At 35.3% G+C, this 65,316-nt stretch overlaps 6 protein-coding genes across 9 annotated transcripts; 2 read left to right on the forward strand and 4 right to left on the reverse strand.

Annotated features, from left to right (window-relative positions):
• Positions 1–1,285: 1,285 nt before the first annotated feature.
• Positions 1,286–21,547, reverse strand: LOC132548851 (eukaryotic translation initiation factor 3 subunit C-like). Of its 4 annotated transcripts, XM_060212746.1 has the most exons (24): positions 21,416–21,547; positions 20,751–20,868; positions 20,379–20,444; positions 19,656–19,732; positions 19,106–19,221; positions 18,525–18,650; positions 18,209–18,245; positions 17,420–17,502; positions 14,760–14,881; positions 13,941–14,052; positions 12,738–13,000; positions 12,266–12,362; positions 11,732–11,844; positions 11,276–11,423; positions 10,878–10,910; positions 10,095–10,295; positions 9,343–9,468; positions 8,757–8,910; positions 8,136–8,329; positions 7,569–7,772; positions 6,890–7,052; positions 5,760–5,792; positions 2,879–3,121; positions 1,286–1,946 (listed from the first exon to the last, which is right to left on the reverse strand). In XM_060212746.1, the coding sequence occupies exons 2-24, from the start codon at positions 20,852–20,854 to the stop codon at positions 1,912–1,914; spliced, it is 2,850 nt and encodes a 949-aa protein (XP_060068729.1). In that variant the 5' UTR covers positions 20,855–20,868; positions 21,416–21,547; the 3' UTR covers positions 1,286–1,911. The 4 variants fall into 4 exon arrangements, with proteins under 4 accessions (XP_060068729.1, XP_060068730.1, XP_060068732.1 ...); XM_060212747.1 differs by lacking the exon at positions 5,760–5,792; XM_060212749.1 differs by lacking the exons at positions 1,286–1,946; positions 5,760–5,792 and adding an exon at positions 4,846–4,877 and having other exon boundaries at positions 3,033–3,121.
• Positions 21,548–27,721: 6,174 nt separating this feature from the next.
• LOC132548798 (acetoacetyl-CoA synthetase-like) lies at positions 27,722–42,882 on the reverse strand. Its single transcript, XM_060212691.1, has 16 exons — positions 42,768–42,882; positions 38,941–39,044; positions 38,094–38,211; positions 37,314–37,445; positions 36,702–36,799; positions 36,024–36,217; positions 35,600–35,744; positions 34,737–34,817; positions 34,154–34,278; positions 33,504–33,568; positions 32,894–33,130; positions 32,263–32,388; positions 31,060–31,129; positions 30,720–30,778; positions 29,666–29,871; positions 27,722–28,895 (listed from the first exon to the last, which is right to left on the reverse strand). Exons 1-16 carry the CDS (start codon positions 42,880–42,882, stop codon positions 28,758–28,760), a joined length of 2,013 nt encoding a protein of 670 aa, XP_060068674.1. The 3' UTR covers positions 27,722–28,757.
• Positions 42,883–47,176: 4,294 nt separating this feature from the next.
• On the reverse strand, positions 47,177–49,527 carry LOC132548791 (heat shock protein 70 B2-like). The gene has a single exon (XM_060212686.1). It carries the CDS (start codon positions 49,375–49,377, stop codon positions 47,437–47,439), a length of 1,941 nt encoding a protein of 646 aa, XP_060068669.1. The 5' UTR covers positions 49,378–49,527; the 3' UTR covers positions 47,177–47,436.
• A 1,438-nt stretch (positions 49,528–50,965) lies between these two features.
• LOC132548830 (heat shock protein 70 B2-like) lies at positions 50,966–53,321 on the forward strand. The gene has a single exon (XM_060212725.1). The coding sequence runs from the start codon at positions 51,118–51,120 to the stop codon at positions 53,056–53,058; it is 1,941 nt and encodes a 646-aa protein (XP_060068708.1). The 5' UTR covers positions 50,966–51,117; the 3' UTR covers positions 53,059–53,321.
• A 4,796-nt stretch (positions 53,322–58,117) lies between these two features.
• On the forward strand, positions 58,118–60,453 carry LOC132548831 (heat shock protein 70 B2-like). The gene has a single exon (XM_060212726.1). The coding sequence runs from the start codon at positions 58,275–58,277 to the stop codon at positions 60,213–60,215; it is 1,941 nt and encodes a 646-aa protein (XP_060068709.1). The 5' UTR covers positions 58,118–58,274; the 3' UTR covers positions 60,216–60,453.
• Positions 60,454–61,808: 1,355 nt separating this feature from the next.
• On the reverse strand, positions 61,809–63,821 carry LOC132548812 (uncharacterized). Its single transcript, XM_060212705.1, has one exon. It carries the CDS (start codon positions 63,819–63,821, stop codon positions 61,809–61,811), a length of 2,013 nt encoding a protein of 670 aa, XP_060068688.1.
• Between the last annotated feature and the right edge of the window lie 1,495 nt (positions 63,822–65,316).

Genomic DNA, 65,316 nt, shown 5'->3' on the forward strand with positions numbered 1-65,316 from the left:
TAATAAAGGAACTGTGCAATACTTGATAAACAACGACTGTCATTGGATTTAGAATGCGGTGTCGTCAATGAAGCAGAAGACGCTTACCATTTCAGAACACTTAGTCTTAGTATTATTGTACCTTTTGAGAATCAACATATGCATTTTTTTGTTCGTATTTTGCTATAGTTCCATTGAAATTGTTAATTTGTGTAAATTCATATTCTTTAAACATGTCGTTACTTTTTTGTCTTTGTTTGTTTGTTTTTTTCTTCCTCTCACAATGTTTTTAAAAGAAGCTGAAAAAATTTAAATCTTTTGTTGTATCTTGACAAGGTGTATGATGAGCCGCCGTATTTAGACCTCTTCATATTAAAGAGTATACACAAGATATTATGAAAATACACCTTTTAATACATAGAATCAGGCACGGTATCAGAGCCAAATAAGGAATTTAATTGCATCATACAGGCTTTCATACTGGGGTTCGTCAGGGATGTTTAGAATATAAATTTTAAAATTTTGAGCTCTAGGATTCAACTGAGATTTTTTCTTTTTAAATATGATCAAAAGAAATTTCAAAGTGTATAATGTGGATGTAGATTAGCCTCATTGTTAATAGGGTACTTTCTAGTTCGGTGTAGAAATGTTAATATTTTGCCTGTAACACAAATTATGTTCTTTTTCAATATATTTCATGGTAATTTGTTTTCCTAAAGTACCTAAGTTATTTTACCTACTGAAAATATGGATTTTTCCCTGGAGCCTATCTTTCAAAGTCTATTTACTTCTCGTATCCCGCAGCACCAGTTGCAAATTAATTTTTTCTAAACTTTGTCATGACCACAATCAGTGATACCAGTCTCTGGAAGGCAATGATGATAAGTCATGAGAATTGTTTTCTTTTGTGGGTGTAAACTGGAGATTCGGTGGAAAAGCTGTCTGGATCAGTCTTCAAACATGTGGTTTAATAAAAAAAAAAAAAACAACTGTAAAATTCAAGTGTGACCCACACAAATCATGTGACTTTACTGGTATGCCCACCAAACAAATCTTATTCTTTTCACTATATTATGTATCTTCATAAAATGTTGCAAATATTTTCCTGTACCCTACAATACAAATACTTTTCTGTAGACTGAAGTACAGATGACAAATATTAATACTTGTACCAAATAAAGGTACCCATGCCATGCCCTAGTTTTGCACAAGAATAGCTCATAAAAGCCCTTTCTGCATAAAACTGCATTGTTTATTTATAGATATAGCAGTGTCTATGTCCAAAAGAGTGAATTCAAAACAACAATGTCAAGATATCAATGATTTATTTTTCATAAATAGGCGTCACTGAAGATCGACATATGCATAACTCCATAGCTTATGATGTATCTCATATTTAAATTGCATTTGACCTTCAAAAATATAAAGACTGCAAATTTTAAATGACAATTGACACCTATAATCCATGAGTATGACACAATAACAAAATTAAAATGAAATCTGAGTCATGATTTTATTTCATTACAAAGAATTCCTCATCAGCAATTTCTATGAAAAGACTTAATTTGAATGCAGTTTCTGACCTTAGAAGAATAGTATGTATTATTGATTATATTCATTTCATCCCTTAACAGAGATTCTAGCACTTTCAACCAACTTGATAGGTTTCCTGTTAACATAAATAGGGAACAATCTTTCATCCTGTAATTTACAAAAATTTGCCTACTATCTAATTTGACGTTTTAATCCTATATATACACCAGAATTTCATCCCTACCATACAAACTTGCATTAACAATAAAAACTGTTGCTATATTGAAAGAATTTTTTGGAGTCAATTGGTTAGAAATGTTGACACAATGTCACAATAAATCTTGGAGTTCCAACAGTCACTTAAAAGATCGCAGGTTTTGAACAGTAGAATACACAGGTCTAATACCTTTGTTGCTGCCTTTGATTTCGACGGCCTGAAAAATAAGAAAAAAAAATGTAAAAATATTTCACATGTTGAACACCAGCAACAGATGAATTCACACTACAGTTAAATCAATACAACATAACTTTACTGGTTCCATAAACCAAACACAACATGCTTAACAATCATTAAATCAGATCGGTTGCAACATTTTCTTCTAAGAAAATTTATTCAGCTGTCTAAGGAACATGTTTTGCATTAAGTTTACAGACTTTGAGCAGACAACATAGCCAAGCATATCAACAAATATCCCACTAGACTATGTGATTAAGACTTATCAAAATACATGCCTTTGTCGTGTACAGCTTGTAAGTGAATTTTTGGGAATTAGATTAGACAAATTAGAGAAATATTATACTAGTGAGGATCACGTTTCTTCTAGTAGGTATTGCAATATATATGTTAGCCCTATGACAGGAGCATCATTCAACAAATACAGTAACACCAATGTTGTATCTGTTTGTTGGCTAATCCTAATAATACAGTCAAATACTTAGCATTAATGAATTAAGAATGTGTCACAGCATGGTATGTTGCATTAGCAATCAAAGTAAATCACTTTAAATGGCTGTATCGAAGATGATGGTTTGAGAAAATCTATTGCTAAAACAGTTCAGAAAATTATAATAAATACTCATGTTGTCAGATGAAATGCAACTAGTCTTTATCAATACTTCTTCAGATTCAAATCATTATAAGAAAAGATTAGGGGTGATCAAGTGGCACAGTATTAACAAGCTTGCCATTCATCTATTCAAAGTAAGACCCCTCACACACTTCAATCCAAGCCAATTGTTTTGCAATTGTTGTAAAATGGAGTTTAAAGAGAAGCAATAACATGCTTCTATGTTGCTAGTTGAGCATGCCTGGCTTCAAAGTCAAATCCTATTAGAGATGATCTGGGTAATGATCATGTATACCAACCTTCCCAACTGTTCTGGTTCTGGTTGTTGTAGCCACCATATTGTTTCCATCCTGGCTTGTTTTCCCCACCCCGGTTATCATTATAGCGGTTTTTGTTTTGCCAGTTCTTATTCTCTCCGTCATTGTAACGATTCTTATTTTGCCATCCTTTGTTGTCCCCACCACCTTCGTAACGTTTCTGAGGACCTTTGCCTTGCCAGCCACCCTGGTTCTGATTATTATTTTGATATCCGAACTGTTGGTCTGAAAAAACATCACAAATTTTAGTGTTAAATGTTTGTAACTCATGAGAAAAGTTGTATTGTCTGAAAAAGATAAGATATATTTACTACGATTTAGAACCTATTTGCTCTTTCAAATACTTTCATTTGAAAGGAAAGCAATTCTGTAAGCAACAAACTGGACTAAGTTTACAATGAAATAAAAACAGGTGTGTGATATCATTTAAGGACAATTGAACACTTTCAGGTTATCAAAAACACAACAGTATGTACTCATGTTAGAGAGAAATTATAATACCAAAACAAGTTAAAAGAAAAAAAAAACTGGAGCACTGTCTCCTCTCAGAAATTTTCACAAAGGTCCTACTTGTTCTTGAAATCTTAATAGATGACATTTTGAGATATCTTAAGCGACAAAAATGAAGAGATACCACAGATTCATCAATCAGAATTGAAAATTATGAAAAAAGAGGGAAAAAAAGAAAAACGATTACCACGTACTAATTATTGTGAACATTTCAACCCGTAACAAAGTGCAAATGACACATTCCCCTAAGCTACTGGGGAAATGCTGCCAACTTTAAAGATTCTTATTCCATCACAAAATGTGCACATTATCAATAGCTGAATATTCTCTCACAGATTGAAAAAAAAAAAAAATAGATTCAGGGACAGGGAAGACCCCTAGTCTTTCCATCGAGCAAAGTGTATTTTGCTGCCTGGTGAGTGAAGTTCACATATTGACTTGCTCACCAGACAACCTTTAGGCTTATCCTTCTTCAATTCAAATGTCAATTTTCATATATTTATAATGACCTGATCAATGCAGATGCACTGTGTAGTAATACACTAAAACCGAATCACCTGCTAAATGGAAATATGCCATAGAGCCATCATATTTCCTTTTCTGATGATATTGGAATAAACAAAACGAAAAGAATTTTGTATATATGTTTGAGTTTGTCTATAAAATGTAGGTATGGCAACAAAGAATAATTTTCATACAATAAAAGGTTGCTGAAGGAACTATGTTTCTTCTGTTGTTGTTATGGCAGTTACCATGACTATGCTACAAATTCTCCTTGCAGCATCACTACCACATACAAATGTAGTAAGTGCCGTACATGTGTATTGGTTCACCAATACATTTTAAGTAAATAATTATGTACCTGTAAATGTAAGGGAAAATTTTTATTTCTTCAACATTCACAAGGTCATATCTGGAAACTTATGTTATTACGACCTAATGAATGTTGAAAATAGAAAAATCATTCCTTGAATTATGACGTCAACAGGACACAAAATAATCATAACACTACCAGCCCACATCAAAGTCAAGCGGAACTTGATACTCTGGACACTGATCATCATCTACTAATTTAATAATGGATAAATAATTCTTTAGGATAGTGTAATTAAGGAGCAATAAAATTACATAAATCACAAATATATTAGAATCTGAGAAGTGTCCAGACTTATCAGGGTCCACTATACATATACTAGCAACATATATAACCAAATTCTCCAAACCCAAAACCAAACCAGGCCATGGTAGGAAAAAGGTAGGCATTGCAACCAGATCCAACATCTTGAATATGTTGTTTCCTACAAACTTTAATTTGATTTGCTCCTTTACAAACATTGCAGACGGAGGACACAGGCTGGGAAAAATCTTTTGACAGAACAAGGTGTAGAAGGATTGGAGATGGCAAGGGCAGATAACTCACACCAAGTGAAGAAACTCACCACTCCAAGTTTAATTGCGAGTCAAATCATTTCTGTATTGAGAGAGTGTCAAGAGTTATGCTGCTAAAATATATACACGAGACCTGTGTGCCTTGATGCTCACCTGAGTTATGATAAGTGATTTTGTTGATACTACCTTACATTATAATAATCTAATATCAATTCCTTGAGAAAAGTTGATTTTTTTTGTTCTCCTATTTCTTGTCTTTTTGTTTAGTGTTATACTATTAAACATCCATCAAACTACAATCATAATTTGAACAAAGTTGAATTTGATACCCTGCCAAAAAATAAACCTAAAAAGTGAGAATGGCTCATGTACAGAATATTTCATTACATCCCTCTCTAGAGGAATTAAAACTCAAAAATTCACAAAATATTTCAGAGTACTTGAGGACCTATCATACAGGAAAGAATTTCACTGTATTTATCTAAAGCCCACAAATAATTTCCTTTCTTCAGTTTTGCAGAATCGTCAATTCAAAAACATTGATTTAAATGTAGATCACAAATAAGCCTCGGTAAATCTTGTACTAAACTTTTACACTAGGGGAGGGGGCTCATTTGAGGATCCATATTGTATTTCATAAAATGAATGCCTTTATAAGACTTTTGAAATTTAAGCCAATTTGACCACTTTTGCTCATGACACTCGTCCTAAACTTTTAAAAAATAGGTTCAGAGGTTCAGTGATATGAGGACGGACAAAAAGAGATCATGATAGATCCCAGGAGACTTCATCTCGAGTGACCTACAAAGGTAAAGCAGATTCAAGTTGTTTCCATTTCCAGAGAATTTTAGTTCTAAAGATACCGTAGGGTACACATTTAAACTTCTTTTGGGAAATGTCAGGTGTTATTCATTAAGATGTCATGCAGTATGTAAAATATTGGGGAATTTTCCAGAAAACTCGCCTTGAACAGGAGCTACAGAACCACTTTTGATTGCTGAAATGTGGAGAAGTTCAAAACCATATTTTTAATTAGTGTTGAAAAATTGTTTTGATAAATTGATTACATCTAGTGATAAATCTACCTTCATGCTGAGGGCAAGTATCATTACAGAATGAAACAACTAACAGCTCGTATTCAACATAATTTCATCAGTGTTAACTTCAATCACTGTCATTTGTGTTAATATCCAATACCAGAAAATTTCATCCATCACATTTATAAAATGATACATATAAGCAGAAACAGATTTAAACTTTTACCGATAACATTTCAAAAACAAATCACACTATTTCCTAACAACAGGATACATTTATAATCATGATATCACACATAATGATATTTTTTAATTACAATGGAAGTTGTGAAGGGAATCAATATATAACTTCCTTGGTGACATTTTCTTCAAATTTGATACTTTTTTTTCCCCAAGAACACTGTTGAAGCTACAAAACTATATTAAAAAAACATTCTGACATATGAACAACATTTCCTATTAAGGCAACGAATTTATGATTACAAAAAATAATCAGACATGTGAAACAGGACAATTAGTTATATCAGGTATTTTTCTGAGGTCCTTTCGAGGGCCAATAATGGATCCCATTCCAATCTGAACTGGTCTTAATCTCTGAATTTCCCAAACATAGCTAACTCTTGAAAACTTGCTTCCTGAAAGGTTGCTTCCCTAAACAAGACAACTGCCTCATTCTACATCCATGGAAAAACCCCTTAGGATACAATATAGCAGTAAGGCATTGTAATCAGGAAATTATTGGACCGTCAACAACAGGTAAACTAAGATATAATATTGGAATTGTTGAAACCTAAAATCTAAGGATGTCTTTTTGCAGCAACACAGCAAAGAAGGAATACAGATCCATTTTCTATTGAGTACGTATAATGATAAAAAACAATGTAATGAATATACCAGAAGCGAGTTCTTAAAAACTGATCTGAGTGATTTTTTGGATTAGCAATTTACTCCAATCGAAGCCTGGTTGTTATGTTGATAAGAATTTAATATATATATCTTGATAAAAGTGGCTATGAAGGGAAGTTACTTGAATTTCTACAAATTCTCTGACACTTACTCTGTTTGCCAAAGAAGAGATTTCCCTGTTTGAGGTCCATAATCCTCTCATTGTTGTCAACAAGTGAGGAGACTTTCTCTGAGAGTTGGAGTGCCAGGGACTGGAGACGTGTTGGTTCTGTACGATGCATCACAACTGTCTGTGTAGGCTCATCCAGGGAGGCCTGTAAATGAGGATTTATGCATGTAATAATATACTACAGATATCAAAAACTCAGTAAAATGGGTGGTCTGATGGCACAATTGTCACCCATTCACCTTTCACCTAGATGTCCAGGTGTTTCCCTGAACAGAAAAGAAAAGAGGTAACCTATCCGACCACACAGGTATTTCCCCAGGTTCTTCAGTTTCTTCTGAAAGTAAGTCCCTAGTGTGCTTCCATCTCAGCCAACAAGAGTGATTGGTATTCATCATCTCCATGTCTATGCTGCTTTATTTTACAAATGTATGAATTCTGCCAAAAACTTGAACAGTGCCAAAATTCCCTACATAAAAAAAAGGATAACATGTGACATTTGACCCCTTGACCTTGACTGAAAACCACCTAAATCAAAACAGGAGTAGAACCTGATGGCGTGAATATGATTAAATCTGATCCAAGGTTAAAGTGATTACTTGGGCTATTATAAGAACAGTCATAATTCTCTCAACATTATCACATTTATATTCTCACTACTAACCATTAGTTCCTCGTTGAGGATCATTTTGCTGATGATGGAGTGAACAACAGAGCGTTCTAGCTCAAACATGTTGGCCAATGTGACAAGACTGAGAGAATCGTACACACTGCTGTACGTAAACAGGTAGGTACGCAGGCTTTCTTTTTGAATCTTTGTGGTGATCATCTCCTGAACATTCAATGGCTTAAAGAACAGATCCCAAACCTACAACAAAGTTACTGTGGTGTTAACATATCTGGATAATTTCATGACAATCACAACACAGACACAAGAAATTCTATTTTTTCACACTTCTACAATTTATATTGGTCAGGGCTAACTGAATTTAATCAAATTATCATAATTAACAATAATAATAAACAAAAGAATTACAAACTTCGATAACGTGTTCTTTATTTCATTTACATTAACATTTTTTCATTATGCGAGTCTAAAAGATTATCCAAGTCACACAAACCATCACAGGCTATGCGAAGATCCTACAAATATCACAAGCTAACAAGACAATGCTCTCAGCAGTATCTGACCTTAAATATCCCACACTCCTCGACATACTTTCTCCCCTACCTTAGTGCTCATCTTCTCGTTGATGATGTAGTTTTTGCACTCTTTCCAATTACCAGTCTTCATTGCCTTGGAGGCAGCAACAACATGCTCTCGCATACTCTCTGGTGGTCCTGTCAGTGTCTGTCGCTCACTCATCCGTAACACATGATGGAAATTCTTACTAATCATACGACGGCGTGCATCCATTTCATGAGCTGTTAACATGTTGACAACATAAAATAGAACTTATCTTCAAAGCGTTATCTACGTTATGCAAATGATTTGTATGAGAAAGAAAGAGTCAACCTTTTAATTGTGGCATAATAAAGTAAATCTTACTAACATTTTTGTTCAAGGTGAAGGAGAAAACAATTTATTTAGTATTAATAATGCTATGTGTGTGATATAATCAAACATCAACATCATCACCCTTTACAATCAATATCTGAACCATCCTTCTGATTCAACCCATGAACTTTTGACCTTGTCATCACCTTTCTGAAACTGTCTGTCGATCTATACAGGTTGAGAATTAAAAGAAAAACCATTCGACCTTATAAGGCTTTGGCATACAAGCCATTGGGGAGATGCAATTAACTACTTTTAAAGTACAAATCTTGTTCTTAAAGCTTCTGTACATACCTGCCATGTATGGAATCTCCATAAGCATGGCGGACACCAAGTATACACACTCTAACTGTTCCAGGTTAATGTGCATGTGATAAGGTAATAGACGTCGCTTCTCAATCTTCTCCTGTTCGGGTGTTCTCTCATGTTGTCTTTGTAATAATAAACCCTAGAGACAATAAAACCAAACAGTATAAAATAATACCCCATTTTTAAAAATGGAAATGAAGAATTGCCAAATGGTTGTTGTTACTACAGAACTTCAGGAATTTACATGACACTTTTGTTTATTTTCCTTACCTGTGACAGTTGTCACATGACATAGCAAGAACTGGGGTATACATATTTACTTGGTAAGTTTTGAAATCCTATTCAAACTAATATGAAATTAAGAGTTTTTGATGGAGGAGGGGGGAGGGGTTTCAAAAGTTTCCTGATAAAAAGGTCGAAGATGCTTCATATACCACTATCTTACTTTCAAGACACCAAAAATCTTGTCTTTGAGCACACAGGGCCCGCTTCATCAGTGATCAGAAGTAATGAAGTTTGACAGCATTTCAGAAAAAATTGATTGATAGAATCAACTAAACTGCCATCTTACTTGTGCCAGGAGCTCCTTGGCACGGCCTCCACTCTGGATATCGACTAGAGCATTATGGGCATCACGAGTCCTTCCTTGTCTAAAGGCACACAGACCAAGCTGTACCATAGTCCTGTTGTATAAAATCTGTGGAAGATCAAACGAAAATATGTTTAAATTCACTGGGGTTTAAGTTTTGCATTTGTGTTGATTGTGGCCAATTCAATGGGTCAAATTTTGTGATACTCCACCTTCAGAAAACATATCTTTACAAAGGTACAGAAGTATACATACTTATAATATACTTTGTTTTTTTATCTATCAGAGATTTTGATTCATTGTGAACAATTTCTGCTGGACTTTGATTGAATGCTATCTCCAATGTCAGTGAATACTGGAAAATTCCATCTTCTGTGAATATGTCAAACTATACACATGATCAGCAATAATTAACTGGTTTTTAAATCAATTACCTTTTTCACTTTCAAAGCAATGAGGAAATCAGTAACTTCATAATTTGTTTTGTTTAAAGATGAATTATAGTATTTGTTTGCACTTATCACTTCTACTGTACATCTTCGTATAAGCTGTGTAAAATAAGAAGCATTTGACCTAGAGCCCTTAGCTCAGAACTTCTCACAAACTATGCCAGCACCATAACTATCATGGGTTTAAGTGAATGACTTACAACAGGATCTTTTTACTTTCACATATGACCTCTAACCTCTTGATGTACAATAAAATTTTAACTTTGTCATGAAATGACTTCTGACCTGTGTTGGAACATCAGAGTGATGGATGTTGTCCTGGAGATGAGACATGAGCATGAGGTCGCGGGCCTCGTACCAGCGGTCATGAAGAGCGTGGTGGTATATCTGACACAGCATGGCTCGTGTCCTCAAACGATCAGTATTATCCTTGGCATAAATATATTTACAGAGGTCTCCCATTAGGATCTTACTTGTGTCCACTCCCTGTGAAGAAAAAGGGAAAGATTAGAATTTGTCGTCAAAAGTTCTCAACTCCGTGCAAATTTGTTTCACACTACAACACAAAAATTAGTACTACAAGTACAAGCAATACTTAATTGCCAACATCGTATTTGTTTCACTAGAAAATTAATGAATAATTATAAAGAACCTGAATCAATATTACACTTTTACATCTGGCAATAAGTCCAAAGAAAGAACAGAGGATGGGCTTATTACAGGCCAATGAACAACATTTGTTAGTCATTCTAAGGTTTAAGGATGGACTTATATACCAGGCATGGTCTTATTGTCAGACAAATCTGATGACCTAGACTTTTGACAGAAGACCAGAGTGTCAATCCGAGAGCAAACATCTTCAAAGAATGAAGTTTGAATGCCATCAGTCTACAATCTGGTATCTAAATGTAATAATGTTACAAGACTAGTAGTATTTATAAAGGCAATAAAAATAAATGTTTAAGAGACACATCACATTATGTTGTGATATTCAAATAGAAACTCAGTAAGGTGAAACAAATTTCCAGTTCCTACTCTATTCACCATCATCATGAATCATATACTTACATCAAATCCTTCGTCAAAGATGGTACGATCAAACTGTAAAATGAAGATTGAAAAGTTACACATAGTTCATATCTAATGAATAACATTTTGGATGATTGTGTGAACAAGCACGTATACATGTTTCTCTATTTTTCTATTCTCATTACAACATTTATTTTCAACCAAAGAAAGTTGTGTTGAATATATTACTGTAATACAGATGAATGTTATTACTTGTTTTAAATCACACAATGAAGCCCTGTAAATAACTATGGAATAGACCATTATGGGTCTTAGGAAAGATGGACAGTCATCTCGTACAACCAAACAGTGATATATACTAGGCTGACTTCTGCCCCGTAAGTCTGAGTCTATAAACCACTGACCTGAGGTCAGATTTTCTTAGCCAGGAGACTTACCTTATAGTATGTATGTTCCACCCTGCGGAGGTAAATACGGCATAACTCCGAAGACGTGGCTCGACATGGTTCCCCTGGTGCAGATCGGTACTCAAGATACTCTTGTAACTGCTCAAGGATGTCACACATGATTGATTCGTCCTTCAATCTACAAATAGAGTTGTCTTTTATCACATCCATCCAACACAAATCATTAAAGAATGGTACAAACAAGAGCCCATTAAAACACTAAAAAACACCACTGCTTTTCAATTCTGTGGTTGAAATATTGCGTATGTGGTACAGTACAAAATGAAAATAAAAAAAAATCACCAAATCCTAAAAACGACAAAACTTGAAACTAAAATACATATTTATATTCAACACCATCAGTATCCCTGGCCTGACCCTTGACCCCTGCCTGTTTTGGCCTAAACTTTGACCTATACCAGTCCAGAACTGATCTTTGACTCCTACCTGTCAACATATTCTGTACTGTGAGCATCACAAGCCTGTAACATCTTGGTAAATTCTTCATCCAGCCTCTCCACTAAGGTCAGAATACAGCCTCGCACGCGGTATGGTGAGACCTGTCAAAAATAACCACCCTAGATATTATATAATATACTGTGTTATTGACTACTTCAAAATAATCATTGCTTAGAAGTGCATGTATCAATTAAGTACAAATGGTTTGAAACAGATGTCAAATCAGTGACAAACAACTTTACTTAGATTACAATGGAATCACTTACTGTATATAAATAGCTGTTGAGTTGACTAGACTTTTACAATTATAATATAAATCAAATCGTTTAAATTGTCCATTGTCATTTTTTGCCTATTATCAAATGCAACTTCTTGATAAATTTATTTCATTCTTCACTCATTACTTAACAAAAGATTGATACAAACTGAGTATTTAAGTAAATATTGGACATTTTCCAAGATAAATTATATCTGAATATCTTTACTAAAACACTAAAATAAGTTAATGAACAGATCACTCACATCCAGTATTTCACTCTCCTCCAAAATATTATCACCAATAGTGATGTCTCGATTCTCAACTAAGACACCCAGTAATTTTTTGATGAAGGTAAGACACCTATAAAACAAAAAAACATGTTAAGGATATATGCTACTTTCCAAAAGTGGGCCACATCATGTATATAACAAAACATCTGCAAATCTTCTATAAATGGTATGAATTTGGTATCAAAAAGCAAATTTAACACTCGACTAAAAGCAACAGATTTTAGGGGTAATGAAAAACAACTTAGACAAATAGTTCCACTGATACAGTATACTAAAGTAAACCTAGGGCTCCAAACTTAGAGGTTGTGTTATTCTTAATTCTGTAAAACAGCAGATAAAAATGGATAGGATTATATTTATTATCATACATGGGTTTATTGCCAAATAAAATTGGGAAAAGTGAATGTTAGTAGAATGTGTTAAAATTTCAGTGTGATATACATACACTTCCCACATCTCTGTTCTCATACAGGTAGCAATATTAGGGTTGTAGTCATAAATGGCTGCCAGGATATGAAACATGATCTTTACGCTGATTGCTGGTCCTAGACTTTTACCATCAGCAATGGTCATTAGCTCCTTCAGCAACTCAATCTGTTCACTTCGGTCTGTTCCCTTTTTACCTCGGGCAGCAATGATTTCTGCCAGTTTTTTAACAACGGCCTCATGTGTGATATCTGCTTCCTTAGCGAACATAACAGTCTTTTCCTAAAACGAATCAAAATTGAAACAATAATGAATAATTTAAATTTAAATATAAACAATGGATGATTTAAAAAAAAGTTTTTTTTCCAAAAATTTTGTTAAGTTCTACAATAGCACTGTCTTTCACTTTTTTAAAAATTAACTCCCAAGTTTAGAAAACATTGGTTCTGGTAACTTATTCAAGATACAAGATATTAAGAAGTTTCAATACTTGTACTATTTAAAATCTTGACTTGAATATTTTGACAAAATAGCAAAGTAGAAAACATACAAAAAACTAAAACCTGATTCATATTTACTGTTTGACTATACATTTTGAAATAAGTAGCTCCTTAAATTCACCTAAAATATCGTTATCTATCTGGTGGAACACAGAAATCAATGTTAGTGAATCAGAGTACTCTCTTCTTGACTGAAACTTGGGCTCAGCCAAACAAGAGTTGTTTATGCAGTAAGGTCAGATCTACTTATTTTATTTGCTTTCTGGTGAGCTTCAACTTAGCCTTTCAAGGCCTGTATTGATATTTGAAGATCAATTTTGACTTATGCATAAAATGTTACATTTCAGGTGCAAATGAACTGATTTGTTGGCATAAACAAACAGACCCCAATGCTGGCACTGGACTTGACACATTTAAAACATATCACATCTGAGAAATTTCTCCTGTCAAATTTTCTCACTTAAAAGTTTATTTCATGGAGGGCAAAAAATTTACAGGTGTTTTCATATCTGTTTTCTTCACATCTTTAATTTAGGAAGCCTGGTTGGTGTATGTATGTGACAGAAGATCTCTGAAAAAATGTTTCAATTACAATTTTTTTTTAGGATAAACAAAAGAGAATTACAAGTATTTTGTCAAACACAGATACGAATAGAGATTCACAGAAGAGCATATCAACTGAACAACTGAGCAAAATTAACATGGATACAACAAAGACATACCTTAACTGCAGAATAGGCGGGCTTCTTAACAGGTTGCCATTTGGGTCGAGATTCTTTCTTTGTCGCTCTGTCCTTCTTTCCTTCTTTCTTTGGACCTTCCTCTCCAGGTTTCCTAAAAAACAAATAAACTGTTTCTTGACACATCTAGTCTTGTAAACATTTCCAGTAAATTTCTGTTAAAAAAATATTCAAATCCTGTGTCTATTTATGTAAATTTAAACAATCTACTTTACAATGTCTTTCCTTTACAAGAAACCCTCATTAAAATACAAAAGAACTACCAAACAATACACAGAGGACCTTACACTCACGTCCATGTACTAAGGAATTTATAACTATATTCCATGCGTTTACAAACCTTAAGCCAAGTAACTCATTACATTATTTAACTCAGACAGTGAGTTGCTCATTACCAAGGCAATCATGCAACATCGTAAAGATTGAATTATTCATGATGTAACAATAGTGTTATTACATAGAAATGATGACAAGGTTTTATGACATGACACAACTAACAACTTAACAGCATAGACCTTGAACCCCCAACATAAATGTGGAAGGCTAGTGATAATGAGTCAAATGCCTTTACCATTTGGCCATCATGGCCCTCTTTATGTTTCACTTATAATCATCAAGAAGGGATGTAGAATGATGTTTTGTTTCAATAAGAGATTTATTCTTAACACTACAACTTGGTGATATTATATTGGAAATTTTGTCTCTTTCATAACCTGCAGTGGCTACAAAAATGATTTTGCATTGTATCATGCAAGTATAGGTATGAAAAAATACCAACTGAAAATAAAGTGCATTTCTTACTTTTTCAAGAACATAGCAAGAGTATAACCTCCAGGCCCCACTTCCATTTCATCATCTGATGATGATGAGTCTGTTTCCGAAGAGCTCCAGTCACTAAGGTCATCATCGTCAATATCATCACCCTTCAAATACAGAACCAGAAGTACAATACCTTGAAACAATTAAATCCCATAACAACCACTTTCACAAGAAGTCATTTACAATTTTGAGATTTGTTTTAAACATATATGACTAATAAAGATGTATATATCTACCAAGTCATGTCAACAGAAAATTCACATGATTTAAAACCACATTTGTTTCAAATTCAAATGTTTAAAGAATTTATTAAAAAAAAACCCAATCAACAGGACTGAAAAGCCTCTTTCATTATGCATAAATATACAAACCTCACACTGTATAAAGCCGAACATTTCATCTTAATTTGTATAAGTATACTGACTTTTTAATTGAAAGTAAGTGGGCATGCATTGACCAAAGTAAACTGTAAGAGACGGATTGATACACACATCTATTTTTCCCTGAAAAGTTGGCCATAAAAATGTGCAATTTCAGAAAATAGCAGCTGAAAATCATAGACTGAAAAATTCCAATAATGGAGAAGTTAACTGATTTTGAAATGTACTGCTACACTTGGCGACAACTTTCCATCTGTTGATAGCTAAGACAATAATAAAAAAGATTTGTTTGAAGGGGACTGACTACATCTGGTACAGAAACAACAGTGTAGCTAATTATCCTCCAGTTTACTGTCAGCACAAATCTACAACCCTTCATCTAACAATAGAAAAAGGATATCTTATATCTGTGCCAGATCACTCTGCATTGGTAAGAGGGGGATTACAGACTTATCATTACAGGTATATTGCAATGTACATGTGTGTTTTTCAAAATACTGGTTCAAATATCAATTCAATTTTAAAATACAATGTACAAACAACATAATTAAACTGCTATGTACATGTGTGTATCTCAAACTACTAGTTTAAATCTCAAACTACTAGTTTCAATTAATTTTAAAATACAATGTACAATTTATGTAATTATACCTCAATATACAAAAAATATAATTATACCCTTGTGTATCTCAAAATACTTGCTTGATCTTCATTATAATTAAACCTATTTTATATTTCTGTAGTCATTTACCTATCAATAGGAACTTTACAGTACAAAGTATCACAACATTCCTAAATGTTAGGATTTTCCTTAAACTTAAAATATCCAAGAAGGAAATATCAAACTGTTCCAGTAAAAATGTCCTTTACCCAGATATTTTCCTTCACACTAATAATACTTTCCTATGGACAAACTTTGGTCAGAGACTTTCTATATGTAACTTAAGGATTTTTAACTAATTGGGCAAAAGATATTTAAGTAAGATTTTAAATGGAATACACACAAGATTTTCTTGAATACACTTAGCCTGAAAAATGGAAGTGAAGACAACTACAAAAACTGTTTGAAGGGGACTGACTACATCTGGTACAGAAACAACAGTGTAGCTAATTATCCTCCAGTTTACTGTCAGCACAAATCTACAACCCTTTATCTAACAACAGAGAAAGGATATCTTATATCTGTGCCAAATTACCCTGGTAACTTAAGGCCATTAGTACTAAACAACTTAGAGACAGTAAAGGTATACCCAGACCCCAAGAAACCTTCCCTCAAAAGTCCCTTCAACAGCATGTAAACAAGATTTTTTTTTCAAAACAACACAGGTCTGTTTATTTTTGTCCATATTGAATTTGAGAAAGATATGTTCACATTCCGAGTATTTCAATATCTACCAAATATGTACAAATTTGTAATGGAGAATCCTGTGTCATGTAGATTGTATTAAATCTTCACAATATATGTACAGAAAATATCAAATTGTACAACTAAAGATTTCCTTAACCATGATATTCTTTTCATTACACACAAAAATCTTTTCCTAAGGACAAACTTCAGCCAAGGACTTTTTCTAGGTAACTTTAGGATTGTTAACGGAGTTGGGCAAGAGAAACCTTAATGAAATTTTTAATGGAATATACAAAAGACTTTTGTAGTTACACTAAATCTGAAAAGTGGCAGTGACAGCAACTCCAGAAACTGTTAGAAGGGGACTGACTACATCTGGTACAGAAACAACAGTGTAGCTAAATATCCTTCAGTTTACTGTCAGCACAAATCTACAACCCTTTATCTAATAGTAGAAAAAGGATACTTAATATCTGTGCCAAATTCTTTGATGTTTACAATATTTGCTTTAATACATCTTAAACTTCACAGACAACACTAAAGGTAAATTTTTGACACAAGAGTCTTGATCAATAGTCAATCAAAACTTCTAAAAAAATTAATAAAAGCAAAAAACATGAAGCAAACATATATTAGATCAAATAAAGTATCATTATCGAAAAAATTGGACCCATCTTACACTTCAGATAACAGAAAAAGAATTATGTATTTATAACTATAGAAATTGCACAAAAATTGAAAACTATTATTGGTTTGAAATTGAGACCAGCTCTTCCAGATGATGGCCCACACTACCATCTTCAATAGTGAAAGCTGATACTATTTCCACTTGATTCACAGAAAATTTTGTTGGTTCCAGTTCTCGACTCAGATAAAATAAAAAGTAATTGACAGTGAAAAAGGCCTGTACATACCTCTTGTCTCTGATAGGCAGGTACAGAATCCTGTACAACAGGAGCTGGGGCTATTTCCTCTGTGTCCACTTCTTTCTCTTCAACTACAAATACAGGAAATCAGATCATTTGAACACCATGATGGAATTGATTCTGGACTTTTAACATGAAATTTAAAACTTTAAAAACTGTATTTTTCGGCCTATAAACCGCAACCGAGTATCAGACGCAGAGCTGGATTTTAGTGATTTTTTTTATTTGATCTGCAAATGAGATGCACTGTAATATACACTGCTCCTTCTCTTATGATGTGCTAACCATTATGTTGACCAAAATTTGTTGATGTAACGGAAGCCAATTTATCAAGATTGTCAGTGAAACATTTAACGTAAGTTTGCAAATAAACAGATAATTCTTTATTTCATAGACATGTTTCAAAAACATGAAATAGCAATTATCAAACTAAAAATTTTGTCTTAGCCACTGGACTTGTTGTTTACAGATAATCTGCATAATCATAATGCAATGTCACATAAAAAATGTCATGAACTGGTCTCCTAATAAAATTTGACTTTTTACAAGAACTCTGAACCCTACGAAGATCAACTTAAACTTTTTACTATTTCCCTTTCAATTAAAAAGCTAAAAGCTTTTAGATGTATCAAATTCATTAAAAATAGCAGTGAATGAATTATATCAAGGTGTAAGGTGCTTTACCAAATATATTGATATACAGAAAGTTACTCTGACAACATTCAGAAACAAGTGACAACAATTACATGTGATAACATATTGTACACAATTTTTTACCTTTTTCTTCATCATCTTCATCGCCCTCATCTGGGTGCTATAAAAGACAATTTTGTTCAATAACTATTTGTACAAATGCAGGTGAAATGGGTTGTCAGAAGGAGCTTTATATTTCTTGAAATCTTTTATATGTATCGAAATCATACAATTTTCGACAAAATTAATGTGTCACTCTTTCCAGTTCATAAATCATATTTTCTATGCCAGCTCTAAATACATTCTTACATAAGACTTTTTCACAAACACTAGAATAAATATTATAACAAAAAACACTTTTCAGTAATATCAAATTTTACTAACAAAGCTAGCAACCTACCTCTTTATAGCTGCTGATTTGCTCCTCAAAGTCACGATTATACTTGCGGAGCTTCTGCCGAAGTGTGGTCAAACCCTTGGCATTGTTCTTACTCATCTGTTTCCTACCCTCTCGGTCCTCCCAGCACTGAAAGTTATCACAACAATATAGTATACTGCCTGTAGGCTTTATAAAATTACACTACCATCCAAACTTTTTACCAATTATTTTGACTTATTTATGTAAGCTTATAAGATAATTGAAAGAAATGTAATTTCTTGAAAATATTTCATATGTTAGTGAGAGTTACAAATTATTTCAACATAATTAGCCTCCTTGAAATAACAGAGGGATTCATTTTCTAAATGTTGAAACATGTACAAGAAAATTTTTTCAATTTTGTTGCATACAAAACTGCACTGAAATGAGAGATTTTCAACAGGATCTTTGTCTGTGAAAAATATCCTCAAATATCAAATTTTCAGAAACTATACTTAAAATATTGGTCTAAGACTAAACACTATGAAGATGTATATGAACATCAGTGTATGTAAGCATACTATTATGAAAGTACTTGCTGTTACTTGTATCTGAAAGATTACCTCATTAACAAAGTCTTCTAACTCAGACAGACATCGAATATAGAACCGTGGACTTCCGCCCTCCTTATCAACCACCTTCTTTGCTTTATCATAGGCACGGCCTAAGTCTTCAAAGCCTGAAATACAAAGCAGCCATGCATTGTCACTTACTGTCTACAGGTACTGATTTTATGAAACTAAGCATACTATTACAGAACAAAAGCAAAATTTTCTAAGAGAATATCACTTCACAAAGAGACAATTCTAATACATATGAGTAAGTAGTAATATCCTCTTTTTTCACACTATTTCCTTACCAGTATGACCAGTATTTTTCTAAACTGAGATAAAAATGTCATTAAAATGTTTGTGAGATTAATCTGCTCCTTGTGTTAAAAGCTTGAATGTTTCAAGAATGATGTTTGAGCATTAATGAAAAATGAGAAAATACAAAAAAAAACCAAAATGACCTCACGCAATTGTCTTTGTTTTTCTTAAGATGTTGCCAAACTTTTTACAGTAATTCCAAACAACTGCATAATAATTAACGAACAATTTTGATGTCACTCACCTGACAAGACTTTGGACATGTCCTTGATCTTTTTGTGGTTTCCTATTAGCTTAATGATCTTTCGCAGTTCCTCATACCTGTAAAGTATTCACAGAAACATTGATATCAACTGAAACAAACATAAGCTTGAAAAATAATGTGATATTCTAAATTAATATATATCATAATATATCATAAATGCAGACTTTCGCAGATGATGATTTTTTCTTTTTGTTTACCACTTTCTTCTTTTAACTTTTCAATTACAAGTTTTAAAAAGGGGATTGAGTCTGGGATTTCATCCATTGGGAATCATTATACAATGCAAAAATAAATATCAACATATTGAAAATAATAAAGCATTCTTTTATGAATGGTCTATTTATATAAAGCACCAAAAAATGGTTGAAATTCACTATTTTCAATTAATATTGGCCTTTTTCAACACTACTTTAGGCTCCATTTCTTTTGCAATTCCTTTCCTGCGATAATCTGCATACAAGCTCTTTCCATGTCCTTGGGGTTTAAGGCCATATGTCATTTAAGTTCTGAGACATGGATGACCCTACTTCTAAAACAGCTCATGCAAACACTGTTATAAATTCAAGATGTTGAATAATCATGTTAAATACAGGCAGTTGAGTCCTGGAATCATACTTTGCAGGACACAATCAAACCCACTGTATAAAATGTTCGAATGAGATATACCACTTTGGTGTAAGTATATGTGTAAAGGAAGCATACCTTTTGTCTTTAGCACTGCGAACTACTCGAGTCTGTTCCTCTTCATCATCACTCAACTGGAAAGCACTAGAACCAACAGAAAACAGGATTTAATTTCAATACTTCTATCTATTCCTATCAATTTCTCACAACACAGTAACGCTCTGTCATCTGTGCTTCTAACAATAGCTACTCATTATTTGATACTTATTTACATATGTTACACTCAGCTTCCTATACATCTTCCTCTTTTTTTTAACCTTTTGCCTTTTTGAAGAATTCCAAATACCATTTAAAATTTTTAAATCTTGTTCTCTCAAATCTTATAATGTAGTATTTTATTCTGATTTTTTCTTTAAGTTAACTGTATGTTATATTAAAACCAAGACTTACGCTGGCCGCATAGGCCTGTCTTTCTGTGGTGCAAATGTTGGTTCATCACTATCGCTGGAACTGTCAGACTCAGAGTCTGATCCTCGGAAGAAACGTCCCGCCATGATTATTCAGATTTCTATTAAATCATCAAAGTGACATTCATTAGAACAGCAAAGAAATTTCTTTTATTTTGACGGTATTACATCACAAAATTTGTTTTAATTTTTTGAAAACACTGATCTGAATTAAAGAAATAGCGGGTGATTCTTGGATTATATCAGTTTTATCTTGGTTAAAGCAGTATTAGTGTATGGCAAATGATGAACTTTCCATCAATATAAGTGTCATCAAAGTCAAACGGCATTAATCTATTACAGAATTTACAACATTTATACTCCATCCCCCACCCCTTTCATCCCCTCTCCTACCTTCATTGTTCTCATAATTAGTGAATTACCTCCTTACAAATACATGGAACTGAAACTTACATTCATAGCCACAGATTTCATTTGTTACTAACAGAAAATTACTAACCACCGGGTAATTGCGTCAAAATCAAGCATATTGCAACAGAAACATACCATCCAATGCATAGTACCCCCCCCCCCCCCCTTTTTCAGGTGGACCCGGCTCACAGTATTGTGAAACAAAATAGATACAAACTGGTATTGCTACACACTTACCCGTGATTATATATATGTATAGATGTTTTGCTTTAAGTGATCCAATATTATTTTCATAAAGCAGTTCATGAAGATGAAAATAGACAGCTGCTATAAAATTATGTCCGATATGGTCGTGAGAAATGGCGCATGCCGAAACCACATGGATCGTGTTCTACGTCATGATAATTTGTGTTGTATATTCTAAAATTAAATGGGGTGGCAAATCCGGAAAAGTTACGACGCTCTGGCACGATTTATGCCTATGCATGAAATCAGAGACGTTTCTGCTGTAAAATAGTTTATGGAAAAAAGAAATCGTTAAGTTAATTGAAGTTAATTAATATTAAAACAACGATTAACTTAATAATTATATTATGATAACGGCATGGTCAGGTGAGTGTAATGATGCGACCCGTGTAACGTCCATCCGTTAATGTAATGAGTTTCAGTTAGCAATTAGCAAATTCCTAAATTGATATTCGAAATATAGGTAAACCAAGAGTAACATAATTTGAGAACAATGTTCTATTTCTGCGTTAGGTGCCCTTTTCTTCTCCGCCGGAAAACCAACTATCTAATACCAATGTCATCAGTAAAGTCAACGTTACTTTCAGATTGAAACTTTCAAAATTATGCATGGTGATTTCTTAATATTAGATAAATATGTTTTTACTACGGTGGCGTATTCGGGACATCGTAATATAGCGTTGTTTAAGGGAACGCGATATTGCGAGACCACGAGACCACGAAGCGATACCACGATAGAGCCGAAGCGAGACCGCGATACTACGGGTAGGGTTAGGGGTAGCGTTTCGTTTCGTGGTATCGTAGACTCGTTTCGCCGTATCGTAGTTTCCCAAATCAACCACCATAGTTTACAGACAATTTCACGTTTCCAAGAGAAAGAAATACAAATTTAATGCGTGCAATGGTATTGAGTCAGAAGCGTCAAAATTTGGAAAGAGATTATCAAATAGAAGTATGATCGATCCCCCATCACTTTCGGTATTTAATATTGTTTTTCAAATACTCTCATATGAGGTTAGGATAATGGCGATGTCACCAATATTCTAACGATATCATGATAACACCACCACACGTCTACATCGTTGTTATAGACTATATTACTATAATTAACTAATATCATTATAATGATTACTAATATAAGGCACTGTTTCACTATTTATGGCATGGATACTTAGCTATTAATTTAGGGTGTACACAAGAGCTTACAGGTGCCTTCTGTGTCGCACACGTATGATACAGAAAGAAAGAAATCCATTGAGATTAGAATATTTCTTTTAATAACCATTTGTTGTTTAAAAGTAAACTAGTACATAAATTGAAATTAATAATCGTGTTGGCTGCAGTAGAATTTGTCAGTTAAATCTGAGGAAATAATATTTTTCGACGTGAAGGACCTACACACGTCTCAATTTTTTTCTTTTTTTTTCTGTCTGGAAAACATGATCGGTATGCACATTCAATCTGGAGGCAGTGTGCCTTCTTTTCTGCGAGTTCGAAATTCTTTTGCCGCCAAGCTATACATACCAGCGGAAAAAACAGCCAGTGTGTAAAATGTTCATGCATTGTTCAATTTCCTTAACTAAAGCTTGGAACGTTACACATGTGAGTTGTGTATGCCTCTCCGTGATTTACACTGGTCAGTGCATGAGTTACGTATGTAGTTTGTCTGTCTGGCCGTGACGCATTCATCCGGCCTCACGTCCTTCCATTTGTCCAGCAACGTAACGCCACGCTGCTTCAGGTTAACGCTCGCCCGCACGTCACTGGATATGTCGCCTAAAGAACACGTGTGGAATGACATGCATCGTCGTTTCCGCTTGTGAATATATGGAATGGTGTTCCCCAGGAATTTTCAGCACACTTGTCGCATCAGTGCTGTAAAGCATGCATCGATTCAAATGATGGGCATACACGGCTTTAGCTGAAGTTTGTTTCGAGAACATCTGTGAAAACTGATCTCTATATAAGACGCTGTTGATGCGATAACCATATGAATTGAGCTGGTGTTAATAAAGGTCCGATAAGACCTCGTTGATATTTTTTCCGATTTCTTATATACCTCCTCAGTTATAGCTTATTATACCCATGCACAGTTTCTTTTTCCGCTAATATTTATTTGAGTAATCAGCATTTTATTTGGTTTGGGTTTGTATTGTTTGTTTGTTTGTTACACACAAACCTAGCGTACTATTTTTTCACCGATAATATTCCATTGAACAAGAAACATTGTATCCAAACGAGTTTGTTATACTGAATTAAACTGGGTCAACCCGACATTCACTACGATGTCAAGGTTGAAAGTAATGCAACATGTTTTTGGAATGTTATTGTCCACACCTTAGAGTGTGGCTGTACTCGTCGTCATTACCAACAGGCTATTTGCAGTACACTAAAATAAGCTCACTAGACTCGTCAACTCAAAGAAAAAAAATAAGATGTGCTGAAAGTTTATTATTACCAACATGAATAGTTTAGTCACAGTGACCATCAGCTGAAGGTCACCGCTTTCTAACATACAATTTTACAAAATCTTTTTTTATAATGAATATTTTGATATGGCATTATGAAAGAAAATTGACAGTAATCAAATGACAAGTCATCTGACCATCAGTCAAGGTCACCAGGTCAGACGTCAAGGTAAAATTTTAAAAGTATACTGGTATACATATTATGAATCATATTTGATCCAAATTAATAGACAAGTACATTTAAATCAGGAGTAATTGTCAAAGTCACTGAGTCAAAGGTGAAGGTCATTAAATGTTTAATTTGTTAATGTTTTGTTATACCATTCTTAAGCAGATTTGATCAGAACAAAATGAGTAAGGGCATATTCAAAGGTCAAGGTCAAATTTTCTGTCTCTTAACTGTGAAATAAGGATTATTGACTTAAACACGGAGTGACATGATCATGTCAAAATGAAGGATAAATTTATAAAATGATTGATTTCTTTAGTGTTGGTTACACTACGTTTCCATGTCTCACAGGGATACTACAGTATGACTGATCAGTTAGGTAGTTAAGAACTGTTTAACTAAAAGCACAATCAATATCTCTGGTATTTAGTAAACTAATTACCGCATTGAGACCTAGTCGTTTAAACGTTTAAGCACATGGGATAGAATGCAGTTATACAATAATATATACATCAGCTTTCCTTCTTACCATGTCCTAAGCCTATAAGTATCATGACCCTGGACTTCCTGATATATGAAAATATGTCTTTTAAAGGAAAATTGAACACCTTTGATTATGTTAACCTTTCATATAATCTAGGTAATTCATTTAGATAAATTTGGTACCCAGTCATTCCAGTAATCCATCGAATTCTTGTTATCAAGGAAGGAGTCAGAACCTGCTTAAATAATTTTGATGGACCAACATTGCAGCATGCTACTTGTTGTGACAGCCAAAATAAAACCTAGTCTCCACAATACTGGTGCTATTTAGGCATTCTCAGTTTATATCTGAGGTGGCTCTGTTGTTAGTTTTGTTCCCAGATGGGATTAAGATTTCTTTGTTGGACTGACAAAGATTTGTGGGTGACATGGATGAAGTAAAGATGTCTTCCAGAACTCCTGGTCCTGTTCTTTAGATATGTCAGCATTTTCTTTTATAAACATCAACTATGTAAGTTGTGTTGAAGTGAGCTTAAAAGGGTAAATGAGTATGAGTAAACATGTCTTTGGTTATGAAGCAGTTTTTTGAGTACATCTGAAAAAAATGGACTGCAATCTCATAGATGAGGTACAAGATATACATAACATTTCTCTTTCAAAAAATAAAACACCAGAACTAAAACTTTCATTTTTTATTATTAATCTCACCCTCATGAATAAAAATATTGCAAGATATTTTAATGTTCAGCATGTACATTTAAGTAACATGTAAATAAAAATATATTATGTGTAAAACAAATGCACTTTGTAATAATGATAGGCTAACTCATGTTATACATGATTTTTGTCCATTCTAACCCCCTGGGTAAGTATATACCGTTGTTCAGAACCGTAATTTAATAGTCTGATTGAAGTGGTTGCAGTTTTAATATCAACCAATTTATGGTTACTGATATGTCTGCGAACATTTCTTAAAACATCATCCATGAAACATTAAATGAAATATTACAAACAAAAGAAAGTATTTCTGTCATTGGTATCATATTGAAAAAAAGGTCATGACCTTTACTCTAAGAATACTGTAACACAAAACAAATTGTGTAGTGATACCACATGTACACACGTATACATAAAAAAAATACAGAAAACAGGTCAGTGAATAAATATTTGATCTTTGACTTGTGATATCAGTTTTTTGTAAATATCCTGGAATCTACCATTTTTCAACAGTCACACATCAGTTAATGTCACCAATCTATATCATACTGATAACACAAAAACAATTTTACAATTTATAAGTACTGATTGTCATACACAAGTAACATGAGACAAATGATAAGTTAAAAAAAGGAAATTTAACTGCCACTCACCAATTAACCCTCTTAATAGCCCTCTGTATATACTAAACTACACTAGTTAAAGCAAACTACGCCCACAAATTACAAGTGTATCCTTGTAATTCCTGAATAAGGACTATTTCAAATGTGACAGACTTTTCCTGACTCCATTCCAAATAGAATTGTGTATTATCATAATGTAAAACCACTTGATTATGTGACTACTTTATATTTCCACATCACAAGTTCGCAGTTACAAATTTATGAGAAACAAATTATACTACATGCATATTTTTAACCATTTCGGAACAAAAATCAGCTTGATATTCAGAATTGAGAGGGATCGGTATTGAAGTTTTCTTGCTAATTTAAAGAGGACATCATTCCACATATCATTTCCTTCTGTTGAAGAGGTGACTAAATTTGAGAAAGATCAGTGTGGGGAAGGTGACTATATAATCATTGCCCATTTTTCCTGTCTAACTTTATGATCAACTTCAAATATATCCAGTCCAGGGGATATAAGACAATTTTGTGAGCGAGAGTTAGAACACTGCAGCTAAAATCACATTCTTTCCTTATCTGATTATATTTCCCTATATGAAACACCCAACAAACAACAAAAAATGATACATTATAAAATAGTTCTTAAGACTATCGCAACTTCTACCAATGATACAATAACATAAGAGGAAATTTTGTATATGAAGACCAGTTTTTTTTCACAGCACACCTGATACAATCAACAGTTATTTCAAGAATGGTAATTCTTTAAGTCATGGAGAAGTTGATAAATGATTCCTTTCAATACTAGTTATAGAATGGTTTGTCAACCAAAGCTGGCCAATACTTCAGGGATGACTTATTTATTTAAACATGACTTGCCATTTTTATACAGAATTTTGTAAATATTGAAGTATTGTTGTGTACTGAAATATTGAGATCTTGTGGACAGAACAAATTGTTCAATAATAAAAACCCTAACAAAGTGGGAGAGACCAACGTCCTGGTTGTCTTCAGTCGTCGATCGAGTCATGAAGGAATAAAAAATGGATACCTAACAGTATTCAATTGAGCCCCATCAAGGAAGGTAAATACAAATGACATTCCTTGGTGGTGTTATTATTAGTTATCTGTTTCGGCTCGGACATCAGATTGTTTATTTGTGACCCTTAATGAGAATTGGTACTTAACAAGAATGAGTTGATAAAAAAATACACTTGTTATAAACAGTTATTAAAGCAAACACATTGTCTATTGAGATGAAATAATTACATAGATCTCTGCCTAGAAACTTTCCACTAAGAATAACTTGAACTTTCTTGTGCATGCCAACAATGCCTGTAATGCAGTACTTGTTTGGGTTCAGAAGAAATACAACTACACAATTAAGTTTATAAGCATTTTGATAAACTTATTACAAAGTAAAATCATTTTGATTTTGAAACAAGCAAAAGACATGTCAAAGACATTTTGCATAAATAAATGTGTAAATAAAATGCATATTTACATAGTAGGTATTGGAAAGAATTGTCAAGGGAAGAGCTGTTTCATGAAGGAGATAAGCTTGTCCAAGCAGTCAAATGTTATGTCAAAGTGCCCCTTGACACACAGATATGTCATAATTCTACTAAGTAATACCAGTAGAGACGCTCCCTGATCGGCATTACATGGTAAACACAAGCATGGCATTGGGAGAAGCATTTGAAAAAAAAATTAATTACGTCCTCTGATGATAAAAACAAACAAAAATACATTTATAAGCAAAACTAATAACATTGGAATGTTGACACAACAATAAAAATATGTAACACTGAATAAACAGTAAAACTGAGCTCATCATAGAGGGTCAGTCATAACCAAACCTCGATATTGAGAAAATCGTCAACAATCTACCACTGTCACTCTAATCTATGTCAGATTCAGAACAAGAAAGGACTCTGCGAACTTTTATCCATTCTTGGTACCCATTGGCTGTCAAGCAATTTACTATACAATTGTACATACTTATCTTATGCAGTTTGTGCATGGTTTCTGTATGTAAGATATATTTACCACGTTTATATTGCAGACTTTGTTTCCTTTGAAATGCTGTTAAAAAATAAACTGAAATTGAAAATATAGCAACATTGAAATTATTTATGTGGTTCACTGTCTCACACACTTATACTCCATTGCATGCCACTTTCAGCAGATATGAAGAAAATTGTTTCTAAGTCAATAGCATAAAAAAGCTGAGAAATTTTCTCAACACTTGTAATTTTGAAGATAAATCATTGCAATTTACCTATATTAGTTTTGTTACAAAATGAGCTTCACTTCTCATTGGCTGACAAAATGGCTGTGGTCAGTCAGTCAGTGCCAAATTAACTCTAGACTATATATAGCTGGAAATGAATAGGGCATAGGCAGACAAGATTAAACAACAACTGTGAAGAGAGGAGGAGAGGGACTTGATGACTTCATGCCTCGGTGAAAAATGCTTAAGTATCACCAGATAAGCCTCCAACAGCTCTCAAGTCTAGTCCCTGCATTAATATGTCACTGTTGCATGGATCCCTGAGAAGCGATCTTGAACATGTGACAATAAGTTTGTTCTGACATTTAATAAAAGGCTTTTTCTGGTCATAAATCCATCCATATCTATTGCAATGTGAAAATACCAACAGATGTTAAACCATTGTCCTACTCCTGACCTTTTGAATAGGAGTTCAAAATTTCCTGTTTGTTCCTCGGCCCAGGCTTACTGAAGGATAAATATCGTAATACTGACGCTCCTGTGTAGATATTAGTAATGACACTAAATCACTTCCATTCAGCAAGAATTGGTAATGATTAAAAGAGTCAATCAAAAGTCTAAGCTCATTCTTTGTATTTTAGAATCCCTGTAGTTCCTCAAGGTTATAGTAGGCTTGTAAGCAGTCTGGGTTTGACAGTGCCCCCTGTTGGGGAACTGGCTGACCATGGATGGCTCTTCTTACAGCTACCTCCACTTTCTTTCCACTGATGGTGTACTGTGTAAACAAAGAAAGGCAATTCATTCTCTAGTGTACAAATTCGAATTGTGAAAACTGAAGAAAGTTAAATATACAGTTTTATTTTTTTTTTCTTCCACAATTAAACTCTGCACACAAAACACAAATTCTAAACTCCAACTCCATATTAAATAATAAAATAAAATGAAAGCAGTGTGGCCTAAATAATGTGTACTATGACCAAGAAGAAAAAATAATTTTAAACAAAATAATATCCTGAAATGACTCAACATTATTTGGGGGTTTCAAGATCAAGAATTGTTTGAAAACTTTGTAAGAATTTGCTAAGCATTGTTTGTAGATAATTATTTTTCATGGAAATTTACAGAAAAACTGATTCATACATCAGTACACAAGCATCAGAAACAGCAGTTTCCTCATATATATTCATGTGGCTAAAACTTACTACTTTTACAAAAGTAAGCATGTTAGCTGCCACCTAATTTCATGGATAACTCATACTTAATAGAATGGTACTAAAGTTTGTGTCAATCTTTATCTTATCATTTCATAGACATATGTATTTGTGTATAAGAGTATAAATGTAAACCTAAAATGAAACAAAAATAAAACTCCGGGAACATTAATGATTGTATAGTATACAGGGTCAAGATAAGACAAGTTCTTCAAACTGTATTTAAGAAGAGAAAATTTCCAGAGAAAATATTGAAGAATGCATAACAGGATTAGGCAGGGGGCAATTACAGATACATATTACTGCCCAAGTAAGAACAATCTCCACAACTTACAGGGATAGCTAGTGTTTCTAGAACAATTGCTGGCATGTGTCGTGCCGATAGCTCGGCACGTATCCGTGTTCTGATGCTCGCAACTAGTTCCTTATTAAATACTCCCTCCTTGGCCATCTTGACAAATAAAACAACCCGTTCCTCTGACATATCTGCCTTCCTCTGTGCTACACACACACTGTCATCTATTTCCTTGAAAGACTCGACTATAACAAACACAAATACAAAACAATGTATTCACAGCAAAATCTCATTAGTTTTTCATAATTGTTAACATTAGACTGCAACTTCCATTTTTAGTACTTGAATTTTTGTGTTAAGAAGATAAACAAAAATCAAGAGAGATGTATTCTACAGTGTAGCTTAATCTTAATTTTTTTATTCTGGATGGATGGATTCTGAAACTGCCTAACTGATGGTTTATGAAAATATACATGTGCAATTTGAGAAAGTTCTCTCTAATGAATTCACAGAACTCATGACAACAAACTTCCTGCCCTGCCAGTGTGTATGTTTATATAGACTGGTGGATTGGGAATTCATGCCATTCCCTATTGTCCTGATAGCTGTAACTGACTTCTGGTCAGTCTCCAAATTGAACTTGCTTCATAGTCCCTTGCTGTCAGTTCAGTATACATTAAGCAACATAACAATCTATTTAGTTGAGTTAATACATGGACTTTAAAACCGAGTAAAGGATGCTCTTTTAACTTTGTGTTACTTCATATCTTCTGACCATTGTAACCATGGTGAGAAGCTTGGTGCTTTGTTTACTGCTTTCCAACAGCATAGAATCCTTCACAGAATTTGAAAGTATTCATGATGAGGTAAAAGACACAATATTCACAAGTACATCATAAATAATAAATAAATAATTTTTGCGGTAAATATTGTATATTTTATATTTTCGACCACATGTGAGAAGAGTCTTTGACTCAATGTGTAATCGAATGAAAATAAAGCCTATTATTATTATTATTATTATTATTATTAATTGACACTTATGTTAGGAAAGACTAAGTGTAAATGGTACAAGCATAAAACAATATCTTACCAACATTGTAGATTTCAGCACTACCAAACCGAACCCCATTTGGATTAAGAACACCATCACTAAAACACAAAATTTCAATATTTCATTTTCAATCACAATAACCCTACATGACATATTACATATCTTAATCATTCCAAAAGACAATTTCTAATCTCTTGCCACGAGTTTCTGCAAATTCTTTTTCCTTTTTACTAAGTATCAACACATATAACACAGGTGTTAAAACAATAAAAGATTTTTACCTGGCTGATAAGGCAGAACAAATTTGATTTGAAACTTGAAAAAAATTCATGCGGGACACTACTTATAAAATAGTTTTTGATGTTCAAAATGTTCTTACCTACGCCCCAGCATGATGATACCTCCCGTCTCCTTGTTGATACTACAAAAGTCTCCATGGGCCCAAACATCTAGAGAGACAAATTTATCAATTAAACAGTGTTGTGTAATGATCTCTTCACGTTCTACATTTGCTAAAGGCTATTTCTCATACAAATCCTAGGTGTTTTGTCAATCAGAAACCACCGAGAGAAGAGAAAATTCATCAACAACACCATATAACATTTAGCCACAATAGCTACATTCAGAACGCATTGTGCTTGATTTCATCTATGGAGTTCCAAACTGTGACAGGATATTTTATACTTCTAATGAAATCACACAAGACTTGGATACCTAAATTGTTGGTTAAAGTTGTAACAATATTCTAGCTATTTGATCTTGTTATCCCCACATTACGAGGCCGTTATAATTCAGTTAAATCCTGATTGTTCCTATAATAGTGTTGCCCAAGGTTCAACCTCTTTTGTGCATCCTCCAAAATGTTTATCCAAAACCAGCAACATGATGATGCCTGGTAATAACCCAAAATTCATCAACTGGTGATCATTAGAATTACCAACATTTTATGGTGTTTCATTGGTCAGTAATAAGTCCAGATAATGTTTTCTCAACAAGTAAATACAATATTTTCCAGATATATCAGATTAGTTTTAAAAAGATCATATATTACTGCAAAAAAATTTTACCTCATGGTTCAAATTTGCAAGGTTTTCAAAAATTGAAATAAAGTTTTTTTTTAAAAAAATGGAATACTGCAAAATTACTATTTTTTTGGTGGAGGATTTATTTTCACTGATTTCATTGGTATTTTTAATCACAAACCCACATATACACAAACTGTTAAAATATATATTTATAGAGTTATATTTATCAATGAAATCAAATGTCCATGAAGTAGCAATTTTAAAAAAAGCCATGAAAATTAGGGCACATGAAATATATACGATTTTACAGTATCTTTTTCTTCACCAATTTTGTTTTCTAGATATCTCTGCACTTGAACAATGAAACAGAAAATTACAATATTTTCAGAGCAGAGGCTATGAATCTTTCAAACTTTTATGAAACATTTCAGTGAGCACATCTGTGAACAGCCACTTCTTCTATCACCACAGTAAAGAAATTTTTGTGTGTTATAATTTCTCAATTGCTGAATAACCTATGAAGAATATATACAGCCTCCAGCTTGTTATCCACTTACTTTTGTGTAGGCTGAAGTAGGCCTTCTGGTACTTCGTACCATCTGGATCATTCCAGAAGAAAACAGGCATGGACGGGAATGGGGTTCGGCACACCAGTTCTCCACTCTCATTGTAAACTGGCTTACCTGTAGGTTAAAAACACGGAAGAAATGAGGTTATGAAGCATCATACATATATTATAAATGACTTACTTTTAACACTAACCTCATGTAGGTGTTAGTTACAATTACTCATGATATTGTTAAGGCACTAATGGTACTGGGCTAAAATATCATTGTGCTAATTGCAGTTTCTATATGTCCTTAATCACTTAAATTTCGTGTGGGATTTATTTTTGTATCAATGCACAAAGAGAGCCAAACACGCATTCAAGTTATTTGTACAAAAATAACCTTGGACGGCATCATGTTGGTTTGGATACCGATACCAAGTCTTGAAGTGTTCTGGTCACTAATAGCTAATCACTTGCAAATTTTATGTCATTTCAAAATCAGAGTTCCCAAAATCATGTATTCGCAAATATGTCTGAAAAGGTAAGATCAGGAAATATAATCTAAGTGATTTACAGTAAACAACTATTGCTTTAATTTGTTCAAAACTAATGTTGTACTAGAAGTTATGCTGACTCACCTGCGTCATCCCATGCCTCCATATCACAGCCAAGTACAAAACCCTGGACTTCACCACGATAGACAGGCACAGTCCAGTTCTGTCCCATAAAACAGGCAATGATGTCTGTGCCCCCAGATATGGACGCTAAGAGAAGATCTTTTTTAATATCTTTGTACACATAGTCATAACTCTGGGGCTTCAGTGGGGAGCCTGTCGACAGGATTGCCTTCAAGGATGTCAATTTGTGTGTGCAACCTACAAATAAAATGATCTTGCTGGTACAAAGTTCTTTTACAGTAATCTAATAATGATTTCTGATTTCTTATCTTTTTTCTGTTTTAAGCTTCCAATCAATTCATCAAAGTTTAATCCCTTGCCTAAAAAACCAAGATATCTAATACAATTTTGTTAAAGAACCTAGGAATGTTTTTGCAATTTTTCCACCTGTCATCATTACTTCCACAGCCAGAGCACTTGTGAGGTGAAAGATGATATCAAGTATAAAGCATGTAACATATAGTCTCCGACATTTTGGGAATATTTGTATGCCTGGACGATATCTGCACACAAGATTACAGAGAAATCTCTACCAAAGAGGCTTCTGGAGAGAAGTAAAGACCAAACTGACCTGGTGTGAGACCCTTATCCTCCATGACAGCCAGCCACTTAGCACTACTACCAAGAAATGTCACCCTGTAGAACAAACACTTACAAATCAATATAAGATCAGTATAACATATTAAATGTTAAAGACAATACCCTTTATTTTATGAAATAATCTTCTTAAATATGATTGTTTCTCAAAATATCCAATTTTTCAAAGCAAAATACACATCACTTGTTTCAAACATTTCAATCAAACTTTTTTCCCCCAGGTTTTGGGAACACCTGAACAGATATGCGTGTATACTGACTTCACACATTGTGTATTTCTGTTTGAGTTTGTATTACAAAGATTTTAGTTTAAGCATATTATGGTTCTTGACAGTACTTACTAATACAGAGTTACCTAATATGTAAACAATGATGGTGATCAATCCTCCACTTTTCTAATGTTAAATCAGTCATTTTTGTGTGGGATTTACTTTCATTGATTGCATAGGTAATCTTAATTCATAAATAGAAACATGTATGTCCATGAACTGCTAAAATAAGTAGAATTATTGAGCTATACTTATTCAAGAATTGTCCACAAGACGGTATTATTTCTGAAAACCCTGCAAATATATCATTTTACAGCCAAAGTTTAAGCACTAAGGTATACAGTGAACAACCTACCCCACTTCATCAACAATATCCCAGAGGATGTTAGCATGTGGCACTAATGGTGAGCCATCATATAACACAATAGCTGCTCCTACAGCAAGTACAGACACCAGCCAGTTCCACATCATCCAGCCTACCTGTAGCACAGGTAAACATCACTAATTAGCAAATTAAAAGGTCAATAATTATGTAGCGTCACTGATGTATTCATTTTGATATTTTAATGGGTAATATTTATTGTTTCAAAAAAAAAAATTCTTTCTCATCACCTAGTTTTTGTATGATTTCTGCATTACAATAAGTTTTCAGCGATAACCTTTCGTAAAATAGGGCATTAAGTGGTTTAAAATCATTAAATATTGCACCTGTCTTATTTCTGTCAATTGATTCTGAAGAAATTGTTTTGATTAATTAACAAATTGTCAAGTGATTACCATATAAAGTCAAGCCTGTCTATACAGGCCTATCAAGGAAGCAGAAAAAAGACAGGTGACCTTTCTATAAATGTTTGACCATTCCTTTCTTAAGTGAGGGGGTTGTGGGAGAGGGGGAGGGGAAGAGCAGAAAATTTCTATCAAGCAGGTAACACACATACTGTTGAGTAGTAGAGCATGACGTCATCACGGGACATGTCACTTTGTATGATGTGTTCCTCCATGTGTTTTAGTAATGTTCCCTGAAATGACAGAATTAATACATACATAAATCTATCTCAAACATAAAGGGAAGTTAGTACTATACTGGCAGCTTAAATACAAACAGGTTAATAAGCATTGTCCCAACGTTCTACATCAAAATATTATTTTACACAAAATAATTCTTATAAATCAGATCCATTATAATCTGAAGTTTGAAGACAATCTGTGGTAAAGCTATCTTTAAGACAGGATGTGCTGAGCTCTCAAAGTATCAAACATGAGGTATAAGTATACTGTGTGTCTATCTGTAATTTGTACTCAATACACGCTCCTGGTCTGACCTGTCCATGTGTGCATGTTTACATAATACTTGAGCGAGAGAGGAATGTAAGCTCATCAAGCACCCGTGACTACATGAGCATGAATCTCGAGATTACTTGTAGTCACATGCACAGCCACATTCCCTTAAAAGCCACAATCCTTTATCCATTCATGCACAGATTAGGCACAGAAGGGAGAGGAATCCTCTCCCGAGACCTATCCATTTGTATCATAGAGAATTTGATAATTTTTTGTAAAACACTTAACTTTCATGTTTTTTTTTTATTTTTGTTGTATTCCTTAGTACTCTAAATCCATGCATGTCCACAAACTATCAAAATTAGTACAAGTAGATTTAGTGTAGCTATATTTATCTACAAAATCAAGTGTCCAAGAAATCAGCTTTTTTTTTTTTTTTTGAAAAACTATGAAAATCAAGCCCCATGAAATATGATTTTATAGCACTTTATGTCTCATTTCTCAACACTCCTTTACATACCCCGACTGAGTGCACCATACACTTGGGTACTCCAGTGGTGCCTGACGAATACATGATGAATAATGGATGGTTAAATGGGACTTGTTCAAAAGTTAGCTCTGGCACCTGGTCGTCAGATTTGTTCAGGAATTCTGATAACATACAACTACAACAAAGCAAAAACAAATAAATCAAACATGGCGATGTCTTCTAAAGGTCACATCGAGGAAACTTAAAATTCTTTCCCCTAAGGTTGAAATCCCCCTATTTCATCCCTAATATTCTATTAATGGGATAAAGAAAAAGGATGTTCCAGCACTTAATACAGATCGGAAAAGATAATAAAATGGAAGATCTACTTGTTGGTGAGTTCAATAAGTTGTCAACATAAATGACACATTATGTATGAAGGTAAATAACCCTAGTTGCTATACCAAAGACTCACCTGTTGGAAACCTCAGAAATATCACAGTCTGCATCAGGCACGAAGGGTACCACAACGACCTTTTCCAGATCTGGTAAACCTTGAACAACCTGTTGTAGTTTGTCTAGGTGACGATGTACCTTACCATTGTACCACACCGCATTCACACTGAAAATTATCTTTGGACGTATCTGTGAAAACCTGTCAAGAACTCCCTGAAAAAGTGAAAAAACTTTTCAGTTTAAATGTTGTGTTTGCTTCTAGTTGCCTCCTTTCAGCTGAGTTACAATATAAAGTTTAATTCTTTCAATTCATAATCATTCCAAGTGAAGGCTTTTAGGGTTTTTCTATCTGTACCGTTTTTTAGCTACTGGTATATATAAATGAAATAGCAAAAAGATGTTTCATCAAATATCTTTATGAGTACAAATCTTTGATTACAGCATTCAAAACTTTGATTGTTGACATTAAATACTTGAATGGCACTTTAAAACCAAATGTTATTGATCTATTTTATCATTCACCCCAACAGTATCATCTAGACAACCCTTAATTCCCATTGTTCTTTTTAATAAACAAAATTTTGTTTATAATTCTACTGAAGAACTATATATGTGCTTATTTACATACTGGGCTTATTGTCATGTAAACACTATTTTTAATAATCAGACCATACATGACTTATCTTCTAAAGGTTACCTGTACACCAAAGTCTGGGGAAGTGGAACTCCATACAGCCCCTATACTGGCTGTAGCTAACATAGCCTCGACAGCCTCTGTACAGTTGGGGATGTAACCTACAACACATTTATAAAGTAGTTTACGTCTGTTTCTAATCTTCATTTTTGTAAATACTAGCAACAATATATTGCTTTACTAGAGAAATCTCTGGAGTTTGATTGGTTGAGTCTCAGAGTAATAAACCAGAGGTCCTGGGTTGGAATCCTAGTGGAGGCACTGAAATAATCACATCTGTTACATTTATTCAAATATTCAATCTTAAAATACAATGGCATTAAAAATAATTCCATCATGCACTAAGAAACTTCATGTTTCTTGACACTTTTCTTAAATAACACACACTTTGTGATTTTTTATGATAGATCAGTTCCTGAATGTGTAGTATGTATTAAAACCCATTTAGCACAAGCAAGACTTTGTATATATCCTTATAAACATTTTGCCATCTGGTTTCTAGTGGTACCTCCTTATCTGGAACTTACTAATCTGGTCTACCATAAACAATGCCTGTCTTATCTGTGATGTGTTGTAATTATCTTGTCTTTACATCAACAACATCTGTACCCTTACCCACAACACGGTCCCCTTTTTCCACACCAAGTCTTCTCAGGGCAGCAGCGTATACCGCGACTGACTCTCGCACTTCTCGGAAGGTTTTTGTTTTGATTTCTTCATCTTTTTTCTTACTTTTTCTTCCTTCACCTGTGATAAATACAGAAATCAAAATGTCTCAGAAAATCTTGATACCATTTGAAGCAACACTTCTATATTCACTTCGTAAGATTTGAAGTGACATCACAAGGACTAAATCTAAAGGTCCTCAGGTTGTATTGCTGATAACTAGATATATCTGGATGACAAGAATGCCCTCGACAGGCATGATTATTGTTATTGGCTCTGGGAGGTGTACTCATGACTCATGAAGTTGAAGTCCTGCCTGCAGAACATATGGTTAAGAATCTCAAATAAAACTGATAAATTCTGCCGACAGATTACTTTTTTGTAATTCCCACTGGAATTTGACAAGGCTCTAAAATATTGATCTTACAATTTTTGTGAAAATTTTCATAATGATTCTTGAAACTTCAATTACAATAACCTTGGAAAACATCAATTATTGATAACTACATTAAATCTCTTTCTCCTTATCATACAATCATAAACCAAATCACAGTACTTTATCTGTATTCGTTGAAAAGAAAATGAGTAGAAACAAAATTGTGAATGAACGATGGTAGTCATCCATGCAGTGGTGTAATTTCCTTTCTTTTAATCATTTTTGCATTTCTCTTACAGGAACTCCTCTCTGATCTTTAAACTGTAAAAGCTTGGCAGGTGAACTATGATCACCTGTAGAATAGATGGCAGTCCTGTCATCATTGTAACGCAGAAGATTTTCGGCAAAATTTAATCTCGCTCCTTCAAACCATTCCGGATTTTCTGAAATACCTTTACTTGTATCCACAACCTGTAAGAATTGCCATAGAAAACAACAATCTTCAAATTAATTGTCTTAATACCTTCTATCACATAACTGGCCTGTTGCATCATGCCATAAGGTCATGTCATATATATAGTATGACACAATTAATAACTCTTTTATGATGTCACCAACAAGTCACATCTTGACACTGTCACATGATTGTCTTGGTAATGAAAAAATACATCAAAGAAAATCTGTCTCACACAGGAAATTAATTTGAAAGATTTTGATTAGTTTTCAGAAATATGATAAACAGAATCTTACACTCATGCCAATGTAGAACGAAATTTATTACACTCATTAGAAAATTTCATATATCACAAGCCTTATGAGAGTGACATATCAAATTACTGAACTTGTTCAATAATGCCTTATGATATCTAACCTCATGCAGTTCCTCTATTTTCCTGATGAAGAACATTCTGATTTCATGAGACTCATATTTCATTTTTCCTCTTTTTTTCCCCGTTTTTTATTTGCACTAATTTCAGCATTAAATGGTATCCATGATCCCTATATAATAATCATTCAGAGGACATATGACTTTGTGGAATAATAATACCCAAATATCAACAGAATAAAAAAACCTTACAGTACCCATTATGATACAGGACATTCGTATCTATTTTTTTTTTGTTTCGACATATTTGTAACACTTACAATAAACAATTACAGAGGTAGGTTTTAAAATCGATATCAAACTCATGTACCTACCTTGTTATAAGGCTTTGAATGGATAATATCTGTAAAATTCCAAACTTCTTCCCAGAATTCAGCATAATGGTCACATGACCATCGATGAAAAGCACTGTATGTCTCTGTTAAGATAAAACAACAAGAGTGAAATCTTTCTCATTCAGGTCTGCATGCATGGAGTCCAATTATTTTGGTGTTAGAATGTGCTTAATTTGATTACATTGATTAAGGTAACAGAAAGATCATTTTAGCCTTCAAAAACAGTGGGTGTCTCTAACTTTCCTCATGGTCCTCTATTTTGAAAATCAATCAAATTTATATGGCAACAAATCCATGTCTGGTAATAAGCCCATCCATCTGTTCAGTAAAATTTCAAACAAGTCCCAGCTATTTCCTACCCATTTATAAGCCCATCCCATGAAAGCTAAAGCAAAGCTACTAGTTACTTGAAAAGTCTTGAGGTGGCTTCAGGAGAAAAAACTGAAAAACTCTCCTCGAAAGATTACAAAGGAAGGACATCCAACTTCAAAACCAGTACAACACACCATTATGTGACTTTGGGATTTGTTTGATGTACATCCAACAATCAAATTTCTCGTCTTATCCACAATTTTGCTATGAAATGTTCCAGAGGTGTAGAGAATGATACTGTCAATAGAGAGTGTAACTCCTCGAGTATCGAGGATGAACATCTATAAGCCAGAATATTCAGGGGGAGGGCTATTTTTACTATTGCATGGGCAGGGCTCTCACACCCCATTTTGGGACTGGGGCCTGGGGCCCTTAGAATTGGGAAAAATAGCAGCATTTTCCTTAGAATTGGGAAAACTTGGGGTCTAAATTGGAAAAAAGATACTATTTTGCATTGGGAATGGGACCGAATATCGGCCCAAAATCTGGCCGATTGAGAGCCCTGATGGGTACCAAAACATTAACAGGTCAGGTTAATGTTGTTCCGTACAGTAGCTAAAATTGACTTGTACATGTGGTTGAGAAGATGCATTGATTTATTATTGATAAGTTTCCTCTCTTATTCAGCAGGTAATGTACACATGATCAAACAAAACTTGAAAAATTGCATCAGATTTTGGTGAAAACAAAAAACACATCTTACAAGAAAAAAGAACCCAAAAATGTTTCCACATCAATTAACCTGATACCTACATGTATGTTCTCTTTTGTTTTTTCATTAAGTCTTGACCTGAAAAACACATCAGTGATATTGCTTGGCCTTTTAAACTATTGCCGCCATGTTATTGCCAGTGATATTTCTTTGTAAACACGAAGTAACACTATTTGCATTACATGCTCTGTTTTTTGAACTCATAACAGCTTGCCAGAGCTAACATAATTTACAACATGACACTAAATACATCTCCTCATATCATATTTCTTGTTCCACTAGTATGAGGTAACCAAATTTTCTCATTTCAGACTGTCACTTTAAACACAAATTAAACTTCATTATTATTTACAAGTTCAAAAGTCCAATAAATCCTCCAGAAATGTTACATTAATGTATTATTTCATCAAAATGAAATCAGGTGAATAAGGTCGTAATTGAATCCATGGATTTCTACCTCTATATAGAACTAGTGAAATTTCTATTTCTAATTTTAAGTTTCTGGCCATTTAAATATAAAATGTTTTGTCTGTATATGACGTGTGGTGATCAGACTCAATGAGACATCACCTTTATAAATATCCATTTAATAATTTTTTCAATCTTTAACTTCAAATTTTTAAATTTTGAATGTGAAAGTAATTAAAAAAATCACTTGAAGATTGAACCTATTTATCAAGCAAAACACTCATCCCTGATATAATAAGCTGATGTTTTTCATAAGCTGTCCAGAAGAATTACCAACAGTAACATTGCCAAGAGTAATTTACCAATACTCTGAATTTGAGACTAGGAGAGAATGTATTGGTTCTCCTGCAGAATCTGTTCAGTTTACTGCAAAAACAAATATGTTCTTGGCAAATCAATTACCTTAAGCTTTGAATATATGCACCAGCCTGGAGATGTCAATACAATATAATGTAATTATGAGAGTACAGATGTGTCTACTATTGGCACAAACCCCTCTTAATAATCAAATACCACAAAAACAAATATGCATGAGCATCGATAAACCAAACATTGCATTAATTATTCCTGTTGTTTAAATTACTTTTAATGAATTTGTTTTGTGGAAAAATGAACTATATTTTTCTAACATTTGGAGAACTGTTTTAATAAAATATTTGTAAAATGACTAGGAACATCAGTTGTTCTAGCTACAGACAATGAACTGTTTATCGTTCATAAAAACGTTTTGTTTGTGTTTGCATCTCATGCCTTTAGAGTCATATAAGTTCTGAGTAGTCGACTGTATCTTGTTTGCATTTATGTTTGGGATTGTTTTCCATTTGAGTCTACTTTTACGTCCATTTGCATTTAGGATAGTTTTCTGTTTGCATTTACCTCTGTTTGCATTTGTGTATGGCATCTGGAATATCAGAATGAATGCACATAAATAACTTAATATTGAACTGTATGCCGATGTCACTTTTAGCTTTTCTGTATATATAGAGAGCACATGCAAATTGAGATTGAATTAATGTCTGCATAAATTCACACATAAATTTTCTAGCAGGGAAAAACAATAAACATTATTCACCAAATGATACACAATATTACGAATCAAAATCATATCAATCCGTGGAGTAAAACATCAGAACGCAGTTTATTATTTTAATCATTTTAACGTATTTAAAATTTTGAATTTGATAATGAAATTCATGTTCATTTTGTGTTTTTAAGTCATTTGATACACTGTATATATATTGTTCTTGTAATAAAAAATGCCTTACTAAAATCCCATTTTAATTATCTGAAAAACCTTTACTAACTTTTGAGTATAAAAGCTGCATGCAGTTGTATTTTGTATCGTTACTGTATCGTTTTTAGCGAGATTTCAGACAAATGACCTTAGATTTTCTGCCAAGTAGTCTTGAATAAAAGAAGCAGTAATAGATTACTGTCAAAGAGGTTAACTAGATATTCTTTAATCAAAGAAGGTGTTGACATCAATGAAAATCAAGTTTTAGACTCCTTATTCCTTATTTATGTAAACTGATTATTGTTTCTAAATCCGTTGCACTGCAATAACAATTTTAACAAACAGGGATTAATTACTCGCCAGTGTAGTTCTGCGTTATAGAATATTTGTGATGGAAATTATCCTGTGCTCACATAGCTTAGCCATTTATTAAATCAAACACCTGCATTGTTCATATTTTGTTAGCATATCATTACAGAAAAGGCAACAAACAAGTATCTGATTTCTTTGTACAATACAATAATACATATATTGCACTGACACTTGTGTCAGATCTTCTACATTAAGTATAGTGAATGTTGCTCTGTAACTTTCTTTCCAAATTAAGGAACGTATACCAAGCACGAACATCCGACTTTGCCCTACTTCTCACAGCTAGACAATATAACGTAACCATAATGTTGTCAGAACCACTTCATAGCTTGTAAACTGATTAGAATCTTTTATAGTAAGAATAACAATTAGTCAAGATTATTTTTAAAAACTCAACAAGAACTAAAATTCTTTTAATTTGAATGACGCATGCTGACAAGTTATTACAATAACAATACATTTGTTTCTATTTTGATCGCTTCCTGGTTCTATTTAGAGGATTGTCTGCTACAGTACTTGTAAACATGTTTTGGAAGTTTGTCATGACAGGAGCCGAAACACAAGTACCATGCACGTGAGAAGGGAGATCACTCCGAAGAAAAATATGTACTACGTTAAATAAATAATCTTAGATATGGCATCACTTACGTAAGTCCACATTGTACTTGGAATTTATATTTTTCCGAAGCTTATCCATCTTCGTTTGTTTCGTTCCATCGGGTTGCCACATTACTTTGGGCTTTGATTCTTGAACGAAATCCATTTTTTAGGAGAGTTTTCAGACACGTCCGACTACAACGTGGTCTAAGCGTGTTTTGACAGCTCATGTACAGGAAAATGGTGCGCAGCGAACACATAACAATTGATAAAACATATTAGAAATTTCTTTGTTTATATTGTCTTATGACTTAATATTATAATATAAACATATAATTATAGTACAACGTTTTATTGTAGTGGGTCTTCGTTGGTTAAATCATACCGATATAATGGTTTTTGAATAGGACTATTTTGTATATCGAAGGTCAAAAGGTGAGCGGTATAATATTAAAATTTGTGTTTTGATTGGTAGATTCGTCACAGCCCACTTTTTTTTGTTTGTGATCTTTGTAATTTTGACATTTTCACGCGCTGCTTAAAGAATGATTAAACTATGTGAAAACGCTCAATACACGTAGAAAATTATACTGTGCATGTCTGGACAGAATGTATAGACTGATGTGTTATTATAAAAACTGAAATATATGGTAATAAATGAAATCTTAATCCTACCTACAAAAAGTATCGATGAAAAGAAAGCAAAAATTACCGATAGAATTAACATGGATATTCTTTAGGAAAAAAAACAAACAAAATTAAAAAGAAAAAAAGAATAAGACGATGTGCAGATGGTCCATTAGTCCGACGCCCATCGACTCCAGACCGATATATATATAAAAAATTAAATCGATAGAACGTCAGAATAATTCGGACAAGTGCCCCAGTGGGATAAGCTTGCGTCTTCTACCTCCTGTTACACACTTATGGTGTGTCTGGAGTGATTAATAAAACTTGTAAACTTGCCTCAGGGAGGAGGACGACACCAATCCATGAAATCAACCAATGTTACGTCACTTTCCAAAATGCACAATAATGAGGTTTGCAATAACGGAACCACCAGGCGTACTCATGAAGAACTACCTAGGCCTACTTCATATTGGTAAACGGAATATGGTGTAATTGTGACGACCATTATCAAACTAACACACTGTAATACATATTATATGGACCATGGGACTCAAAATCGTGTCCGATCCCTGTGCATTTTGCGAAAAATATCAATATTTATACACAATGTAATCAGCGCAAAAATAAATAAATATAAAAAATGTAGAGAATTTTTCATTTCTTTAACTGTTGAATAAGGAATGAAATAGAAAATCACGTGCCTCCCCTTTTCTTCAACATGTCATTCTTTTCACCCCTTGGGATGTAAATTTGTTTGAAAACCTCTTTTTTCTTCATTTTTTACGATTTCACGATCGCACTATCCATTTCTGAAAAGCCTAAATTTGACATGAGGATTCTTCCTGGCGCTGATAATCCTGGGCTTTCACAATAAATTTTCTTCGGTTTCTCAACCTGAACAGTGTTTGGAGAGCATTTCTCAAACTTCTGCGACGCCTCTTCTCCCTCCCGTGAAACACATACTGTCCTTTATATAACCCCGAATACATACAATGTAGTAACCAGAGCCCGAGAGTGTGACATTTCCTCTCCTTCCCATAGAACACATAGCTACCACAGGGGACTGTCACATCTTCCTCCTCCCGTAAAATAGATACTGTCCTTTATATAACCCCGAATACATACAATGTAGTTACCACTGCCTGAGAGTGACATTTCCTCTCCTTCCCATAGAACACATAGCTACCACAGGGGACTGTCACATCTTCCTCCTCCCGTAAAATAGATACTGTCCTTTATATAACCCCGAATACATACAATGTAGTTACCACTGCCTGAGAGTGACATTTCCTCTCCTTCCCATAGAACACATAGCTACCACAGGGGACTGTCACATCTTCCTCCTCCCATAAAATACATACTGTCCTTTATATAACACCGTATACATACAATGTAGTTACCACTGCCTGAGAGTGTGACATTTCCTCTCCTTCCCATAGAACACATAGCTACCACAGGGGACTGTGGCATCTTCCTCCTGCCGTAAAATACATACTGTCCTTTATATAACACCGTATACATACAATGTAGTTACCAGAGCCTGAGAGTGTGACATTTCCTCTCCTTCCCATAGAACACATAGCTACCACAGGGGACTGTCACATCTTCCTCCTCCCGTAAAATAGATACTGTCCTTTATATAACCCCGAATACATACAATGTAGTTACCACTGCCTGAGAGTGACATTTCCTCTCCTTCCCATAGAACACATAGCTACCACAGGGGACTGTCACATCTTCCTCCTTCCGTAAAATAGATTCTGTCCTTTATATAACACCGAATACATACAATGTAGTTACCAGAGCCCGAGAGTGTGACATTTCCTCTCCTTCCCATAGAACACATAGCTACCACAGGGTACTGTGGCATCTTCCTCCTGCCGTAAAATACATACTGTCCTTTATATAACACCGTATACATACAATGTAGTTACCAGAGCCCGAGAGTGTGACATTTCCTCTCCTTCCCATAGAACACATAGCTATCACAGGGGACTGTCACATCTTCCTCCTCCCGTAAAATAGATACTGTCCTTTATATAACCCCGAATACATACAATGTAGTTACCACTGCCTGAGAGTGACATTTCCTCTCCTTCCCATAGAACACATAGCTACCACAGGGGACTGTGGCATATTCCTCCTTCCGTAAAATAGATTCTGTCCTTTATATAACACCGAATACATACAATGTAGTTACCAGAGCCCGAGAGTGTGACATTTCCTCTCCTTCCCATAGAACACATAGCTACCACAGGGGACTGTCACATCTTCCTCCTTCCGTAAAATAGATTCTGTCCTTTATATAACACCGAATACATACAATGTAGTTACCACTGCCTGAGAGTGTGACATTTCCTCTCCTTCCCATAGAACACATAGCTACCACAGGGTACTGTGGCATCTTCCTCCTGCCGTAAAATACATATATCTACCAGTGAGAACTATGACAATTCTTCCCCCTCCAACTAGAAGTAACAGTGACGTCACCTTTCCCTCCCTTAGAATACAAAGCTTCTACAGGTGCTTGTGAAACTTGTGTAGTATGGTGAACTTCACTGTAGTTTATAGATTGTAAGTGAGGAATGTACAAGCTACAGTCCCCTGTGTGAGATTTATCAGATGGATAAAGGGAAATGTGCTTCTTCTGTCTTCTCTATGGTAAAGCTAAAAAAGGCGGATGCCGTCAATGATATGTTGTATTTGGTATAGTACCTCTAAACTTTGTCTAATTTTAGTAAAATTTGATAGCTTACAGCAGAAGTTAAACAAATTTTAACAAAGTTTAAGAATAACAGGAATATTTATATATATATATGTAAACCTCTAAGGCAGTTTGAATGCGGACTGTTTCGGAGGCATTCTGAGAGCGGACTGTTTCTGAGATATTCCGAGAGCGAACTGGTTCTTAGACAGTTTGAGAGCGGACTGTTTCTTAGACATTCTGAGAACAGAGTGTTATTGAGATATTCTGAGAGCGGGCTGATTCTGAGACGGTCTTTCGTGCAAGATGTCGGCAACTGACAGACAAACTCACAACATGTCTAGTGTGATATGAAGTTGGATGTGTTTGATGATCGTTATGTTCCTGGTGGTTCCGTTATTGTTCTCCTTATTCTCATTTGAGAACGCAGCATCGCTCGAATTGACAAAGATTTACATGGTATCTATCGGCGATGAAACAGAAAACGCTTACCCTTGTAACGATAATAGCAGAACTAATTTTAACAGTAATACACACACAAGAAAATGTATAATATACATCATGCATGATTGTCCTTTTAAATATATAATGACTAACAATATTAAAATTATCAGTACACTTCTCTACCGTCGGGCCAGTACTTGACACGCCTTGTGCTTCTTTATGTTGCCGTGTTAGTATTTTCTTGGTGTTTATGTTACACACGCATAAGTTCGCTCACAAATATTAAAAAAAATGTTAAAACTACACATTTTCAAGAAGTCAAATAAATGCAGAACCTCCTTCATCTCTCGCCTATTAGAAATTGATAACCACCACAGAACAAAAGGTTTTACCGAATCTAATTTAAATAGGTATTGCAATTAGATGAAACAGAATCTAAGACGCTCATTGGCTAATTTAGTTGCGAGAGTCCTAGAGATGAAACGCTGGTTGAATGGCCGACTGGTTGATTTCAATGTGTGTGTATTTTTTTACACTCTTATTCACACCATGTTACTCCGGCGTTACGCTTCCTATGTTTGTAATAGAATGAGAAGATGGTTTTTAATTTCATATCGAATTGAATAGGACTCAGTTGTATAAGAAATTAAATGCAATATAGAAAAACAAGAAAAACCTAATACTTATTTTAACAATTTTATTTAATAACAATATAAAAACGACAAAAATAACTGCTTAAACAGAGTATGATTCATTCAAACAAGATCTATCAACATTTGTTGACTGTACATCACAATTTAATTGCACATAGAATACCATTAAAATTATATCACATATCGTCCTCGTTGTATATGTAAAACACACATATAAAAATCAAATACATGGTATATAATATTCAAGATTGTCCTTTTCAATTTACAATGACTAGCAATAGCAAAATGATCAGTACACTTCCTCTACCGTCGGGCCAGTACTTGACCCTCCTTGTGCTTCTCTACCACAACCTCCACTGGGTGCCCCGCCATTTGACTGTGGTGAACTCCCGTGAAGTTTCTTCATGATAGGTGAACACAGTTTTTGAAATTCCTTTAGTTTATATTCGTATTCCTCCACGTCCGCCATAGTGTTACTGTCCAACCACTTCAAATTGTCCTCACATCCCTGACACACAGTGGATTTTTCCTCTGATGAAAGTTTGTCACCAACATTTTCCATCGCCTGTTTGACACTGAAAATGTAGTTCTCCAGCTGATTTCTGGCAGAAACTCTTTTCCTCTGTTTCTCGTCCTCGTCTTTGTATTTTTCTGCGTCGGCTACCATTTTCTCAATGTCTTCTTTACTCAAACGTCCCCTGTCGTTTGTGATGGTGATTTTGTTGGATTTCCCAGTACTTTTATCCTCAGCCGACACATTGAGGATTCCATTAGCATCGATGTCGAATTGGACCTCGATTTGTGGAACACCTCTGGGTGCAGGTGGGATGCCGTTTAGTTCAAACCTTCCCAGTTGATTATTGTCCTTTGTCATGACTCGTTCTCCCTCGAACACCTGGATACTGACACCGGGCTGGTTATCAGAATACGTAGTAAACGTTTGAGATGTTTTCGTGGGAATTCTAGTGTTCCTTTCGATCAGTTTGGTCATCACACCTCCAGCTGTTTCTATTCCGAGGGACAGTGGAGCCACGTCCACCAGAAGGACGTCCTTGATGACGTCACTGCTGTCGCCGGTAAGAACGGCAGCTTGAACTGCAGCACCATACGCTACAGCTTCGTCAGGATTGATAGATTTGTTGAGCTGTTTTCCGTTCATGAAATCTTCGAGCATCTTTTGGATCTTTGGTATACGTGTAGATCCGCCAACTAAGACAATCTCGTGGATTTTCGATTTGTCCATCTTAGCATCACGAAGTGCCTTTTCCACAGGCTCTAGAGTAGCACGGAAAAGATCAGAACACAAGTCCTCAAATCTAGCTCTGGTGAGTTTACTGTAGAAATCGATTCCCTCAAACAGAGAGTCGATTTCTATACTTGCTTCGCTGCTGCTCGAAAGGGTTCGTTTGGCACTTTCACATGCGGTGCGAAGCCTTCGTAAAGCCCTGCTGTTCTTACTCAAGTCTTTTCCATATTTCCGTTTAAACTCCTGTACGAAATGGTTCACAACTCTGTTGTCGAAATCTTCTCCACCTAAATGTGTGTCACCAGCAGTAGCTTTAACCTCGAATATCGATCCTTCGTCGATCGTCAAAATGGACACATCAAATGTTCCTCCTCCCAAATCAAAGATGAGGACATTTTTCTCGTCTTTGAGGTTCTTGTCTAGTCCATAGGCCAGCGCAGCAGCCGTTGGTTCATTGACAATTCTCAGGACGTTCAGTCCGGCGATGATCCCAGCGTCCTTTGTCGCCTGTCTCTGGGAGTCATTGAAGTAGGCTGGTACAGTGATCACAGCATCCTTGACCTTTTCACCAAGGAAAGCTTCAGCCGTCTCCTTCATTTTAGTAAGCACCATGGAGCTGATTTCCTCTGGTGTAAACTGCTTGGTGTCGCATTTGCTGTTCACCTGAATCTTTGGTTTACCGGAGCTATTGACCACCGTAAATGGCCAGTGTTTCATGTCCGACTGGACATTATGGTCATCGTATTTCCGACCAATTAGACGTTTTGCATCAAAGATAGTGTTCTGTGGGTTCATTGCTACTTGGCCCTTGGCAGCGTCTCCGATCAGTCTCTCCGTGTCCGTAAAGGCCACATAACTAGGCGTGGTCCTGCTTCCCTGGTCGTTGGCAATAATCTCCACCTTCCCATGTTGGAATACTCCGACACAGGAATATGTTGTGCCGAGGTCAATTCCAATAGCTGGAGATTTACGTGAGCCTGCCATATTCGTCTTCAAATGTCAAATCGAAAGTAGAGTTATTGTTGTTTAGGTATTGCGTGTCGATCACTCCCTCGCTCGCAAAAGGCTGGATATATATACACACTAGTGTGTATTAAGTCCGCTGTGTGGTTATTCCAAGTAGAACTGTCGAACTTCTTTTCTGATTCTGATCACAACTTGTGTGCACCATGTTTATATACCCTACTATACTATACTTTCTTGAATGATCTATATAATCGAGAACGTTCTAGTGATCCGATTAGTCTAGAAACTTCCCGAATGAATTTAGGTCAGGCTTTTTATGAGGCACCTCAAGGGAGCATACTACATTAAACGTTTCGCAGAAACATTAAAGTATATTAAAGTAATCTGACAAAATGAAGATATTCTAAACGCAGAAAATTTCAATTCATTGATGATCCGCTGGTGTATATATAATTTTGATATGATATTTATTATTTACACTTTTAGAAAAAAATCCGTCGTGTGATCAAAGTTTACGTAAATAAGCTGTTATGAGTTGAGGAAATACAGACAATACAATTTCCCATGGTGAGTTAAAACATCGATACTTTTTTCCAATTTCTTTTTTTATCCAAATAATTATTTAATAGCAATATCGAAGCTTATGACTCGGCATTAATTTGTTGATAATTGATTTGAAGTTTTCACTCACATATGATCCCAAAAAGCGTTTTAAAACTATTGATTTTTTTTTCTGAAGGAACGAAATGAAATATATAGAGAGGACATATGTAGAATTTTCCCAAACCTCTAAAGCAGAACAGATCGCAGCGGTGTCACAGATATGAATTTGACGAGGTCCGTATTTCAGACAAAGATAGTGACCTACTCTAGGTTATGACCGGAACAAAGACATTATTTGACATTATACCACATGAATCCATTACAAATTAAGGAAACCTCACGTAATTTATCTTTTGATCATAACTACTGTCTCAAGTGTCAATATTATGATATTATACGATAAACGTGCAGATTTGCATCCTTAGGGCGCCTAATCACAAAGCTAACCTGAATTGACTCGAGAAGTTTCTAGATTAATCGGTCGTTCTAGAACGTTTTCGATTATTTACAAATGACACATATATCAATTTATTAAATTATTGTTTAATTAATTATTCTTTGATGAGAACTAAGACGTTAAAAACAGCTTAATGTCCCTTTCATAATTTTAAGCACCAAAATGAACTGGTTGTATGCAGATGTAATATGTCTGACATTAATATGTTTATACAAGTATCATATCGAAATATTCATTGACATATACGATGTATATACTAAACATTAATTACGTAAACTAATCTTCGATGAATTGAAATATTCTGCGTTTTGAAAAACTTCTTTTTGTCAGATTACTTCAATATACTTTAATATTTCTGCGAAACGTTTAATGTAATATGCCCCATTGAGGTGCCTCATAACAAGGCTGACCTAAATTCATTCGGGAAGTTTCTAGACTAATCGGATCAATGGAACGCTCTCGATTATCTAGATCATTCAAGAAAGTATACTATAGTAGGGTATATAAACATGGTGCACACAAGCTGTGATCAGAGACAGAAAAGAAGTTCGACAGTTCTACTTGGAATAAACACACAGCGGACTTAATACACGCTAGTGTGTATATATATCCAGTCTTTAGCGAGCGAGGGAGTGATCGACACGCAATACCTAGACAACAATAACTCTACTTTCGATTTGAGACATTTGAAGACGAATATGGCAAGCTCACGTAAATCTCCAGCTATTGGAATTGACCTCGGCACAACATATTCCTGTGTCGGAGTATTCCAACATGGGAAGGTGGAGATTATTGCCAACGACCAGGGAAACAGGACCACGCCTAGTTATGTGGCCTTTACGGACACGGAGAGACTGATCGGAGACGCTGCCAAGGGCCAAGTAGCAATGAACCCACAGAACACTATCTTTGATGCAAAACGTCTAATTGGTCGGAAATACGATGACCATAATGTCCAGTCGGACATGAAACACTGGCCATTTACGGTGGTCAGTAGCTCCGGTAAACCAACGATTCAGGTGAACAGCAAATGCGACACCAAGCAGTTTACACCAGAGGAAATCAGCTCCATGGTGCTTACTAAAATGAAGGAGACGGCTGAAGCTTTCCTTGGTGAAAAGGTCAAGGATGCTGTGATCACTGTACCAGCCTACTTCAATGACTCCCAGAGACAGGCGACAAAGGACGCTGGGATCATCGCCGGACTGAACGTCCTGAGAATTGTCAATGAACCAACGGCTGCTGCGCTGGCCTATGGACTAGACAAGAACCTCAAAGACGAGAAAAATGTCCTCATCTTTGATTTGGGAGGAGGAACATTTGATGTGTCCATTTTGACGATCGACGAAGGATCGATATTCGAGGTTAAAGCTACTGCTGGTGACACACATTTAGGTGGAGAAGATTTCGACAACAGAGTTGTGAACCATTTCGTACAGGAGTTTAAACGGAAATATGGAAAAGACTTGAGTAAGAACAGCAGGGCTTTACGAAGGCTTCGCACCGCATGTGAACGTGCCAAACGAACCCTTTCGAGCAGCAGCGAAGCAAGTATAGAAATCGACTCTCTGTTTGAGGGAATCGATTTCTACAGTAAACTCACCAGAGCTAGATTTGAGGACTTGTGTTCTGATCTTTTCCGTGCTACTCTAGAGCCTGTGGAAAAGGCACTTCGTGATGCTAAGATGGACAAATCGAAAATCCACGAGATTGTCTTAGTTGGCGGATCTACACGTATACCAAAGATCCAAAAGATGCTCGAAGATTTCATGAACGGAAAACAGCTCAACAAATCTATCAATCCTGACGAAGCTGTAGCGTATGGTGCTGCAGTTCAAGCTGCCGTTCTTACCGGCGACAGCAGTGACGTCATCAAGGACGTCCTTCTGGTGGACGTGGCTCCACTGTCCCTCGGAATAGAAACAGCTGGAGGTGTGATGACCAAACTGATCGAAAGGAACACTAGAATTCCCACGAAAACATCTCAAACGTTTACTACGTATTCTGATAACCAGCCCGGTGTCAGTATCCAGGTGTTCGAGGGAGAACGAGTCATGACAAAGGACAATAATCAACTGGGAAGGTTTGAACTAAACGGCATCCCACCTGCACCCAGAGGTGTTCCACAAATCGAGGTCCAATTCGACATCGATGCTAATGGAATCCTCAATGTGTCGGCTGAGGATAAAAGTACTGGGAAATCCAACAAAATCACCATCACAAACGACAGGGGACGTTTGAGTAAAGAAGACATTGAGAAAATGGTAGCCGACGCAGAAAAATACAAAGACGAGGACGAGAAACAGAGGAAAAGAGTTTCTGCCAGAAATCAGCTGGAGAACTACATTTTCAGTGTCAAACAGGCGATGGAAAATGTTGGTGACAAACTTTCATCAGAGGAAAAATCCACTGTGTGTCAGGGATGTGAGGACAATTTGAAGTGGTTGGACAGTAACACTATGGCGGACGTGGAGGAATACGAATATAAACTAAAGGAATTTCAAAAACTGTGTTCACCTATCATGACGAAACTTCACGGGAGTTCACCACAGTCAAATGGCGGGGCACCCAGTGGAGGTTGTGGTAGAGAAGCACAAGGAGGGTCAAGTACTGGCCCGACGGTAGAGGAAGTGTACTGATCATTTTGCTATTGCTAGTCATTGTAAATTGAAAAGGACAATCTTGAATATTATATACCATGTATTTGATTTTTATGTGTGTTTTACATATACAACGAGGACGATATGTGATAGTTTATAATTTTAATGGTATTCTATGTGCAATTAAATTGTGATGTACAGTCAACAAATGTTGATAGATCTTGTTTGAATGAATCATACTCTGTTTAAGCAGTTATTTTTGTCGTTTTTATATTGTTATTAAATAAAATTGTTAAAATAAGTATTAGGTTTTTCTTGTTTTTCTATATTGCATTTAATTTCTTATACAACTGAGTCCTATTTAATTCGATATGAAATAAAAAAAAACCATCTTCTCATTCTATTACAAACATAGAAAGCGAAACGCCGGAGTAACGTGGTGTGAATAAGAGTGAATTCAACCAATCGGCCATTCATCCAGCGTTTCATCTCTAGGACTATATTAGCCAATGAGCGTCTTAAATTGTTTCATCTAATTGCAATCTCTATTTAGATTTAGACTTGGTAAATACTTGTGCTCTGTTGGCGTTACCAATTAAATAAAGTTACATTCTCAAATGAGAACTAGGTATACATCAACGGAACCAACAGGCAAACTAACGAGCATCAAACACGTCCAGATTCATTTCGCATAAAAAAATAGAATATTTCTACATGAAATCACTGTGGTGATCCTAAAACTCCTCCCCCTCCCCTCTCCCTTATTTTCATCAACCTGCATCTTTTGAACCCTTGTGTTATGAGTTTGTCAGAAATGGAAAACCTCACAATTCAAATCATCATGTTTATTATACAACTTGATGGAAAGCTGTCCATGTTGGTTTCGTAGTAGGAAAAGATCGAGATAAGCAGCCCATGTAGAAGAGTCTGTGTATCTTTGCGTTCCAGTTATGGTGGATACACACGATTGACGTAGTCTATAGATTTCTTGTTATTTAAAGTCAAGATCTGTCAATATATCCGAAGGTGAAATAAAAAGACTTTGCAAGGTCCTTTTTACCCGTTTTGTTGGAGTATTTCAATTAATGTGTTTGTTAGTTTCACTTATAAAATTCCGGCTGTTGAAATCTGAATATGTAGCAGTCATATATGCTATTTGAACTTCTTGATCATATCAGTGTTAGCATTTGGTAGGTCGGTTTCTTTGAATCTTAATAGTTTTCACTTGCGTTGAACTTCGAATATTAATTTTATTAGTTTCAATACTATGTAACTGACTTAATTTCCTGAGTTCTAAATATAATCCCTATCTAAATTTAGTGTTCTTTTATTGCACTGCTTCTGATAATTCATATTTTAAATTATTGGTGACAGATTTGGATAGTTATGAAATCCAATCTGTCTTTGCCTTGGAAAAGTGCATGGTTATAGTACCTTTCAATATTTCTAGGCATATTCGCACAGAATTAAAAACAATCGTGGTTTCCCACTGAAGGTCACTATTTTCACTTTCAACTTTAGCTTGTTGACATATTCAAACACCGACTGCCCTTTTTGATACAAAATCCGCATCTATAGCCGGTCGAGGTCTTTGTGATGTGTGTTTTAGTGGATATTGATATTTTCCATTTGTGTTGATCTTATAGGAATTGACGCTAGTTTCATCACGTAGATGAATCATACAATAGCTCATAATTAGGATTTTCCTGCATAAGAACGAAGTTGTTCAAGACCTGTTGATTTATGCACAACTTGTCCATGTATGTAAACTGATAATTGACTAGATTTACACAGATCCGATCCTAAAGGTTAACATTGTCTTAGAAATGAACTCGTTTATGACTACAGCTTGTGTTTTTTGTAATTTGTGAAGAATAGCTAACTCGAGTGAAAGATATACCAAATACCACTCACTTTGTAACCTCTATATGTTCCTACTCGGAATGGTCCATGTTCATCAGAACACTAGGGTCTCAAGTGTTTTTCTCCTTTGATGTTAGCGTGATTGGGTAAGACACTTTACTTTCATTTATTTTTTAAAAATTTTTTTGAGGACATGCGACAGGAATTTCGTATGTTTTTTAGCGATGTAGTGACTATCTTCAACAATTATACCACATCACAAAATTACCCAACCTCTTAAAGAGGCAATCAATCCAATAAAACAAAATTCAACACGGAGACCCCGCCTCCATAACACCATGGCTGTTCACGAGGCGATAAAACCTCCAAATTAAACTACAAGTAAACTCCGCCTCAAAATGAACATGACTAATGACATGGCTAAAAACTGAAAAAAGAAAAATGAAAATACAACTAGAGTTATACTACCAACGTCTAGACGAAGAGGGCGAAAACATATTCGTATTTTTTAAAATATTTTCATACGAGAAACACATATAACAAATCTTTAATTTAATTAATTATTCTTTGATGAGACCCTAGACGTCCCTTTCATAATTTAAGCACCAAAATGAACTAGACGTTGGTAATATAATTCTAGTCTAATATATTACAAACAGGACAACCAGTGACCTACGCTCGGTTATGACCGGATTGCTAGGAATGTGGTCTAGAAGAAGACTAACTTTGATAGGGAAAATCACCGTAGTGAAAACTTAAGCACTTCCTTTACTCAATCTTTTATTTTACTCGTTATCTAGTCCTTTTGCAGACTTGATACAAAATATCAATTCAATCTTGCATAGATTTATTTGGGATTACAAACCTGATAAAATAAAACGAAATACACTTATTATGGGATATGAGGAAGGGGGGCTTTAAATGATTCATATAGAAAGTTTCCTGAAATATCTAAAGATTAAATGGGTTAAACGATTTCATGTGGGCAATGGAGACTGGCAAACATTAGCAAAATCAAAATTTAAATAACTTGGAGGAGATAGGCTTTGGAATTTAAATAAGCAGAAAATAAAGGAAATAGCAACTGTAATTACAAATAAATTTTGGAAAGATGTTCTTCTATCCTGGAGTGAATTGAAAAGTGATGATCATCAGTCTGATATTTTAAATTATGTCACCATAAAGCATTTTAAAAATATTTAAATTATGACGAAAAGGGATTTAAAACAATTAGGGATTTTCTAGATGAAAATTTACTATTTTTACCATTTAATCAAATAAAAGAAGTCTGTCATAATCTAAATTTTCTGCAATATTTTGCCTTCATAAATAAAATACCAAAGGAAACAACTGAATCCATACGAATCACAGATAACAATGATGGAGATCTAGAGACACATCTACACAAGCTACTAACTAGAACAGACCATAAATACATTTACCACTCCGTGTTACAAAAGCAAAAATACTACCCTGCATCTAAACAAAGAGAAATGGAAAAGAGATCTGGGCATAAATAATGAAAATACCTTAAACTGGGGAAAAATATATACACTGTAGTGTTTGTTTTAAAACATGTCCAGATACAAAAACTACAAAATTTTCAATTTAAACTCTTACATAGAATTTTAACCACAAATAAATTTCTATACAGAATTAAAATTGTAAGAGGTGAAAATTGTACTTTCTGTGAAAAAGAACAAGAATCTTTAACACACCTCTTTTATCAATGTGAAAACGTATATACATTATGGGAAGATTTAAAACAGTGGTTAAACAACATGCAAAAAATATCGCAATTTATGAATGGGACATAAAGGGAATTTTAATTTATTATAATGATTTTATTTTGATTAATCACTTGATATTAATAACAAAATAGTATATATACACTTGTCGCTTTAGGAATGTAAAACCATCCTTCCCATGGCTTAAATCTGTAATCTCTGTACAGTAGGAAGTTGAACGGAAAATTGCCTTTGAAAACAAATCTTTTATCAATTTTGAGGCTAAGTGGTCTCCCCTTGACATTTAAGTCGGGTCATCTTCTTTTAATATCCAGAATACAGAATAATTCCTGACAACCTTTTCATAGTCTCATGAGTCTTATACGTATACCCTGTTTCAAACTTACTAAGATTTCTTTATGCATATAATATTAGTAAAAAAAGCCGTTATATATATATATATATTCTTGTCATGTATCTATCTGTGTCTATATATATATATATATAACTATATATGTTTGTAAATCACATCTACATATGAGTTATTTTTAACATTTCATGTGACTATCAGTAGGTAATTTGCCAGTAATTATAATGATATAATATTCTACATGAATTGATACCTGATATTGAGCTTAAGATTTTTTGCAGACCATGCATACCACTCGTACTTGTTTCTTTGATATATTAAATGTAATATTTGTCTCTGTCTAAAACCTAGCAGGAAGCCTGGACCTGTTGGGTGTTTATGTATGCAGGTATGTTTTGTTTTGTGGTGTCAATGACAAAAAGACATTATTTGACATTATACCTCATGAATCAATTACAAATTAAGGAAACCTCACGTATTTTATCTTTTGATCATAACTACTGTCTCAAGTGTCAATATTATGGTATTATACGATAAACGTGCAGATTTGCATCCTTAGGGTGCCTAATCACAAAGCTAACCTGAATTGACTCGGGAAGTTTCTAGATTAATCGGTCGTTCTAGAACGTTTTCGATTATTTACAAATGACACATATATCAATTTATTAAATTTTAATTTAATTAATTATTCTTTGATGAAAACTAAGACGTTAAAAACAGCTTAATGTCCCTTTCATAATTTTAAGCACCAAAATGAACTGCTTGTATGCAGATGTAATATGTCTGACATTAATATGTTAATATGTTTATACAAGTATCATATGGAAATATTCATTGACATATACGATGTATATACTAAACATTAATTACGTAAACTAATCTTCAATGAATTGAAATTGACTACGTTTAGAAAAACTTCTTTTTGTCAGATTACTTTAATATACTTTAATGTTTCTGCGAAACGTATGATGTAGTATGCCCCCTTGAGGTGCCTCATAACAAGGCTGACCTAAATTCATTCGGGAAGTTTCTAGACCAATCGAATCACTGGAACGCTCTCGATTATCTAGATCATTCAAGAAAGTATACTATAGTAGGGTATATAAACATGGTGCACACAAGCTGTGATCAGAATCAGAAAAGAAGTTCGACAGTTCTACTTGGAATAACCGCACAGCGGACTTAATACACACTAGTGTGTATATATATCCAGCCTTTAGCGAGCGAGGGAGTGATCGACACGCAATACCTAGACAACAATAACTCTACTTTCGATTTGACATTTGAAGACGAATATGGCAGGCTCACGTAAATCTCCAGCTATTGGAATTGACCTCGGCACAACATATTCCTGTGTCGGAGTATTCCAACATGGGAAGGTGGAGATTATTGCCAACGACCAGGGAAACAGGACCACGCCTAGTTACGTGGCCTTTACGGACACGGAGAGACTGATCGGAGACGCTGCCAAGGGCCAAGTAGCAATGAACCCACAGAACACTATCTTTGATGCAAAACGTCTAATTGGTCGGAAATACGATGACCATAATGTCCAGTCGGACATGAAACACTGGCCATTTACGGTGGTCAGTAGCTCCGGTAAACCAAAGATTCAGGTGAACAGCAAATGCGACACCAAGCAGTTTACACCAGAGGAAATCAGCTCCATGGTGCTTACTAAAATGAAGGAGACGGCTGAAGCTTTCCTTGGTGAAAAGGTCAAGGATGCCGTGATCACTGTACCAGCCTACTTCAATGACTCCCAGAGACAGGCGACAAAGGACGCTGGGATCATCGCCGGACTGAACGTCCTGCGAATTGTCAATGAACCAACGGCTGCTGCGCTGGCCTATGGACTAGACAAGAACCTCAAAGACGAGAAAAATGTCCTCATCTTTGATTTGGGAGGAGGAACATTTGATGTGTCCATTTTGACGATCGACGAAGGATCGATATTCGAGGTTAAAGCTACTGCTGGTGACACACATTTAGGTGGAGAAGACTTCGACAACAGAGTTGTGAACCATTTCGTACAGGAGTTTAAACGGAAATATGGAAAAGACTTGAGTAAGAACAGCAGGGCTTTACGAAGGCTTCGCACCGCATGTGAACGTGCCAAACGAACCCTTTCGAGCAGCAGCGAAGCAAGTATAGAAATCGACTCTCTGTTTGAGGGAATCGATTTCTACAGTAAACTCACCAGAGCTAGATTTGAGGACTTGTGTTCTGATCTTTTCCGTGCTACTCTAGAGCCTGTGGAAAAGGCACTTCGTGATGCTAAGATGGACAAATCGAAAATCCACGAGATTGTCTTAGTTGGCGGATCTACACGTATACCAAAGATCCAAAAGATGCTCGAAGATTTCATGAACGGAAAACAGCTCAACAAATCCATCAATCCTGACGAAGCTGTAGCGTATGGTGCTGCAGTTCAAGCTGCCGTTCTTACCGGCGACAGCAGTAACGTCATCAAGGACGTCCTTCTGGTGGACGTGGCTCCACTGTCCCTCGGAATAGAAACAGCTGGAGGTGTGATGACCAAACTGATCGAAAGGAACACTAGAATTCCCACGAAAACATCTCAAACGTTTACTACGTATTCTGATAACCAGCCCGGTGTCAGTATCCAGGTGTTCGAGGGAGAACGAGTCATGACAAAGGACAATAATCAACTGGGAAGGTTTGAACTAAACGGCATCCCACCTGCACCCAGAGGTGTTCCACAAATCGATGTCCAATTCGACATCGATGCTAATGGAATCCTCAATGTGTCGGCTGAGGATAAAAGTACTGGGAAATCCAACAAAATCACCATCACAAACGACAGGGGACGTTTGAGTAAAGAAGACATTGAGAAAATGGTAGCCGACGCAGAAAAATACAAAGACGAGGACGAGAAACAGAGGAAAAGAGTTTCTGCCAGAAATCAGCTGGAGAACTACATTTTCAGTGTCAAACAGGCGATGGAAAATGTTGGTGACAAACTTTCATCAGAGGAAAAATCCACTGTGTGTCAGGGATGTGAGGACAATTTGAAGTGGTTGGACAGTAACACTATGGCGGACGTGGAGGAATACGAATATAAACTAAAGGAATTTCAAAAACTGTGTTCACCTATCATGACGAAACTTCACGGGAGTTCACCACAGTCAAATGGCGGGGCACCCAGTGGAGGTTGTGGTAGAGAAGCACAAGGAGGGTCAAGTACTGGCCCGACGGTAGAGGAAGTGTACTGATCATTTTGATATTGCTAGTCATTGTAAATTGGAAAGGACAATCTTGATTTTTATATGTGTGTTTTACATATACAACGAGGACGATATGTGATATAATTTTAATGGTATTCTATGTGCAATTAAATTGTGATGTACAGTCAACAAATGTTGATAGATCTTGTTTGAATGAATCATACTCTGTTTAAGCAGTTATTTTTGTCGTTTTTATATTGTTATTAAATAAAATTGTTAAAATAAGTATTAGGTTTTTCTTGTTTTTCTATATTGCATTTAATTTCTTATACAACTGAGTCCTATTTAATTCGATATGAAATAAAAAAAAAACCATCTTCTCATTCTATTACAAACATAGAAAGCGAAACGCCGGAGTAACGTGGTGTGAATAAGAGTGAATTCAACCAATCGGCCATTCATCCAGCGTTTCATCTCTAGGACTATATTAGCCAATGAGCGTCTTAAATTGTTTCATCTAATTGCAATCTCTATTTAGATTTAGACTTGGTAAATACTTGTGCTCTGTTGGCGTTACCAATTAAATAAAGTTATATTCTCAAATGAGAACTAGGTATACATCAACGGAACCAACAGGCAAACTAACGAGCATCAAACACGTCCAGATTCATTTCGCATAAAAAAATAGAATATTTCTACATGAAATCACTGTGGTGATCCTAAAACTCCTCCCCCTCCCCTCTCCCTTATTTTCATCAACCTGCATCTTTTGAACCCTTGTGTTATGAGTTTGTCAGAAATGGAAAACCTCACAATTCAAATCATCATGTTTATTATACAACTTGATGGAAAGCTGTCCATGTTGGTTTCGTAGTAGGAAAAGATCGAGATAAGCAGCCCATGTAGAAGAGTCTGTGTATCTTTGCGTTCCAGTTATGGTGGATACACACGATTGACGTAGTCTATAGATTTCTTGTTATTTAAAGTCAAGATCTGTCAATATATCCGAAGGTGAAATGTTACCCCTCTATGTTGTACTATCCTTATGTTATACAAAAGACCAGCAACAACCGTTCTCAAGTACAAATGTTGAGTATTAACACAAGTTACAACAATGATAACATGTATGGCCTGAGTATCGAGCTTAACAAGTTACTCCTTCCACGGCCACACCAGGACTGACTCTATTTGCTGTGATCTTACAGTTTATCCTAAAGCAATTATAATCTAATTCTGATAGGGAAAGTGTCTTCTACTGATCTACAATTAAACCGTGACCAGTTAATGTCTCCATGGTGGAGAGCATGTCCAGCCAATGTTTCACGGCATGATTCTGACACTAAGGTGACCGCAATTAAACTATCTGTCTGATAAGCCAGCCGGTCACATTAAGATTTAACACAAATTATGTTCTACACTTGAGTGACAAATTTCACTATTAACATCCCCCTGCCTAAGAAAACTTTTACGGTCTAAAAGTTCAGAGATAGCTAACTGCTCATGATACTCAGGCTGAGATAATATTTAGTATGTACACAAACACTGGTAAAGTTTACTTGAACAACAGTTAATTCTAAATTCTACAATATACTGTTAAATTCCTTGGATAAGGTACTTCTGTTAGACTGTCACTGTTTGTTCTTAAGGTATACACATCACAAAAACCTGAAAACACATGTCCGTGTTCACAACTGATGATACATCCAGAGTCAGTGTTCCCCCTTTTTTTTTCTTCTTCTTCTTCTTTGTTCGAGACAGTGGCCCAACAATATCCATAGATATTTTGTAAAATGGCTCACTGATGATCGGTGGTTGTCCTAATGGAGCTTTCTCATCACCACGTCTTCTGGCGGTCTTTTGACATACGTTACAAGTACTACAATACTCTCGTATGTCCTTAAAAATCCCTGGCCAACAGAACGCATTAACGACACGCTCTTTGGTCTTTTCTATCCCTAAATGTCCCGCAAGTGGTCTATCATGTCCCAATTTAATGATATTGAGACGTAGTGCCTCTGGTAGTACTACCTGGACTCCATGTTGGGCTCCATCACTAGACTCCCATTTCCTACGGAGAATCCCATTTTCCCGGTACAGGGCATTCCTATCTTCCTGCACAGATTCCTCTGAACTTGCAGCTTTTCTCCGAATGTTGGCTAAAGTTGGATCTTCCTGCTGAAGCTTACTAAGCACTTCAGCATTTACAGCAGAAAGTTCAAGCGGTTCCTCTGTTGTGATGTTAACTGTATCATCCCCATTGCTGTGGGATACAGTCTCACTGATGTTGTCAATGTCCTCACCAACGCCATCGCCATGGTCCAGGTCCACATCGTTCGCCTGTCCAACATCACTTCCCTTACTGGCATCCACTTGGTCCGTGTCGGGGTCCATTCCAACTTTTACATGGCATTCCTTTGCCTTGTCCTCAGCTAGCCTTTCTTCAGCAATGTTATTACGATGTTGTGCACGCGTAACAACATTCACAGCCTTTGATTGTCTCTCTATGATGTCTACCCCCAACAGGGCTTCAGCGACAAGGTCAGGCACTAATCCGACCTGAGCATGTCCCTTATAATATGGCGTGTCCATATCAACGATAGCCAGTTTGGCTGAAAACGGCTGTCCAGTCGCTGTACACAGCGTCTCCCGCTGACCCTCCAATACACAACTTGGGTCCACCAGGTCTTCCCTAATCAAGGTCATCGCTGACCCAGTGTCTTTCACGAAACTAATATCACGGCCATTGACCTCTCCTGGGACATGGATAAGTCCTCCCGTGTATTGTCGCACTAAAAATCCTGCAAGATTTTTACCTTCTCTGTTTTTTGGACATTTCCTCGCGAAGTGCCCGTACTTGTTACAATTGTAACACTGCACACTTTTCATTTGCTCTGTCGATTGCTCCTTTCTCTGGTCCCGATCAGAGGTAAAAGTTTTTCCATTTATACTTTTACCTTGCGTTGATTTGTTTATATTCCGTTCAGGTAGAATATAATCCTCTGCGGCTTCAACCACACTGCTTGACCCTTTGTTACGGCGTATCCATTGTGCTTGTGACACTGGCAATGCACTAAGAAAATATTCCTCTTTGAATTTTTCCATGACATCCTCTACTGAGTCCACAAATCTAGTAAGATATTGTTCAATTCTTGCCATAAGTCCTCTGTATGTTTCCTTAGGTTCCCTTTGGGCTGTCTGTAATAGCTTGAAATATTGGTAGGGCCTTTTCCCGTACCTGTCCATTAGGGCTTTACAAAGTTCTTCAAATGACCCGTGTGCTTGAATAGCTACCTCTCTGGCCTCACCTGTTAACAAGGTTCTCAGCTGTAGCATTTTTACTTCTTCTGTCCATCCAGCCTGTGTTGATAAAGCAGTAAACTCTGATAAGAATGTCACTATATCCTCACTTTCAGTATGATTATAAGGTTGAAGTTTCAGTCTAAACGGCACAGGGTTAGAATTTGTCTCACACCGTTCCTTTTGAAGTTTTGCTTTTTCAATCTCTAGTTCCAATTCTTTCACTTTCCTTTGATGTTCTCTTTCCTTTTCTTCGGCGTCCATTCTTATCTTTTCTCTTTCCACTTCCCTTTGATGTTCTCTTTCCTTTTCTTCGGCGTCCATTCTCATCTTTTCTCTTTCAACTTCCATCGTCATCCTTTCTCTTTCGAAATTCATTTGGCGTTCTTTTTCCTCTTTCTCTGCTTGAAGTTTTTCTTTTTCTAAGTTCATTTGGCGTTCTTTTTCCTCTTTCTCTGCTTGAATTTCGAGTCTTCTTATTTCCAACTTTGTTTGTGCTGCCGTCATCTTCGCAGTTTCCGTTTCTTCAGTCGTCGACATATTGAACAGTTCTAATGAGCGTTATATCTTTGATAACGGAGTCCTTCTCCTTAGAATGATCCTTTACCGCTGCCACCAGAATATGTTACCCCTCTATGTTGTACTATCCTTATGTTATACAAAAGACCAGCAACAACCGTTCTCAAGTACAAATGTTGAGTATTAACACAAGTTACAACAATGATAACATGTATGGCCTGAGTATCGAGCTTAACAAGTTACTCCTTCCACGGCCACACCAGGACTGACTCTATTTGCTGTGATCTTACAGTTTATCCTAAAGCAATTATAATCTTATTCTGATAGGGAAAGTGTCTTCTACTGATCTACAATTAAACCGTGACCAGTTAATGTCTCCATGGTGGAGAGCATGTCCAGCCAATGTTTCACGGCATGATTCTGACACTAAGGTGACCGCAATTAAACTATCTGTCTGATAAGCCAGCCGGTCACATTAAGATTTAACACAAATTATGTTCTACACTTGAGTGACAAATTTCACTATTAACAGCATGGTTATAGTACCTTTCAATATTTCTAGGCATATTCGCACAGAATTAAAAACAATCGTGGTTTCCCACTGAAGGTCACTATTTTCACTTTCAACTTTAGCTTGTTGACATATTCAAACACCGACTGCCCTTTTTGATACAAAATCCGCATCTATAGCCGGTCGAGGTCTTTGTGATGTGTGTTTTAGTGGATATTGATATTTTCCATTTGTGTTGATCTTATAGGAATTGACGCTAGTTTCATCACGTAGATGAATCATACAATAGCTCATAATTAGGATTTTCCTGCATAAGAACGAAGTTGTTCAAGACCTGTTGATTTATGCACAACTTGTCCATGTATGTAAACTGATAATTGACTAGATTTACACAGATCCGATCCTAAAGGTTAACATTGTCTTAGAAATGAACTCGTTTATGACTACAGCTTGTGTTTTTTTTAATTTGTGAAGAATAGCTAACTCGAGTGAAAGATATACCAAATACCACTCACTTTGTAACCTCTATATGTTCCTACTCGGAATGGTCCATGTTCATCAGAACACTACGGTCTCAAGTGTTTTTCTCCTTTGATGTTAGCGTGATTGGGTAAGACACTTTACTTTCATTTATTTTTTTTTAATTTTTTTGAGGACATGCGACAGGAATTTCGTATGTTTTTTAGCGATGTAGTGACTATCTTCAACAATTATACCACATCACAAAATTACCCAACCTCTTAAAGAGGCAATCAATCCAATAAAACAAAATTCAACACGGAGACCCCGCCTCCATAACACCATGGCTGTTCACGAGGCGAT

Source organism: Ylistrum balloti, unplaced genomic scaffold, assembly GCF_031769215.1.
Source record: "Ylistrum balloti isolate Yb309-2 unplaced genomic scaffold, AGI_CSIRO_Ybal_v1 Utg370028, whole genome shotgun sequence".
Lineage (NCBI taxonomy): Eukaryota > Metazoa > Mollusca > Bivalvia > Pectinida > Pectinidae > Ylistrum > Ylistrum balloti.

Excerpts from the sequence above, each read along its gene's own strand:
- LOC132548830 (XM_060212725.1), top strand. The coding sequence starts at position 51,118 with ATGGCAAGCTCACGTAAATCTCCAGCTATTGGAATTGACCTCGGCACA.
- LOC132548831 (XM_060212726.1), top strand. The coding sequence starts at position 58,275 with ATGGCAGGCTCACGTAAATCTCCAGCTATTGGAATTGACCTCGGCACA.
- LOC132548812 (XM_060212705.1), bottom strand. The coding sequence starts at position 63,821 with ATGACGATGGAAGTTGAAAGAGAAAAGATGAGAATGGACGCCGAAGAA.
- LOC132548798 (XM_060212691.1), bottom strand. The coding sequence starts at position 42,882 with ATGGATTTCGTTCAAGAATCAAAGCCCAAAGTAATGTGGCAACCCGAT. Across the intron at positions 36,218-36,701 it reads CCCCAGACTTTGGTGTACAG|GGAGTTCTTGACAGGTTTTC; the intron begins GTAACCTTTAGA and ends TCACTTTTTCAG. Across the intron at positions 33,131-33,503 it reads GGATAAGGGTCTCACACCAG|GTTGCACACACAAATTGACA; the intron begins GTCAGTTTGGTC and ends TTTTATTTGTAG.
- LOC132548791 (XM_060212686.1), bottom strand. The coding sequence starts at position 49,377 with ATGGCAGGCTCACGTAAATCTCCAGCTATTGGAATTGACCTCGGCACA.
- LOC132548851 (XM_060212746.1), bottom strand. The coding sequence starts at position 20,854 with ATGGCGGGACGTTTCTTCCGAGGATCAGACTCTGAGTCTGACAGTTCC. Across the intron at positions 19,222-19,655 it reads CATGTCCAAAGTCTTGTCAG|GCTTTGAAGACTTAGGCCGT; the intron begins GTGAGTGACATC and ends TTTGTATTTCAG. Across the intron at positions 17,503-18,208 it reads TGAAGATGATGAAGAAAAAG|TTGAAGAGAAAGAAGTGGAC; the intron begins GTAAAAAATTGT and ends CTGTATTTGTAG.